The sequence below is a fragment of the Nicotiana tomentosiformis genome, chromosome 2, assembly GCF_000390325.3.
Source record: "Nicotiana tomentosiformis chromosome 2, ASM39032v3, whole genome shotgun sequence".
NCBI lineage: Eukaryota > Viridiplantae > Streptophyta > Magnoliopsida > Solanales > Solanaceae > Nicotiana > Nicotiana tomentosiformis.
Window position 1 is genome coordinate 94828090 of NC_090813.1, and position 65416 is coordinate 94893505.

The 65416-nt window shown below is 36.8% G+C and overlaps 6 protein-coding genes across 9 annotated transcripts; 2 read left to right on the forward strand and 4 right to left on the reverse strand.

Moving 5' to 3' along the window:
* Positions 1-27244: 27244 nt before the first annotated feature.
* Positions 27245-27571, reverse strand: LOC138905272 (uncharacterized). Its single transcript, XM_070193780.1, has one exon. The coding sequence runs from the start codon at positions 27569-27571 to the stop codon at positions 27245-27247; it is 327 nt and encodes a 108-aa protein (XP_070049881.1).
* Positions 27572-27615: 44 nt separating this feature from the next.
* On the reverse strand, positions 27616-28269 carry LOC138905273 (uncharacterized). Its single transcript, XM_070193782.1, has one exon. It carries the CDS (start codon positions 28267-28269, stop codon positions 27616-27618), a length of 654 nt encoding a protein of 217 aa, XP_070049883.1.
* Positions 28270-37971: 9702 nt separating this feature from the next.
* Positions 37972-41547, forward strand: LOC104107513 (protein KINESIN LIGHT CHAIN-RELATED 2-like). The gene is made up of 3 exons (XM_009616340.4): positions 37972-38244; positions 38953-40898; positions 41078-41547. The coding sequence occupies exons 2-3, from the start codon at positions 38971-38973 to the stop codon at positions 41298-41300; spliced, it is 2151 nt and encodes a 716-aa protein (XP_009614635.1). The 5' UTR covers positions 37972-38244; positions 38953-38970; the 3' UTR covers positions 41301-41547.
* A 551-nt stretch (positions 41548-42098) lies between these two features.
* LOC104107514 (protease Do-like 1, chloroplastic) lies at positions 42099-46901 on the reverse strand. The gene is made up of 8 exons (XM_009616341.3): positions 46452-46901; positions 45798-45920; positions 45106-45277; positions 44201-44238; positions 43389-43587; positions 43020-43172; positions 42681-42815; positions 42099-42301 (listed from the first exon to the last, which is right to left on the reverse strand). The coding sequence occupies exons 1-8, from the start codon at positions 46847-46849 to the stop codon at positions 42224-42226; spliced, it is 1296 nt and encodes a 431-aa protein (XP_009614636.1). The 5' UTR covers positions 46850-46901; the 3' UTR covers positions 42099-42223.
* A 5088-nt stretch (positions 46902-51989) lies between these two features.
* LOC104107517 (uncharacterized) lies at positions 51990-52625 on the forward strand. Its single transcript, XM_009616345.1, has one exon. The coding sequence runs from the start codon at positions 51990-51992 to the stop codon at positions 52623-52625; it is 636 nt and encodes a 211-aa protein (XP_009614640.1).
* Positions 52626-56236: 3611 nt separating this feature from the next.
* LOC104107515 (carbonic anhydrase, chloroplastic) lies at positions 56237-60278 on the reverse strand. Of its 4 annotated transcripts, none has more exons than XM_009616342.4 (9): positions 60021-60278; positions 58960-59021; positions 58333-58476; positions 57994-58042; positions 57777-57893; positions 57493-57632; positions 57234-57339; positions 56663-56821; positions 56237-56417 (listed from the first exon to the last, which is right to left on the reverse strand). In XM_009616342.4, exons 1-9 carry the CDS (start codon positions 60201-60203, stop codon positions 56376-56378), a joined length of 1002 nt encoding a protein of 333 aa, XP_009614637.1. In that variant the 5' UTR covers positions 60204-60278; the 3' UTR covers positions 56237-56375. The 4 variants fall into 4 exon arrangements, with proteins under 4 accessions (XP_009614637.1, XP_033514903.1, XP_070051889.1 ...); XM_033659012.2 differs by lacking the exon at positions 60021-60278 and adding an exon at positions 59229-59373; XM_070195788.1 differs by lacking the exon at positions 60021-60278 and adding an exon at positions 59209-59329.
* Between the last annotated feature and the right edge of the window lie 5138 nt (positions 60279-65416).

The following is a 65416-nucleotide window of genomic DNA, read 5'->3' on the forward strand; positions in this document are numbered from 1 at the left end:
GTACCGAACTATGGTGAAAGAGTGCCCGAACAATGACATGACGGAGGCTATGATTCAACAAACTTTCTATAGGGGGATCAATACTACCAATCAATGCGTGGTCAACCAACTTGCCAGTGGAAATTTCATGACAACACCATATGCCGAAGCTTGTGAGATCTTAGATGAAATGGCGGATACTTCATCGGCATGGAAAAGTAGAGCAAATGTTCCTCAAGGTGATCCAAATGTGATTCACCTACATAAAGAATTGCATGATCATGGGCAAGCAATTGCCGAGTTGACCACTACAATGAATCAATTAGCCAAAGCTTAACTTCAACAAGTTCAAGGTCCTAAACAAGTAAATGCAATGGAGGGTGTCAATATGATGGTAAACAAGAGAAGGCAAAAGGGTCAACAAGTGCAAAACCGTGTGGAACAATATGTGCAAGAAGATAGTGGGTTTGACCAAGATGAATCATACAATGAACAAGAGGAGGAAGTGCAATATGTGAACAACTTCCAAGGGCAAAGAAACAACTCTCAAGGCCCGAATCAACAACAATGGCGATCTCAAGGTAATCAAGGGAATTGGAACAATCAAAACAACCAAGGTAATTGGAATGGTCAAAACAATCAAGGGAATTGTAATAATCAAAACAACCAAAGCAATTAGGGTGGTAATAGTCAAGGATATTGGGGTGGCAACAACCAAGGGGGATGGAACAGTAATCAAGGGAATCGGGGGTCGGGTTTTCCAAGGCCCCCGATGTATCAACAACCAAGCAACCCACCTCTTTATCCTTCCCATGGTCCTAGCTCTTCCAACAATGATATTGGGCGAATTAAGAACATGTTTAAACAAATGATGGAGAAGAATGCCGACTCCGATGCTCAACTAGCCTCTCACAACACTTCAATTCTTAATTTGGAAGTTCAATTGGGCCAAATCTCACAATCTTTGAACACTCGTCCTAAGGGGGCACTACCAAGTGACACAGTGGTGAACCCGAAGGGTGGGAACAACACGGCACATGCCATGGCCATGACTATAAGAAGTGGAAAAGGTGGGGATGCAACCACCTCAAGTCAGAGAAGAATTGGGGATGATGAACAAGTCATTCAAGAAGATGAGATTCCAAACAATGTGGTGTAAGCAAATGAAGAAGTGAGAATTGATATTGATGAAAATGTGGAGGAGATTCAAGAAGAAGTGAGCCCATCTAGGGAACACATTGTTGGCATACAGAAACCGGTAGTGCCAAAGGCTAAGGCACCAATGCCAAGGCCTCCTCCTCCATACTCTCAAAGGCTTGCCAAGCAAAATGGCGAGAACCAATTCAAAAAGTTTATTGACATGATGAAGAGCTTATCTATTAATGTTCCATTGGTTGAGGCTTTGAAGCAAATGCCCGGATATGCAAAGTTTATGAAGGATTTGGTGACAAAGAAGAGGTCGATGAATTGTGAGACTATAAAGATGACACATCAAGTAAGCGCAATTATGCACTCAATGGCTCCTAAATTGGAAGATCCCAGCGCTTTCACAATCCCTTGCACCATTGGAAGTGCCGACTTTTCCAAAGCTCTTTGTGATCTAGGGGCGAGTATCAACTTGATGCCCTACTCAGTTTTCAAAATGTTGGGGATTAGGCAACCAAGACCCACTTCTATAAGGCTACAAATGGCGGATCGTACTATGAAGAGACCATTGGGTATTATTGATGATATGTTGGTTCGAGTTGATAAGTTCATCCTCTCGGCAGACTTTGTGATTCTTGATTGTGAAGTGGACTATGAGGTGCCTATTATTTTGGGTAGACCTTTCCTTGCTACGGGGAAGGCACTTGTTGATGTGGAAGCCGGAGAGCTCACCTTCTGGGCGGGTGATGAAAAGGTGGTTTTCCATGTGTGCAAATCTATGAGGCAACCGAATAGCAATGAAGTTTGTTCGTTTGTGGACTTAGTGACTGAGGTGATTGTTGATGATACTTTGGAGGCCGTATTGCTTAATCATGATGATGATGAGAAGGATGGCTATGTAGAATGTGTGAATGCATTGCAAGGAATGGGCTCATACACTTATGAACCCCACAAATTGTCCTTAGATCTTGAAAACCGGAAGACTCCTCCAACAAAGCCCTCAATCGAGGAGCCTCCCACTTTGGAGTTAAAGCCATTACCTCCACATCTCAGGTATGAATTCCTTGGACCGTGTTCTACTTTACCGGTTATTCTTTCCTCTTATTTGGAGGTGCTACAAAAGAGGAAGAAAGCTATCAGATAGAAATTGGTGGATATTCGGGGTATAAGCCCCGCCTTTTGCATGCACAAGATTATTTCAGAGGAGAATGCCAAATCCTCCGTTCGATAGCTCGTGGACCTCTCCGGTGCAATATGTCCCAAAGAAATGGGGCATGACTGTGGTCACCAATGACAAGAACGAATTGATTCCTACAAAAATGGTGACCGGGTGGAGAGTGTGTATGAACTATCACAAGCTCAACAAAGTCACAAGAAAATATCATTTCTCACTTCCATTCCTTGATCAAATGCTTGATAGGTTGGCCGGCCGTGCTTTCTATTATTTCCTTAATGGATATTCCGGGTACAATCAAATTCTTATTGCTCCGGAAGACCAAGAGAAAACTACTTTCACATGTCCCTATGGTACTTTCGCATTCTTACGGATGTCATTTGGGTTATACAATGCACTGACGACTTTGCAACGGTGTATGATGGCTATCTTCACCGACATGGTGGAGGATTTTCTTGAGGTCTTCATGGATGATTTTTCTGTGGTTGGAAATTCCTTTGATGATTGCTTGGAAAACTTGGATAAGGTCTTGGCAAGATATAAGGAGACAAACTTGGTGTTCAATTGGGAGAAGTGTCACTTCATGGTCGAGGAAGGCTTTGTCCTTGGCCATAAAATTTCAAAGAATGGTATTGAGGTCGACAAGGCCAAAATAGAGGTGATTTCTAAACTCCCACCCCTATATCCGTGAAGGGAGTGAGGAGATTCTTGGGTCATGCGGGGTTCTATCACCGTTTCATCAAGGATTTTTCCAAAGTGGTGAACCCCGTGTGTAAGCTTTTGGAGAAGGACGCCAAATTCCATTTCAACGAGGATTACATGAAGGCATTCGAATTGCTCAAGTTCAAATTGACTACTACTCCTATTATCACCGCACCGGATTGGAGCTTACCTTTTGAGCTCATGTGTGAAGCAAGTGATGTGGCAGTCGGAGCATTTTTGGGGTAACGTATCAAAAAAATCTTCCATCCAGTCTACTATGCTTGTAAGACAATGAACGATGCCCAAGTCAATTACACGATGACCGAAAAAGAGCTCCTTGCTATTGTCTTTTCTATGGAGAAGTTTTGCCCGTACTTGATGGGTACAAAGGTGATTGTCCACACCGATTATACGGCGCTTCGGTACTTAATGAGCAAAAAGGATTCAAAGGTGAGGTTAATGCGGTGGGTGCTTTTATTGCAAGAGTTCGATCTCGAAATCCAAGATCACAAAGGCAGTGAAAACCAAGTGGCAGACCACTTGTCTCGCTTGGAGAAGGAGGGGAGGCCATATAACGGGCTTGATATTAATGACTCCTTCCTCGACGAGAAACTTCTAGACATTTCAATGACCGAGATGCCATGGTTTTCCGACTTAGCAAATTATCTTGTGAGCGGTATTGTACCGAATGAGTTCTCTTCAAACCAAAGGAAGAAGCTCAAAAGGGATTGCCTTGACTATTATTGGGATGAACCGCATCTCTTCCGGATTTGTACCGATGGTGTGATTCGACGAAGTGTGCCGGAGGAAGAACAAATAGAAATTCTTGAAGCTTGCCACTCTTCACCATATGGTGGTCACCATAGTGGAGCGACAACGACAACAAAAGTGTCGAGTTATGGATTCTATTGGCCTACCCTCTACAAGGACGCTAGTGATCTAGTCAAGCGTTATGATGAATGTCAAAGGGCCGATGGATTTCTAAGAAAAATGAGATGCCACTCACCACCATCTTGGAAATTGACATTTTTGATGTGTGTGGCATTGATTTCATGGGACCGTTCGTAAGCTCTTGTGGGAACACATACATTTTGGTAGTTGTGGACTATGTGTCAAAGTGGGTTGAGGCCGTTTCTCTACCCAACAATGAAGCTCGAAGTGTGGTGGCATTTTTGAAAAAGAATATCTTTACAAGAATTGGCACTCCAAGGGCCATTATAAGTGATGGGGGATCACACTTTTGCAACAAAGCTTTTGATACCTTACTCACAAAGTATGGTGTCATTCACAAAGTCTCGACCCCCTATCATCCTCAAGCAAGTGGACAAGTGAAAGTCTCCAATCGGAAGATCAAGAGTATTTTGTCAAAGACTGTGAATGCCAACCGGACAGATTGGTCGAAGAAAGTTGATGATGCTCTATGGGCTAATAGGACGGCTTACAAAACACCGATTGGGATGTCTCCATACCGGTTAGTGTTCGGAAATGCTTGTTACCTTCCGGTGGAACTTGAGCACAAGGCTATGTGGGCACTGAAGAAGCTAAATCTTGAGTGGGATGTCGCTGCCAACTTAAGGGTGGCACAATTGAATGAGCTTGATAAATTTCGGTACCATGCATATATAACTTCTTCCTTATATAAGGAGAAGATGAAATACCTCCATGACAAATACATTCGGAACAAGGAGTTCAAAGAAGGTTATCTTGTGTTATTGTCGGTTACGGATGTTTCCCGGAAAGTTCAAGTCTAAGTGGAATGGTCCGTTTGAGGTTGTGAATGTGACACCCTTTGGTGCATTAGACTTGAAGAATAAAAATGATAGAGTCAATGCTCACCGGATGAAGCATTATCTTGGAAAAGTTGATGATGGCCATGTTGTGGCATTAATTCACTTCAAGTGATTGATGGTATTCTACGTCGTGCCGTGACGTTAAATCGGGCGCTTCTTGGAAGGCAACCCATGTTTCATTTTATTCTTCCTTTTCTTCTTTTTAGATATGTTTTGTTTTGTGATAACTGGTTTTGAAGTGAATTACAGGAATGAGTGTGCTTTGCAGTAACTGTGCTCGAAAAAATGGCTAAGTGTTGAAAAAGTGTGGACCGCACATTTATTGTGCGGACCGCTCAATCTTGCATGCCACATCAGAAAGGAGTCTGCGGCCGCACAACTGAAGACCCAGCAAATTCTCTAAATTTTGCAATTGTAGAGAAATGGCCAATCTGCGGCCACACCCAATTTTGTGCGGACCGTAAATCTTCAGAGGGACCAGGTATAGAGTGCAAACACAAAATTGTGCGGCCGCACTCAGCTGCACATTTTCAACCTATAAATAGGCCTTCCTCTCACTATTCCAAACTTTACACACTTTGAACTCTTGGCACCTAAGCAAGCACAGTGCACAAAAATTGTTTCAAACATCACACTCATTTCATCGTCCTAGATTCTCCCATGCATCCTTCATAACTGGTATGTTCAATTCGTGTTTAAATTTTTCCAAATTTTCTTAGTTTTTGTTCTTAATTAGTATAGTTATTTTTAGGCCTAAATGTCAAATGACTCATCATGTGTGCTTAAAATTGTGTAGGTAATTTCATATGTACTCATTGGGGGTGGGGTAAATCATGTATTATGTCTAATTTGCCAATACCATGCCTAAATTGTGCAAAAAAAAATTGAAAAACCTAAGTTCAGTGCCGTCTAATTTTGAATTGTGCGGCCGCACATGAAATTGTGATGTCCGCAGATCCTTAGTTTCAGGGCAAGTCTGTGCATTCAATGTGCGGACCGCACTCAAAATTGTGCGGTCCGCAGAAAATGATCTACGGCCGCAGAAATATTTGTGCGACCGCAGATCCAAACTTCAGAGAACTGGTATTACTGGGCCTGGAATTGCGCGGCCACACTTCAAAATTATGCGGTTCGCAGAAGGCAATCTGCGGACGAACTTCAAAATTGTGCGGTCCGTACAAGGCAGTCTGCGTCCGCACTCAGAATTTTGCGGGCCGCACTTTCACATTTGTATATTGTTTTGTCTGCAACTTTTTATAGCCTGTTTCTACACTTTAACTGACTCATGTTGCTTTGTATTACAGTCAATGGTTCGATCAAGAGGTCGAGGTGATACTTCCAAAGGGAGGGGTGAACCTTACCGAGGCCGAAGCAGGGGTACCCTACCACTCTCTGTGCAAAAAGTGATTGGTAGAAGGCAACAATCGGCCGAGGTGGACAGCCAGAGCCCTCCGAATCAAGTTCATATGCCATGTCTAGGGAAGCATCGGAGGGTGACTCAGTGCAAAGGCAGCCTGTTGTGCCATCACAGCCACAGATGCCCCAGGACAGACACCGACTGAGAGACGAGCCTACCTCTACTGAGAGTAATTCTGAGGATCAGAAGGGAACAATCAAGCTACAGAGCCCTCATCTATTCATGCCCCCACCGCACCAGTAACAGTTGATGATGATGATGATGATATTTCGAATGATGATCGGGGGGGTGATACCAGAGTTGCAGGCCTGGAGAAGTCAAAGAAGAAGGAAGTTTGGGAAGATAGGTTTGTGATCCTGACTGCATTCAATAGGTTCCGAGAGTGGTGGTCGCAGAGATCGCTCACTATTGAGTGGCAGTTTATGTTGAAGGATCTGGATAGATACAACCCGAATGTGTTAAGACAATTTCGGGAAAGAAAAGAGTGGAAATGGTTCACGAAAAGCGTATTGGATGCCAAGGAACACTTAGTTCGGGAGTTCTACGCCAATGTGGCGCACATCAAGAAGGGGACTAAGGCGACTAAGGTGCGGAACTTGAAAGTATGATATGATCAAAGCACCCTGAACACTTATTTGGGGTTCGAGGATATGGAGCTGGAGCAGTATTTACAGAAGTTCACACTTGGTGACGCAAATCACCCTTGGCTAGCTGAGATACTGGCATCTCCAGGACCACCACCACCATGGATCACAACAGGGGTTCCTATTCTGCGGAACACCCTCAACTTTGAAGCAAAAAGGTGGAAAATATTTGTATGCAGTCGCATAGACCCAAGCCGGAATGAAAACAACCTTCCAATCCCCTGGGCAGTCTTATTTGCATCTATCATGGTCGGGTACCCAATTAATGTGTGTGCCATCATGTCGGCCAACATGTCTCTTATTGTCAGACATGGTGAAAGCTCATATCCGTATCCCTACACTATCACCTAGTACCTTAATACGAAGGTAAGGGCTAAGCAGCCCTTCTCCTGGTACTCTCTGAAGGACCCAAGTAACCCGAAAAATAAGGTAAGTCGACTATTACCGTAGACCAGTCTAATGAGCCATCGGTGGTAGTTGCAGATTCTGCTGCTATGCCTTCTACAGTTTCCATGCCTTCCACAGCAACCAGTCCTTCCACCGAGACAGCTGACATGCCACCACCTCCATCTTCTTGACCATCAGCTTCAGTATCAGTGCCTTCCTCCTTCACATATCCACTCACTGCGCTGCGAGTCTCCCATATATTGGCAAGTCTCAACAACTGGATGCAGACAGCTACTGCAAAGTTGTCTGACATATCCAGTACTGTTGTAGCTCAGTCTTCTACCCCAGAAGCACCACAGGTTCCTCCGTCAGTGGAGAAAATATTAAAGAAGATCTTGGACAATCAGAAGACCATCATCAATACATTGGTAGCACATGAGGGAGCTATTAAGGAGTTGGGTAAATAGGTGAAGAAGATGAGGAAATCACATGCCTTAAGGAAATCAGTAGACAAGTTGAGAAAAGAGGTGACCAAGATAGAAACAACAGGTGATCTTCCATTTGACTTATTAATGGAGACAGATCCATCAGTACCAGCAGCACCATCAGCACTAGTGGCACCAGCTGGCCAGTCTGACGAGCCAGACCTTGCTGCCCATACTGCTGAGGAGGTGCTTCATATCTTCACCAACCCCGTTACTCCCCGAGCAGAGGATGATGAGATCCAGTTGGAGGAGCCTGATGGTGGTGATGTTGCCATGCACACTGAGACCACATAGGGAGTTCTCTTTACTCTCTTCCCTCCCTTATTTTGATTTTTGTTAAGGATTGAGGACCATGCTTATTCTTATTCAGTGGGGTGGTCTATTTTGATTTGATATGACATTGGCTTGTAATAAATATAATACTCTATTTTTTATCTTTATTTTCTTTTTCATTATGTATATATTTCTCCCTCTCTATTGATGTATATATTCTCTTTCCCATTATCGGTTTGTATATTCATTTTTGCTTTCAGTAGTTACTTCATAGCTTCTTTATTTTGTTTCTTAGTAGTTTAGCTTCTTATTTACTTTAATAGCTTCTTGTTGATTTGGTAGCTTCTTTTTATGTTTAAGTGATAAATAAGTCTTTGGTTTTCTTAATGCCACGGTTCTTTCCAAAGGTGGTTTTTGTGTGAACCGGGTGGCTCTTCCCAACGATGGATGGCGTGACAACCTTATTAAGGGATTGAGTCTGTTTTTGATGATTAGGTAAAAATAGTAGTAATAATGAATAAAAGGGTCAAGCATGCTTCACTTGGTACCAACACACTTAGCTACACGCTTATGGTTAAAAATAAGTTCTTGGAAAGAAATGGCTCTAGTTAGTGACCTTGTGACTCTTGTTTTGACTTAGGCAATCATCAAGTGGTTTAGTTGAACCATTAGCGATTTTCAATCTTGAATACGGTTGTTGTGGCCCTCTCCTCTATTTTAACAATCCAATTGTGTGAGAGGTAAGATGTTTTGTTACAAGTCCAGGTACCTGTGCGAATGGTCTAGAACTTGCCCTGAAGGTGTTTCTAGGCGAAATTCTAAGTTTTGCTTGGCTTGAGAAGTGATTGTAGGCTCTCATTGGCCCGTTTTGAAATTTTCCATGACACACCAATGATTTTATACCTAGTAAACCCTTTTGAGCCTAAAGTCTTTCTCATTTGATAACCATGTTACAAGCCTTTACCCATTTTGTAGTGACCCTCTCTTGGCACCCGAGCTTTCCTTAACACTCATGAGAAGCAAATTGGCGAAACATAAGTTTGGGGGAGAGACGAGGAGTTTGAAAGTGGTATCAAGGTACAAAAAGAGAAAATAAATGAAGAAAAATAAAGAACAAAAGAAAAACACAAAAAGAAAGTGAATAAATTGAAGAGTTGAAGGGATTCAAAGAAAAGCAAAAGTGCAAAGCAAGAAAAAAACAAAGAAGGAGAAAATGAATATCATAACCAAGAAAGAGTGATGTCAAGTCTCTCTAGTCCCCCTAAGGAAACAAAAAGAAAAAAAAGAAAGAAAATGACTCAAAGAGTCGCAAGGCATGAGCCAAAAAGAGAAAATGGAATGCTTAAAGAAAGATGAACCCGTTATATTCCAACATTTCCTACCTTAGTCCAAAAGTCTTCATTACATGCTGAAAAAGCCCTACGTGATTTAGTGGTGATTACATTAGTGGTGATTTACATGAGGGGCGGGCATATGGTACTTAGAGTCGTACTTGTGACATTCTTTTAACAGTGATGAGCGAACTTTTCACAAATCATTGAATTGAGTGCTACATTCTTAAGTGAGATGAGCTAACGGAGAGTATATGAGGAGGATTTTGGGATCCATAGTGACCTACATGAAAGTGCGAACTTCCTTGATGAGTAAAGTCAACTCTTGATGCTCAAGTGTCATATTAGAACTATTTGTGTTTTCACCTTCAAAACATTGCCTTGTTGATGATTCATGAGTGTGTGGGTAATTGTTGGTCCCAATTGATGTATGTTTGATTCACCTTAGCTTAGCTGGAATAGCTCTTTTCTTGTGGAGGTGGAAATTACCTTATTTGCTTGAGAACAAGCAAAAGCTTAAGTTTGGGGGAGTTGATAAGTGGGGATTTTGACTACTATTTTGCGCCTTTTGACTTTCGTTTTAGTTCAAAAATGCTTAAAGGTATTCTCGAAAATTAATGAAATATGCTTACTTGCAGGAGTATTGAAAAGTGAGCCAAAGTGATGAAATTCAACTCAAGAAGGAGTGAGTTTGTGAACAAGGACAAAAATCAAGCAAAAAAGGCTGAAGTGCGGACCGCAGAACAAGAAGAAAATTTGACAGTGCTGCAATGCAAAGTGTGGACCGCACAATAATTGTGCGGCCGTAGAAGTTAAGGTTCAGATAGTTGAGAATTCAAGACAATCAAGCGCACCACACTATAATTGTGCGGTCGCAGAAATCAAATGTGCGGTCGCACCCAAAATTGTGCGGTCGCTTCTAGAATTTTGCGGACCGTAGAACTCAAGAAGTGCGGCCGCAGTTCAGAATTTTGTGGCCGCAGAAACCACTCCTGTCAAGAGCTGCATCAAAGTGCGGACCGCACATAGAATTGTGCGGCCACAGAACCTCCTAAAGGGCAATTTTATCCGAAAATTCCAGCTTTGTATAAATAGACTACTTTCACGAAATTAGGTCAAGTTTTGAATATCTGAAAGTTGGTAGCCGTTTTTCTTTACTGTTTTCTGAAACTTTATCATAGCTTGTTAATTTTACATTGGATTTTCATCTATTTATCATTAAATATGAGTTTAATCATCTTTTCTTCTTTATTTTCTTCATCATCCACTATGAGTAGCTAAATTTCTAGCTAGGGTTGTGACCCAACCCTAGTGTGGGTACTTAATGGGTGTTTGATTTAGGTATTGTTTATGGTTGGGTGTGTAATATTTAGCCCAGTTCTTGCTATAATATTAGAATTAATGGTTGCAAATATTGATTCCAGCCTATTTGACTTAGTCTCTATTTGAGAAAGAGAGACTTAGTCGAGGAAAACTTGGCTAACAAAAAATTGGGATGAACTCAAGAAATTGATAGTCTCATCTAAAGGGTTGAATCTAGAGATAGTAAAACCCGACTTGAGCATCTATCAACTGTTTTGTGAATTACCCATTTGGACTTGAGAAAGCCAAATTGGAAAAAACCACTCTATTACCGAGAGGTATTGAGTGGGTAATTGTGTGTTGATTTCTATAATACACCACGACCAACAAAACCCGCTCTAAAACCCACAACCCATTAGGCAAACACCTAGGTGGAAGCCACATCTCTAGATCTTTTACATACTTGAAAATCAACACCAAAAATACTATTCTCTAGCTTTACATTTGCAAACCATAGCATAATTTAGAAGTAGAATCAAAACACAGTTTGTGGAAGTGAATCTAAGACACTTTATGTGGTTAATCTGAATATATACCTAATCCTATATACGCTCCATGTGGATTTGATCCCGACTCCTAAATGAGTATTATTATTGCAATCGACCGCTTCACAACCCCAAACTGAGGTGTGATATGGGCGAGATCAGCCAGCCAACCCGAGAGTTCGGGTTTGTGAAGGATATTCCGTAGGGGAAATATGGTCACAACAGCTATCGGGTGACATTGGAAGTACGAGAGCTAAGGTCAACTTCTCCAAGTGTGGGTAGCGAGTTTCTACTCCCATTAATATTTTACTAGCGTAATAAATGGGAGATTAAGTACCTTCGTTCTATCGGACCAAAACTTCACTTATCACTACTTCCGAGACTTTTTAAATCTCACAAAGCTTGCTAGAAATCTAGGGGTCCATTCGAAGTTGTTTTTCTTTTTGAGCAATGCGAAGAAACAGTGGCATTTCTATAATGACCGAGAAATGAATCTGCACAAAATGGCTAATCTCCCCGTGAGTCTTTGGACTTCTTTCACGCTTGATAGTTGATCCAGAATGTCTTTGATGGCCTTGATCTTATCAGGGTTTTCCTCGATCCTTTGTGATACCAGAAAATCTTAGGAACTTACCGGAGCTGACCCCGAGCACTTCTCGGGGTTAAGCTTCATGTTGTGCTTCCTTAGGATGTCAAAAGTTTCTTGCAGATGCTTAAGGTGATTACCTGCATTCAAAGACTTAATGAGCATATCGTCTACATAAACTTCCATAGTTTTCCTTATTTATTTTTCAAACATCTTGTTTACGAGTCGTTGATAAGTGGTTCCAGCGTTCTTCAACCCGAAGGGCATCACATTATAGCAATATGTACCAAAATTTGTAATAAATGAAGTCTTTTCCTGATCCTCAGGGTTTGACGTGTGACGACTCTTTTAAATAAGGCATTAAAAAAGAAGAGTTGTCACCTAATAATTTTTAAGGTGCGTTAGGGTACCTATTTGCAAATAACTATGTTTGATTAGTCCGTGTCACCAATGATCGGGTAAGGGCTCAAATTACCTTAAAGTGAATGTGTTAGGCACTCTTTGAGGTCCTCAATTGTGGGTCCCGACCAAATTTTAAACTATGCGGCTTATGTAATTAAGTTGGGTGATCAAATAAGCAAAGATACAGAAGTTGGAGATGCTTATTATGACACATAAGAATCGGTACAGATCTTTAATGATTATGAGTGTACAATGACGTTGGTCTACATTAAGTGACTAGGTGTAAATATCAAACATATAAAGAAAGGGAGGGGGGTCCTAAGTATTTTTGCCTAAAAGATCACCCCGTGCAACATAAATAATACTTCGCAACTCACTTGAGGTAAGGGTTGATCATATTATTCAGCGGGCACAAACTATCATCTCCTCCTGCTACCCAATTACTATGTTGAAGTTGTTACTCAAAGGCGCTCTAATTCAGTACTAAATCGTATAATGTGTGTGCACTATCTGTCCCATACCTACAGTCCAGAAGGCCTTGGACCTACTATTTGGGTGGTTTTACACTTCACCTAGGTTGCTCAAAATGATAGAAATAATCGTACATTCAAAACAAATAGGAATGTACATAAAGACAATTAAAGGCCCAAGTTAGTTCCCACACATAGGCAATAAATGCACGCGGCAGAATAAGCAATACATATTTTAGGGAATTAAGACGCATTAAAGTCGTTAAGTCCTATAGGCATGATCTCTATATGATTCTAGTATTATACAGGCAGTGCTTGCGGTTTCTGGACTAACGAATCTGCAGATGACGGGTGTTATAAACTTGTAGACATGGTCTCTAAATTATTTACGCAATGAGGCAGTAAAGCAGTTTGAAGGCTTAGAGTTAACAACGTTTGATTTATAGACATGCTTTTTTACGAGGGATAATATCCCATAGGTGGGATTTGACAATTGATATTAATTTTATAATACTTTATTCCTATAGGCATATCATCTAGGCGGGGCAGTGTAATGAAAATAACAGAAGTAGTCGATTAATTAATTAGTTAAGACCCTATAGTCATGATATCTAGATGAGCGTTAACAAAGGCATGTATTATTCCATCCTATAGGCATGTTGTCTAACAACTAAACAAGTAGTTATTGGTGTTTGGTTCCTGTAGACATGTTGTCTAATAGTGCACAGCAATAGACATGGAAACAAGTACAACACTTACTTAAACTAACATGCCTTGCATAGTGTACATGTATTAGATAAGTTAACTGAAGTGTGTGATTTCCTATATGCATGGCTTCTATGTGTATATAGAATTAAAGCATATCGAACAAGGTAGCAATCACAGCAGATAGATCTTATAGGCATGCTCTCTACCCATTTATGCGAGCATTAGAAGATACCTGTTTCCCTACAATTTCATTAACACCCTAGTTGTTTGTTTATAAATTATTACAAGCCTACATTAAAATAATTTCAAGCTCAAAAGAATGATCACAAGACCAACTAAAATCACCACAGGCCCAACGTAAATACATAATACCCAGCGGCGGATTTTAGGCCTTCAACTAAGCTTGGATCCTTAGGTGATGAACAGACCCACACTCTAGGTGGTTATTACTGAATATCCAACTTGCCCAACAGCTAGGCCCAAACCATAAGACCATTTCCTTGCTTTCCCATGGAATACTTAAATAGCCATAACGACAAGCTAAGTACTAGGTCAGCTAAACAAACTTTAAGACTTAGGGACTTTATCCCTTAACACTATAGCTGATAGAGAGTAGAGGTTTCCAGACCAAGACACACAAATGAGGCTACACAAAATCCCTTACAGGCACATATGGTGTAGATAGAAACAAGCTCTCAACAACAGGTTTAAACATCACAGGACAACAAAAGCATAAATTCAAGGTAGGCATGATTCCAAACTAATCTCAATAGGACTCTAGATGTATGATTCTTGACATGGAGTCCAAGAGTCATAATCGGAACAAACAAATGGGAAAGAGTCTCACAAGTAAAACTTTGACAAGAGAGCCTAATGATCACAACTAACTTGTAGAACTTAACATGTGAAATGGTCAGGCAAATAACAGGAAGGTTCTAAATCCAACATGTAAGCATCCATGACAAATGAGAATAAGCTAATCTTCAGATTAGTAAGGCAAATATACTTCACATGAAGAGGGCTAAGACTTATTCTAGTTGACATAGGGAGAATAGACTAGACATATATTAGAATTCACCCTAGGAGTCTTAAGCAGTCAGTGAGCACACACCATTAGAGCAAAGAAACAAGTCTTCTTGGGAATGGTGACAATATTGGCATAGGGAATCCATATAATCACAAGGTGATTTCAGGGAGGTAACAGGTTGTACATGAAAGTCTTAGCAAACACACATTCAAATAAATTCTGGGCATGCATTAATTCCCTAAGAGGATCTAAGTCATGGATTCATAATAAACAACAGACCTTAAGTAATCAGTTATACTTAAACATAAAGATGAGAGATCAATTAGGTTGGACACTTATAATGGACATGTATTAAGGCTAATAGTGGCAAAAGAACATATTAGGCTAAGCATTTAGACAACATTGTCACATGATTTGCAGAGAAACAACAAGTTATGTATAAGGATTCAACATGAAGAGAGTAATTCTGAGCAAGGACATAGTTTCCTAAGGGTTTTAGTACAAGAAATCAAAACATGTGCAATAAGCATCAATCAGGTTTTAATTACGAATTAGGCAGACATCATGAATCAACATAGCAAGCCACATATGAGTTAAAATAAAGACCTGAAAAGAATTGAAGCTAGTGGAACTACATAGTAGTACTAAACAAGCAAAATTATATACGAAGTGGCATAATATCGAAATTAACTCAGGGAAATCCAAGTAGCACTAGTGCACATAACATAAATACAAACAGAAAAAAATAGAATTGCGAGAGTATAAGGTACTAACCAGTTGCAAATAAAGCGAATAAAGAATGAGAAACTCAAAACCTCAGGAATAGCAACAATTGGAGAAGAATAATGAAACCTCAAACCTCCAGTGCTTCAGAGTTCACAAGAGCATCGAAGTAGGCTCCGAGCAATGTTTGCACTGGACGAGGCTAATGAACAGATTCTGGTGGCCTTGGCTTTCAGCCAGCCAAAATCAAAGTCTTAGAATAGTATAGAATGAGTGAGAGTGAGAGAATAGTGGTAGTAATAATAGTTAATTCATAAAAAAATCCCTCCTTTAGGGGAGACGGGAAAATGATTTATATAGTATTGAATCAGGCAAGTAAACAAGGAAAGAAATCAAGTAAACATGAACAAAAAGAGTAAAAATATCACATGTGATCAGTAAGTAACCGTAAAGAAAAGAAATCAAACTCTAACCCCTAGTTAGGGTTTAATACTCGAAAATGGTCCAACTGGTATGAAGAATCAAGCCCTTTTTCATGTACATGGACGGAATATTATCCACATCTCCAAGATTAAGGTTGACTCCAGTCCGATATAGATATGGTATTTGCCAAAATTGGGCAAATACCTAAGTAATATCATAAACATGTGACTAGTAGCGGAGAAACATAGATATAGTAAGCAATTATGATGGAATCCCATTATCAACGGGATTAAGAGAGGGAATTAAGAGAGAGGCGGCTAGGGTTCTTCAGAAGAGAGAAGAAGAGTTGAGAGGGAATTAACGAAGATGAGGCTAGGGTTTGGGGCGTATGTAATTAAAAAGGTGGGATTATCGTGGACTGTTGATCTTGAGAGATCAACGGTCTGGATTAAAGAATAGGCGGGGCGGGTCGTTTGAAGTGGGTCATGACCGGGTCATTCACTGGGGTCATTTGGATTGGGCTTTGGGGTTATTGGGCTGGCTTGGCGTGTGGTCTGATAGATTGAGTCCGAAATTATCTCCAAATTGGGCTACAAATTAAATACACAAAAAATAGTTTATAAGAGGTAATTAACAAATAATAAAAATATTATTTATGTAGTAAGATGCCTTTAAAATAACAGTTTAACATTATACAAATATAAAATTCTATTTGCCATAAATAATACAATAAAATGTAATTATGCGCAACATGTAGACTATTACTGCAAAATTATGTAAAATAGTTTTAAAATACAAATATAAATATATAAAATAAAGTAAAATATTATAAAACATATATGTGGATGCAAATAACAAATTTAGATGATTAAGTAATCACAAAATAATTTAAAGGGGGAATTACTACATATTCAAGTAATTAAAATGCAAGAAAATCCATTTTAAAGCTTCGAAATTATGAAAAGTCATGAAAAATACTTATATGAACCCTGTAAATTAGGTAATAATGAAAAATAAAGTATATGTGATACTTATAAAAATATGAGGGCAAAATTAGGTATCAACACATCTTAATTTGGTTGTACCCGGAATAAGCATCAAGGAAACTCATTAACTCGTGCCCGCCCGTAGCATCAATCATTTGGTTGATGTTTAGCAGTGGGAATGAGTCTTTCGGGCATGCCTTATTCAAATCTTTATAACCTACACACATGCAAAATTTATTGTTCTTCTTAGGAACTACTACTACATTAGCTAGCCAGTCTGGATACTTTACCTCTCGAATTGAACCGATATTGAGTAAGCGGGTTACCTCTTCTTTGACGAATTTGTTCTTGGCTTCCGCAATAGGGCGTTTCTTTTGTCTTACCATAGGGATGTTGGGATCCAAGCTTAGCTTGTGTACGGCCACCTCCGTTGGGATATCTGTCATGTCCGCATGCGACCAAGCAAAACAATCGGCATTAAATTTAAGAAATTCAATAAAGCCGGACCTGAGCTCGGGGTAAAGTCTTGTCCCCACGTGGAATTTCTTTTCTAAGAACTCTTCAAACAATGCAACTTGCTCGAGCTCTTCCGCTGTGGATTTTGTTGCATCTGTCTCTTCTGGTACCTAGAAATACCTTGGTACTTGATAAGATCCCGACACCTCTAACTCTGGGCTAACTTCATTCGATTCGGGAGCGGGCGCTGGTTCCTATAGTTGCTATGCCGCGTGTTCCTTCCCTTTGCTACTGGAAATCGAAATTGCAGTCATCTCCCTTATTGTCGGTTGATAGCCCGTTATCTGTTTGATTCCCTCGGGCATTAGAAATTTTAGCAGTTGATGATACGTTGACAGTACAACTCTCATCTCGTGCAACCATGGTCTTCCCGGAATAATATTATATCCCATGTCACCATCTACCACTTCAAAAAGAGTCATTTTCATCACCCCCTCGGCGTTCGTGGGAAACAAGATGTCTCCCTGGGTTGTCACACTCGCAAAGTTGAATCTGGCGAGGAGTTTTGTGGTCGGAATGATGCTTCCGATGAGTTTAGCTTGCTCCTATACTCTCTATTGTATAATGTATCCGTCAGTGTCTTCCTCCGTGAAAGTGATGTCGTCTTCAACAACTTCCCGGAGTCTCTTGTTATGGGTTATTCATACCTTCGTCTTTTTTGCCGCCGAGAAGGTGACCCCGTTAATTTCATTCCCCCCGAAGATCATATTGATCGTTTGTCGATGAGGATATTCTCCTGCCTTCGATGGTTCCGTGTTATCCCGGTTGCGACCGTAGTTGTTCTTGTCCCGATCACTTAAGAATTCTCTAAGATGCCCATTCTTTAACAGTGTTGCCACTTCTTCCCGGAGATATCGGTTGTCCACAGTCCGATGGCTATTCATCCCATGGTATTCACACCACAAGTTGGGATCCATATGGCTGTGATCAGATCTCATCGTCTTCGGGAACCGTGCTTCTTTGACGTTTCTTGATCACGTCCATAACACACCTCAATAAGAGATATGACACGGTCGTATGCAATAATAATTACCCAAATATGAGACGGGGTCGAATCCACTGAGAGTTATGATGGGAGTTAGGAGTATATATTTGAACCAAGCAAATGAGTTATCTAAGATTGCACTTCCACAACAAGGTTTTGTTTCCTATTTCTACTGTTACTTTAATGAATGCAAGATAAAGAAAATAAATTCTAGATAAATGTTTTGAGGGTTTTTTTTCAATTGGATTAAAGGCCTAGGGTTGTGACCATAACCTAGGTGTTTGCATAATGGGATAAAGATGTTAATTCTTGTTTTGTTGATTGGGGTGTCTTATAGCTCTCAGTTCTACGTTACCCACTCAATACCTCTTGGTCAGAGAGTGATTTTTCCCAATTTGCCTTTCTCTAGTCCAAATAGGTATCAACCAAAATATTTGATAAGATAAAGTCGGGTTATTACTATCTCTAGGTTGAACCCTTTAATTAGGTTAATCAATCTCTTAATTAACCCAATTCCTTATTAGCTAAGTTATCCTAAACTAGATCTCTCTTTCTCAAGTAGAGACTATGTCAAATAGGCATGAATCAATGTTTGCAACCATTAATTCTAAAATTTAGGCATGAACTAAGCTAAATAATCAACACCCAAACATAAACAAGAACTAAATTAGATACCCATAAGGTTTACACACTAGGGTTGGGTCACAACCCTAGTAAAAGTCTAGCTGCTCATAATAGAAATTGCATTAAAATAGAGAAGAAAAGCTAATTAAACTCATAATGGAAGATTAAAATAATGAAATATAATGTAAAACTTCCTAAAGTAGTAAAGAAAAACGGCTACAGCAGCTTTAGATGTTTAAACCTGACCTAATTTTCTGAAACTCGTCTATTTATACAGGGCCAAAAATCTCGGACAAAAATGTCCCTCGGGAGGTTTTGCGACCGCACAATTCCATGTGCGGTCTGCAGATTTCTTCAACTGGTAGGAAGTGGAGTTTTGCGGCCGCACATTTCTGAACTGCGGCCGCGAGGCAATCTTCTGTGGCCACATAATTCTTGTGCGGTCCGCAATTCACAAAGGCTCATGGACTTGGTCTTTTTGCATACTCTCTGATCTTTGACTCTTAGCCCAGTTTTTGAGTCGAATTTCATCTCGGGAGACCAAACTTCCAACATTCCTAATATTTTGCACAATTTCATTAGTTTCAGGAACAGAATTCAATACTAGAACAAAAGATAAAAGGTGCTAATAAGCAGTCAAAATCCCCACTTATCATTTCTCATGGCTGATACCAACTCTACTACACTGACGTTGAATTTTACAGCTTGGGGTAGGAAGGATCCCGCGCACCTGACGCTTCTATGTCCTGCAATGACCTATTGTTCCGACTACGATCAACACCTCTGTCGATGGAGAACCTGTCCGCTGATCGAAAGCCTCTGTTGCGGCCTTCGATCCGTTCGTAGGGCGAAAATCGGCCCCTCAAAGATCATTTGTCTGTGTCGAGATCGTCTTTTGATTTTTCTCTGTTCTTATTCCGTCCTTTTGTCGACGATGGGAAGCCAACTTGATTATCTTCGATCCTTATCTTTGATTCGTACTGGTTGTGGACATCAGCACAAGTCGTTGATTGAAACTCAAGCAGGCATTCCTTCAATTTCCCTTGGTGAATGCTTCAGCTCATCCGGAACAGTCGGGAGCAACATTCTTTCCTTTTGGAATCAGATAACGAATGGTCGCAACAACTCAGATTCTCCTTGTGCAATTCTGAATATGTAGGCCTTTCGGGCCTGCACTTTTCTGGCCCAGCGTGAGCCTTAATAAAAGAGTCTGCGAGCATCTTAAAGGAATCTATGGAATACTCGGGTAACAATGAATACCACGTCAAGGCTCCCTTCGTGAGAGTCTCTTCAAATTTCTTCAGCAAAACAGATTCAATTTCGTGAGGAGCTAAATCATTCCCCTTCACCGCCGTTGTATAGGTGGTAATATGCTCTTGAGGGTCTGAAGTCCCGTCACACTTTGGCATATCAGGCATTTTAAATCGCTTCTGGATTAATTCTGGTGCCACACTTGGCTTGTATGGCCATTGAGTAAACTTCTATGAGTCCGAACCTTTTAGCACCGGTGGTGCGCCCGAAATTTGGTCCATACGGGAATTCACTCCCCTCATAAATCGTAAGAGTTCATTCTTGAAGGGATCGTTTTCGTTATTGGATTCGGATCCGCTCCCCCAGCCCCATTGAAGCCAACTTCTCCCCTTGGGGTGTTGTTGTCGACCCTCTGCGTTGTTTGATTTGTGGGAGTGCCGGGAGGAACCAAACCTCGTCTATTCGCGTTATTCGAAGCCGCCGACAACGCCTGCTTAAACTCCATCATAACCTTATCTTGTCGCGTGAGGTGGCCTAGAATGATCGCTTGTTGTTCTTGTAGGACCCTTACCGCATCAACAACATGTTCCTCTTCGGTATCATCGGGGGTTGCTTTCCGAACATGTTGTGAGTATCGCCTGTTGTGGATCGGCGTGGCATTGTTTCCCTCATTGTGGGTGTCACTAATTGGATCCTCGAGTTGAGGCTGGTCTCCTTAGACCTTAGGATTGTGTGCGTTGTTAACACCATTTTCTGTCATTTCTTATGATTTTTTGCTAAGATGAATAACCAAAACACGTTAGTAAAATAGATAAGGATCAACTTAATTACACGGTTGTCTAGGCCCTACAGTGGGCGCCAAACTATTTTTTCGTAAAACGGTACAGTTGAATTTATACGTGGTTTCTAGACAAGTGAATTAATTCGATCCTGAAATAATAAAATAATTTAGAAAATATATAATACTTAGCCTTGAAATGAAGATAAAATCACGAAAAATAATGATTCTGGAGCAGAGCTTCCGGGTACAACAGTGATGAAAACGAAGAACATGAAAGTAAAATTGTATAAAGTTTTTTATTAATTATAGCGTAAGGTTGCCAAGAAAGTTGTGTGCTTTACAATGATAACTGGGCTTACTATTTATAGTTGCACCTAGGGAGTAAGGTCTTAGGATCATGCCCTTCTTTAATGTAAATTATGAGGGCCATTGAAGAGGGTGTAACGGTGAGCATAAATTCTCTGTAACGGGCAGCGCACTAAATGTTGTGGAATATTCTCCATTAAATGCTACCAGGCGAAGAGTATATATTATATTTTTATGAGCGTTATTCTTTCCGGTGACAGACGGGACAAGTGCATTTTGTTTTAGCTATCCCCCATTTTAGGTTCCACGTGTCCCTCTTTTGGACGGTAACGTAGAATAGCATATTTTACCCTATACAACTATATGTCTAAATTTGTGTTTAATTTGGATGAAAAACTGGTTATGATTCCTTCAGGAGAAGATGCTGATCATTTTGAACTTTAGAGTTTTCGCTTCCAACTTAGATTAGGAGTCGTTAGATATTAAAAAAAAAAAAATCATACGTTAGATCGTAACTTGCTGTTGAAAAATATTGTGAAGCTTGTGCAGCTTCTTTTTTTAATCAACATCGCTTTCTTCTCTCTCTATTCTCTTTTAATTTAGGAAAATATATATTTTTAGCCGCTCTCAAAAATATTAGCCGATAAAATGTATAATTTTTTTATATGTGTATTATATACATATAGTATATATATTTTATATATTTTTTGGCTAGCAAATTCAATTAATTTCGACCATATTGAGAAACTTTCATATTTTGTAATGCCCTATAAATTAAGATGATGGGCCGCAAGCCCAGTCCTCTCTTCTAACAAATGGAAGTTACAGATCCCAAAATTATTCCTAGTAATGGGCTACAGTAATCATAATATCATATTCCCATTATAAGTGGCTTCCTACTGAAAAACTCGTGGCTTGGCTGTTTATCTTGCAATTTATCTAGCTCAGGGTTTATTTAGGTGTTAAAGGATATATATATATATATATATATATATATATATATATATATATATATATATATATATATATATAACTCCCGCCAGTGTAAGAACCTTCGCTCTTAATTCTTTGTTTAGTTTCTAAATTCTAAATATTGCCCTGTGAATATATTCTCGTTTATTTCTAGAAACTTTTTGTTTATAATTAGCTAAACTGGAATAAATAGAAAAAGAAGAAAAACGACTATAAAGAACACTTGTTGAATAGGTATGGGACAAAATTTGATTATTGAGTCAAAACTTAGTAGTAAGACCGAAATATTTATTTCTTTACGTGCTAGAGGTACAAAACTAAAATTCTCAATTGATCCTTTCCGAAGAAAAAAGAAGTACTAATAATAATTAAATGAAAAAGATAAGGGGGAACACCACCGTCTCCTAATAAAAGCAAGTCCAGCTCCTCCAGAAAAGACATTGATTTGTCCTCTCAAATTTCATAATCTTTTTAGAATTATATATAATCAGCGCCGAATTAGTTGCGTGAAGTTGACTATTGACAAAAAAAAGAAGTGAAAGCATAAGGTTTAGGTGAAGAAAACAGAATAAACATTTCCTCCCGTGAATCATATCTGAGAAGACATTGATTTGTCCTCTCAATTTGCGTCATGACTTCATATCATAATCTTTTTTTTGAATTATTGGAATGCATATCTTTTAGAATCAATTTCTGGGCCATTTTCCCCTTTGAGCGGGCTCTGACATTTTAATGTGAAAGGATGGTTAGTGATATAACTACTAATTATAGATATTTCTCATATACTATTAATTTAATTATGAGTACAAATATTTGTAATAATTTTTAAATCTGTAGATTATGATGTCCCACTGGAGCTTGAACCAGTTAGTTTTAGAAACCAAGACACGTCGAATATGCACTTGTTTTAGTATTAATTCCCATAAAAGTTGATCCCAAGATTTAAAAATCTATAATTTCGGAATTTCGGATACGTATTTGATGAAGCGATTGTTAAAAAGAGGATCTAACACCTTGAGAAATGCTTAACAGAAAAGAAAGAAATTATTATCTGTTTTCATATTAAAGTTGAAGTCTAAGTTTTGCAATCTCTCTTGTATTATATATCTATTGCAACGTTTAGAATTTTAGATATTACTGTAATTATCAAAAGTCCTACATATTTTTGCCCTTCTACTTTCTTTTTTCCTGCACTTAGGGATCTTTACACAAATAGCCGGTCATATTAATTGTTTACTTTTTCTAGTCATATACATAGATTATACATTGATTATACACAATTATGCACATGCAATACATAAATTATGCATATATTATACATTCACTGGCTATTTTTAATTTAAGTGATAGGGTGGACGGCTATTTGAGTTAATTCTTCTGTATAATATATTGACTGGCTCCTATCTTAAGAGGGAAAAAATAATTATTTGCTCTCATGACCTCGAAACTTCGAATGTATACGTTGTTTTTGGATACAAAACCTATATATACCAAATCCCCAATTTGTTCTTTAGCCAAGTCTTACCTGAAATAAACCTTGTTTGGTATCCGCGGGCATTAATCAGACATGTACCTAATAAGTTTTAAAGTTGAAACTAAAATGGAAATACAACAGGCAAATGATTGATTAATCATTACACCAACCATGCACAAACGCCTAGCCCTGAGCTTCGGTCTACACAGTGGATGTAGAGGGAAAGATATGGGTTTATCTTACCCAATAAATCTGACTTAGATCCTATATATACATGTTAAAAGAATTTACTACTAAATGAGAGGTACAAACAATTTTAATTTAAAATTCAGTAAATCAAATAAATTGTGCTAAAATTTCGAACTCAATATTATAAATTTCAAATCCTGAATTTACTAGTGCTAGACTAGGTACGTGTCTAACATGAGTTGTAATTTGTCGCTAGCTAGCTACTACCTGTTGGGATTAAAAGATTGGTGAATGAAAAATTGAGGAAAGAAAGTGGAGGGAAAATGAGCTCCCTTTTGCTTTGGAAAGAGCAAGTGTCGCTCATTGGTGGTGGAAAAAAAAGTGAATGAGAAATCACTTATCTTGGTATTAAATGGGTGGGAAAGAAAGTAAGCCTCGCGCCGTCGTCGTCGCTCAGCTCGGGCTTCGGCTATAAATATGCCTAGATCCTAGTGGGCTCGATTTATTTCGAAATTAATTTCAAATATAATTTCGACGATTCTGTTTTCTGGTTCAGAAAGTTTACTGTTTCATTATTCATTATAGTAATACAAATTGAATAACAATCTTAAGGAAATTATTTTTTATATTATAATCTGTATTCTGTTTTTGGAGATTAAAACCTGTGTGGTTTTCTACACCTTCTGAATTTTTCTATTCTGATTTGAAGATATAAAAACTTCACCGGAGTATTAAAATTCAGAAATGATTTGAAGAACATAAAAACTTCGTCGTTTTCTGTGAAACAGTATATAAAAATTTTGGTTTTTATTTATTAATCGTATTGTTTATCATTAATTATAGTACTGTTTACTATCCTATTTTTTGCCATTAATTGAACTCTTATGTTGTTCACAGTGAGAAATAGCAATTGATAATAGAAATCCTTCTGCGACTGTTGCGGCAACGACGATAGCCTTGTCAAGCCGAAGTGTTGTACCACCGGCCGAGAAACCGGAAAATTTTCTGTAGCCAACTTCAAAGGATGGTAGCAAATGGTATTTTTCTGGCTTACCACGTTGGTATGCAGAAGTTCACCAGTGAAGACCCTCCAGTGCCTGCCGCCGACATGCCGGACAATGAGAAGTTTATGATTGTTGAGACGTGGAAACAGGTAGACTTTCTTTGCAAAGGCTACATCCTAAGTGCTTTGGAGGATGATTTGTACAATGTCTACAGTGCTATGAAAACTTCGAAAGAATTATGGGATGCACTTGAGAAGAAGTACAAGATTGAAGATACATACTTGAAAACGTTTGTGGTTGCCAAGTTTCTAGACTATAAAATGATAGATAACAAAACTGTTAGAACCCAAGTTGAAGAGTTTTAACTTATTTTTCACGACCTTATTGCTGAAGGTATGGTAGTGAATGAAATATTTCAAGTGGCTGCAATGATTGAAAAAATGCCTCATTCGTTGAGAGATTTCAAAAACTATCTTAAGCACAAGCACAAAGAAATGAAGTTGGAAGATCTCGTGATTTGTCTCAAGATTGAGGAAGACAACAAAACAGTCGAAAAGAAGTCTCATGGAAATTCAACGATTATGGGAGCTAATATCTTGAAGAGACTGCTCTAAAAAGTAAGAAGAGGAAGAGGTCTTATGGACAGACTAAGGAGCAGAACAAGAAGAAATTCAAGGGCAACTACTACAATTGTGAAAAAACTTGTCAGAAAGCCCCTGATTGTCGTCTCCCGAAAAAGATAAGAAAAAGGGACATGCCAACATAGTGGAGAAGAATGATGACATCGATGATCTGTGTGCAATTCTTTCGGAATGCAACCTAGTTGGAAATCCGAATGAGTGGTGGATTGACTCTGGAGCCACTCGACATGTTTGTGCTGTCAAAGAAACATTTACGACTTACTATACTGCTAGTCCCGAAGAAGATCTTTTCATGGGAAATACTGCAACAACCAAGATTGAGGGTTATGTGAAGATATTCATGAAGATGACTTCCAGCAAGGTGTTAACGCTCAACAACATTCTTCATGTTCCTACTATTAGGAAGAATTTAGTTTCAACTTCTTTACTTGTTAAGAATGGATTCAAATGTGTATTTGTATCTGACAAAGTTGTTGTAAGCAATAATAAAATGTATGTTGGAAAGGGCTACCTCACAGAGGGCCTTTTCAAACTCAATATAATGGTTATTGACAATATTAATAAAATATCAACTTCTTCTTATTTATTGGAGTCAAATGATTTATGGCATATTCGTTTAGGACATATCAATTATAAAACCTTGCGGAAATTAATTAAATTAGAAGTATTGCCTAAATTCGAGTGTAATAAATCAAAATGTCAAATATGTGTTGAATCTAAGTTTTTAAAACATCCTTATAAGTGTGTTGAAAGGAATTCAAATCCTTTAGACTTAATTCATACTGACATTTGTGATATGAAGTCGACACCACCTCGAGGTGGGAAAAAGTATTTTATAACTTTTATTTGCGATTGTACTCGATATTGTTATGTTTATTTGCTTAATAGTAAGGATGAAGCAATTGAAGTATTTAAGCAATACAAAAATGAATTGGAGAATCAATTGAATAAAAAGATCAAAATGATTAGAAGCGATAGGGGTGGAAAATATAAATCTCCGTTTGTAGAAATATGTTCGAAATATAGAATTATCCATTAAACTACTGCCCCCTACACACTTCAATCCAATGGAATTACGGAAAGAAAAAACCGGACATTAAAAGAAATGATGAATTTCTTATTAATAAGTTCCGAATTACCGCAGAGTTTGTGGGGTTTATGGGGCGAAGATATCCTTACAGCTAACCGAATACTCAACAGAGTACCCCACAGCAAAACGCAATCTATTCCATATGAAATATGGAAAGGAATAAAACCCAACTTGAAATATTTTAAAGTGTGGGGGTGTCTAGCAAAGGTACAAGTACCTTTACCCAAGAGGGTAAAAATCGGACCAAAAACTGTGGACTGTATTTTTATTGGATATGCTACAAACAAAAAAGCATGTCGGTTTTTGGTTCATAAATCTGATAATCCCGAAATTCATGTTAATACGGTAGTTGAATCAAATAATACTGAATTATTTAAAAGTATCTATCCGTATAAAACTAAATGCAAGTCATTAAGTGAAAGACCTAAACTACCACGGGAAGAACCAAAGGAAAATACTCCAAGTGAAGAAGATCCAAGGCGTAACAAACGTCAAAGAACATATACTTCCTTTGGACCAGATTTTGTGACATTCTTGCTTGAAAATGAGCCTCAAACTTTCAAAGCAGCTATGTCATCTTCTGATTTAATATTTTGGAAAGAGGCAGTCAATAGTGAGATTCAATCAATTTTGGATAGCCATACATGGGAATTGGTTGATCTTCCTCCAGGAAATAAGCCTTTAGGTTTGAAATAGATCTTTAAACGGAAAATAAAAGTTGATGGCACCAGAGGCGGACCCAGGATTTAAGCATAACGGGGGCACCATTATCTTTAGTATCCCAATCACCTGCGATAAAGTTCGGGTGCAACTCTTTGAAATGACTATGATAATTTATCATCAAAATAAAAACATCAATATTATCAAATACCATTAACTTGATACTAATATAACAAAAGCACATTGTCCACTCATAGTTGAACTCGACGCGCTTTCATATTTTGAAAACGGTCAATAATAGTATCATTGCTTATATTTACAAATACTTCCTTCTCAAAGTAACAAACTAAACAATCATTTAAAAATGCATCACTAATACTACTACGCAATTCATCTTTGATGTACTTCATGGATGAGAATGCTCTTTCTACCGTTGCAGTTGCGACAGGTAAAATTAAAGTCAACTTCACAAGTAAATAAACAAGTGAATAAGTCTCCACAAGATTTGCCTCAACCAATGCTTTTGCCAAATCACCAATTCCTTTCAAATCAGAGAACCTAGGGTCACCATGTTCCATGTGCCATATGAAAGTGTCAAGTTGGCGACTAAGATCTCGAAGCTTCAATTTACCAAACTCATCAGGTGTGAAATATCCTTGGACTCATCAACTAATATCCCAAAATAATCTCCATCTAGGTCATCAATTATAGCTTTCACGGTCTCTTGTGCACAAGCACTCACAATATCCTTTTGAATTTTTGGCGAAGTCATCATATTATTTTTTGGAGCATGTTTTAATATAACTCTATCTACATCTGGAAGCCTATTTCCAAGCCATTCCAAAAGCCCTATAAAAAAGCCTTTGTTTTTTGAAGATTCACTTTCATCGTGACCTCGAAAAGACAACCCAAAGTCTAAGAGAAACCTTGCAACATCGATTGAGGCATTTAAACGAATTCGATATTCACTCTTTTGTTTCTCAGATTGCTTTTCAAAAGCAGCTTGAATTGATTGAGATTGATTTGACAAGTCTAGCATTTTGTTGAAACACTTATGGTGGAGGCTATTTACTTCACCAACATGTAGACCAAGTCTTTCGGGTCCTTTATTCCAAGCCTTAAAGCCGATTTTTGTGAAAGAGTCACTTGTGCTACTATGAACGTAATCATTTTTGAATAAATAACAACATAAACAAAATGCGGCATCTTTCTTCACACTATACTCTAACCATCTAGCATGTGAATCTTTAAACCAACCTGGACTAAATTGGCGCATTTTTTCCCAAATAAAGTTTTAGGAAATTTGTGATAAACTGGTTGGCAAGGCCCTCTTTGGATGTAGTGTCTTCTCACTTCATCCCGTATTCTGGAGCTATATCTATGAATGGGTATTCTCTCTCCGGGGTCAGGATTAAGTGATTTCATATCAAACTCCTCTACAAGATGGGAAGAATTGTCTCTAAAACTAGAACTTGGTTGAGAAGAATTAAACCTCGTCAAAAATATGTCCATCTCAATTCACATCAACAAAACTTCCTACAAAGCAACAATGCCAAGCAAAACAATATTTTAATAGGGAAATCACACTCATTCTATCACGAACAAAAGCAAATATAATATTTCTAATAAGGGAATCACACCACTATATTTTATTATAAGTCATAACTCATAACTGTATTATTATTATTATTATCTTAAAGATAGAAGGAACACTTACCAATTTGTGAAAGGTATCCTTGAAATTTAAATACAGCTTGGTTTCAAATCATCCACTTCACTGAAATAATATTTCAAATAGCATTAGCAAAATATCTTCAAATACCTATGAAATTAATTTATTAAGATAAAAAAATTAACACACCAACTAAAGATTTAACATCATGTAAATGTGCACCAATCACCATAATTGTTGTCTGCTCAAACAATGAATTCAAAAACTAAAAGAACAGTAATGAATTCAAAAACTAAAAGAAGTATCCTTGAAATTCGAATACAAGTTTCTTGCAAAACTTGCAAGCATTATCTACTATATTAAAGAACTCCAGAAAATTAAGCTAATAAAAAGAGAAATTTACAGGACTACATGAGCACTTTACTCATCAATTATTTGTTCAACTTAAATGCTTGCTACTATTTGAATTTGCATTTGATGGTGTTAGTGAAAAGGGATATTTTGAATGGGGAAGAAAGTAAATCTGTTCATAAGTCATAACTCATAAACAATCTAGGTTAAAATCACAAAAATTAAAAAAATAATATTTGTAAAAAGAAGAAAAACTTACTCAACTAATCAAAGATTTGAAGAAGAGTGGGATTCGAACTTCAAAGGGATGCAAAGAAGTGAAGAACTGAAAAGAAGGTTGAAGTTGAAGGGAGGCAGAGAAGTTGAGAAGGTTTGTTTCTTGGAGAAAAAAGAGGGTTTGTTTTCGGATCTTTGAGGGGGTTAAAAAAATATTAAGCTATTTAAGTCTTAAGTTAAAAAGTAAAAATTAAATAATATGGAATGTAGGACCCCAGATTCGAACCTGGGTCCAGAGGCAAAAGAAGGCTGCTAAGCACTTCCACAAACCATCTCTTCTGTCCGGCCTTTGTGACTTAGGGGGCGCTTTAAATATTTAAAGGGGTCCTCCCTGTATTAACAGATATATATAAAATATATATACAATATTTTTGTCGAGGCCAACGGGTTCCGTTGACCCCCCCTACTCCCAAACGTAGGTCCGCACCTGGATGGCACTATTGATAAATATAAGGCAAGACTTGTTGTCAAAGGTTATAGACAAAAGGAAGTCCTTGATTACTTTGACACTTACTCACTAGTAACGAGGATAATATCTATTAGGGTGTTAGTGGCATTGGCGGCCGTGTATGGTCTTGAAATCCATCAAATGGATGTTAAAACAACTTTCTTAAATGGAGAATTGGATGAAGAGATTTACATGGAACAACTTGAGGGTTTAGTGGTTTCGGGTAAAGAAAAGAAAATGTGCAAATTGGTTAAGTCACTTTATGGACTTAAACAAGCACCCAAACAATGGCATGCCAAATTTGACCAAACAATGTTAGCAAGTGGGTTTAAAATCAACGAGTGTGACAAATGTCTTTACATTAAAAACACTCCTGGTTATGAAGTCATTGTTTGTTTATATGTTGATAACATGTTGATAATGAGCAAAAATATTGCAGATATAAATGCTACAAAATGCATGTTCACTAGCAAATTCGACATGAAAAACTTAGGAGTTGCTGATGTGATCTTAGGAATTAGAATTCACAAGACTCCACAAGGTCTAGCATTATCACATTCTCACTGCATTGAAAAAGTACTTGACAAGTTCAAGTATTTGGATTTCAAGATTGCCAACACTCCAATTGACATGAATTATGCACTTCAAAAGAATGAAAGTGAAAGTGATTCACAACTGGACTATGCCAGAGTATTTGGAAGTTTGATGTATATCATGAATTGTACGCGACCAGATATATCATGTGCTATTAGCAAACTGAGTTGGTTTACAAGTAATCCCAATCAAATACATTGAATGGCAATGAAACGAGTTTTGGGGTATCTGAAACATACCCAAAATTATGCTTTGCATTATAACAAGTATTGATCGAGGGATATAGTGAGGCAAACTGGATCACCGGATCATCTGAAGTTAAATCCACGAGTGGATATGTTTTCACAATTGGGGGTGGAGCAGTGTCTTTAAAATCATCCAAATAAACGTGCATCGCCTAATCTACATTGGAATCTGAATTCATAGCTTTAGACAAGGCCGATGAAGAAGCTGAATGACTCCGGAATTTCTTGGAAGATATTCCATTTCGGCCCAAATCTTTGGCACCTATATGTATACATTGTGATAGTCAAACGGCACAGGCAGGGCAGGGAGCGTTATGTATAACGGAAAATCTTGTCATATTTGACGGAGACACAATACCGTTAGACAACTACTCTCTAGTGGTGTTATCACGATTGACTACGTAAAGTCAAGAGATAACGTGTCAGATCGACATACAAAAGGCCTATCTAGAGAGGCAGTTAAAAGATCATCGAAGAGAATGGGATTAAGGCCTACGACAAGTCATCATGGCTGTAACGAACCGACCGATTATTTTATTTTCTAAAACCATGTTCCCCTAAATAAAACTTTACGTACGGGCTTTTACTGTTTCATGACTTGTGGGGATGGTTAGTTCGGGATTTGGAAAGGTTCGGGTTAAAATCGGAACACTTAGTTCCTTAAGGTTATCTTAAAAGGCCAAGTTTGACTTCGGTCAATATTTTTAGTAAACGATCTCGGAATCGGGATTTAGAGATTTCAATAGGTTTGTATGAGGATTTCGGACTTGGGCATATGTTCGGATCGGATTTTGGATGACCCAGGAGCATTTCGGCTCCTAATAGTGAAAGTTGGTTCTTGAAGGTTTTAAAAAAAAATTAAATTTGGTTTGGAGCGGATTTTGGTGTTATCGAGGTCCAAATGGAATTTTGAGACTGGGAATAGTTCTGTAATGTTATTTAAGACTTGCACGCAAAATTGGTATTATTCCGAGTAGATTAAGTACGTTTCGGCGCATTGAAAGTAAACTAAAGAACTTGAAGTTCTTAAGTTTGATTCAATTGATTTTGGGGTGCGATTCTTAGTTCTGTTGTTGATTTTCGCATTTCGAGAGTTCGACCAAGTCTGTATCATGTTTTCAGACTTGTTGGTGCCTTTGGATGGGGTCCTGAAGGGCTCAGGTGAGTTTCGGACCCCTCGGAGCTAAGTGTGAAAAACCAGAAAGTTCCAGTTCTGGTTTCCTTCTTCGCGAACGCGGAAGGACTCTCGCGTTCGCGTAGAACGAATTAGGGGCTGGGGAATTTTGTGCTACGCGTTCGCGATTGCTTGTCTATGTTCATAAAGGTCTGGGACCTGTGACCTTCACGTTCGCGTGAGGCGACTCGCGTTCGCGTTCGCGATGAGTTGTCTTAGGGGCTTGAACCGTTTGCTTTCACATTCGCGATAAAGGCGGGCAACTGGGCAGTAAGTTTAAAATCGGGACTTAGGCATTTTTGGGGCCATTTATTTCACTCTTGGGCGATTAGAGATCATTTAAGGAGGGGATTTCAACCTAGCCTTGTGAGGTAAGTGATTTCTACTTAATGTGAGTTTAATACATAGACTATGGGTAGATATTTACATAAAAATGTGGTAGAAATCATGGGTTTAGATGAAAAACCTAGGGTTTGATAAATAAAAAAAATAGGATTTTACCACGAAAATGGTTATAGAACTTAGTAAAAATCATATGTTTATGTTCCTAAGGCTATGGGTAACAACTTTCTTCAAAGATTTCCGAAATCCAGGCGTGTGGGCCCGAGGGTAAATTTTGGAAATCTTGCAATTTGTGTTAGGTAATCACTTTAATAGTGGAGATACTAATTTTGAGCATAGATTGATCGATTGATGTAATGTTTGACTAGTTCCAAGTCGTTTGGCATCAAATTTGGAGGTTTTAGCGCATTCTTTAATTTGGAAGTAGGTTTCGAGACAAGGTAAGTCTCTTTTCTAAACTTGTAAGAGGGAACATACCACATAAGTGAACTTAATTAATATGTGTTATTATTTGTGGGGGGCTACGTACGCGAAGTGACGAGAGTCCGTACGTAGCTACTATTCTTGTTTATGTCCGGGTAGTTTTAGGTTTACACCATGCTTGTGGAGACCGTTATTTGGTTATCTTTGTTAATTGTACCACATTGAACTAGGTTGAGGATTTTTAAGGATTTGAAGGCTTCAAGTTAAATTGTCTTTAGTTTTTAAAAAAGGAAAAAGAATCAAGAAAGGGTTATGATTTATTGATAAATTTATATTTGACCGCGTCACATGTATGATTCGCGAGCGGGGTAATAGATGCATCTATGGTTCACACCGTTCGACCCTCGGCAGTGCACAGTTTATATTTATGTTGGATCGGGCCGAACGTCCTCGGTGGTATTCGTGTGCGATAGTAAAACTGGAAGTTCCTTTCATAATTGGTATTAATTCGTTGTTTGTGTGATCCTATGTTTTAAAGGAAGGAAGTGATTTAAGTTCTTAAATATGGTGAAGACTTATTCAATTATTTCTTGTTCTGAGTCTTATTGATGTATATCATGCTTAATTAGAATCTCATATTGTTATGTTATTGGCCCTAGTAAGTGTCGGAGTCGACCCCTCGTCACTACTTCTTCGGGGTTAGACTAGATACTTACTGGGTACATATTATTTATGTACTCTCGCTACACTTCTGTATTTAATTGTACAGGACCTGAGGCAGGTGCATCTGGTTACCAGTCTGGCGCGTAGATTTGATCCCTTTCTCGAGATGTCACGGTGAGCTGCCTTCCGAGCCGTTCTGCAGCAGCTGGAGTCTCTCTTATGCTTTATTTTTTTCTGTCTATTTCCTTTCAGACAGTTGGCTAGTATTCTTTTGTATATTCTACTAGATTGCCCACATACTTGTGACACCAGGTCTTGGCATACACATTAGTAGACTTATGATTTTGTTATTATTTACATGATTACGGTTTGTACTCGTTGCTTCCGTTTAATTTTGTCACATTGATAAATTTCTAAGTATTTTTAACAAATGTAGAAATGTTACCCACTTAAGTATGTTTACCCGAACAGGAAATCACTAGTTGATGAGTGTTGGCTTGCCTAACAATGGTGTTGGATGCCATCACGATCTATAATGAAATTGGGTCATGACAATGGCGGTAACTCTACCTAGCAGACTGGAGATCTCAAGATCTAGGTTTAAAGAGATCAAATAAAGTTACGAATGACGGTTCAACATTGTCAAATAACTCAACCTATTCTCGTGATGAAGACAATGTTGAGAAATCAGAGTAAAGCATTAAGGCTTTTTGATGAGTCAATAAAGCTTAAAACTTTTTAATGATTTGCTAAGTCTAGAAGGAAATGACCTAATGTGTCTATAGGATTACACGTTTAGAAATCACCTATGTGAGTGTGAAGTTTAAGCCGCTTCAAGGGGAATGAAAGTAAAGACCCATTCTCTAAACACTCATAAAACCAGGCGGTGTTCATGGCTAAAACGAACACAACCGTGAGAACCATAGATGATTAAGGGTTGATTGTGTGACTTATGTTGTCTAGGTATACAAAAAAGCTCGGCGGTTCAAAGATATCAAATCTACCGATTGACCGAGTATATCTGATATAAGTTCACTACGGAAAGTTCAAAGGGAAACCTACTTATCCAGATGCAATTAATCCTTGCATGTAAATCACACACTCGTCTGTGCATTCCTTTGTCTTATAGCCATTTCCCATTCATGTGGGGGATTGTTGGGATTAAAAGAATGGTGAATGGGAAATGGAGGGAAGAAAGTGGAGGGAAAATGAGCTCCCTTTTGCTTTGGAAAGAGCAAGTGTCCCTCATTGGTGGTGGAAAGAAAAGTAAATGTGCTTATATTGAGAAAGAATTTCTCTTGGTGTTAAATGGGTTGGAAAAAAGTAAGTCTCGTATTGCCGTCGTCGTCACTCGCTCGGCTTCGGCTTCGGATTTGGTCAAAGATTGATTGATTAATTATTTTGGACAAAATTTCTTTCAATTATTTAATTAATTAATTAACGAAAATTCAACCCGGAATAACACAGGACTCGCGACGCGACCCGGTACGTTTCTTTCCCAAATTATTTTAAATCATTTTTCCCAAAATATTTCAAACGGGAAATGTTCCCACTTGTTCCAACAGCCATGGTTGTTTCTGAAAGGTGGCAAACCTTTTCAGAAATAGTGCCAGAAAATGGCTATAAATATGCCTTGATCCCATAATCTTTCCTTACGAAAATTTTATGTTCTTTTTCTTCTTCTTCTTCTGCACAAAATTTTTCAGTGTGTTTTACAACCATTGAATGGTTCGAAGTTCATCAGAGTTTTTGGTACCAATACACTGGTAAGTTAAATCGTTCTATCCTGGGAGGATAATATTTCAGCACCTCGAGTACTTGAGGGAGATTTTCTTAAGGACATACTGTGCATTCAGTGGGCTCGATTTATTCGGAAATTAGTTTCAAATATTATTTCAATATTATGTTGTTGCTAACATTCTATTTCTATTTTCTAGTTTAAAAAGTTTATTGTTTCATTATTTATTATAGCAATACAGATCCAATAACACTACCTAAGGGCTAAGCTTCACTTAGGTCCAACGCCGAAAAACTGGAATGGTAAAGCTTGTCGGTATTCAATTATTCTAAAGGAAAGACAAATTCATGAGTATGTACATAGGTCTGCTATAATAATCTCACTGAACTAATTTGGCTTTTAGCCAGCATTTTAATACTAATAATCAACACACAGCTTACTATAAATATATTATCTATATAAAAACTTGTCCAAAGATGGGAGTATGTAGTTTAAGTCTTTTATCTTCTATTTTGCCAGAGCTTTGTCTTCAATATTCAAGTGTATTAACTTGGACTAGAATTAAGTCGTGTACATGCTTTGGATTTGGAAAGGAAGGTGTGGGCCCATGGGCTTACCACCCACCCTGCAGGAGGTTGCACCATCAATATATTGTACTATGGTTATATGACAAAAACAAAGGATATTGGAAGATATGATAGAGAATGTAACCAAATGATTAAAATTGTCTGAATATAATTTGTGAGGACCCATATATTATTATAATTTCCAAGGTGACCGTGACGGACTAATTATAATTCCACTGAACTACTTTTGTCATTTCACTTTAATCTAATACTACTTAATGACGTTAATTAATTCTGGTAGCTGGAAACTATATGAGAAATAATATCATACAAAGAAGTCCCAGTTAATTGACTTATACAGAGACAGCAAATGATGAAAAGGTAGATATCATCATAATTCAGAACCAAAAGTTAGTACTACAATTATTTATTGAGTTTGAAATATGTTGGATGGATCAAATTATCGCATATAGTACATTGCACAGTAGTAAATGCATAATAATCAGTATCCTTTGTACCACTTATTACTTTCAATCATTCCCTCAATCTCAGGGAAATATACTTATGAAGAAAATTGGTCTCGTCTTCTTAAATTGTAGGAAAAAGAGCATCAATGTAAGTAGAACAGACAACAAATATAAAACAATTGAAAAAAGTTCTCATTGAAATTACACCTTTCTGGTATGCAACATTATAAAGTTAGTATTATTGAAATTCCTTGTTGAATTAATATATCCAGTGCCATATGTAGTATTTGATTAACAGGTTCAACAGAACTTAATATTTATTATACGAAATATATGCGTGTATGTAAAAAATACCAAAAAATTTAAGTTTTACTAAATAGAACATAAAGTTAAACTTGTCAAATTTAAATTCTAAAACCAAGATAAAAGGTAAAACACTCATTTGGTGGAAGTATAGATGTCTGCTGCTTATGAATAGACAGATTTTTTTGATTGGTTTCTATGACCACTTCTTGAAACAAGAACCTTAATTTTTTTCAATTTACGCCCTTTATCTCAAGTTAATTTTATGTGTTAGTTGCTCGTAAAATGTAAAGGATGGAAATTGGTTTAGTTCCTACGAAACCAAAAGTATTATACTTTTATCTTGGGAATGAACACCCAAAGATAGAAATAAAGAAACACAGAACAATAAGATAAACCAGATATTGCCAGCTCTTTTAGAGGATGACACATTTTAAATCTAGTTATTTAAAAGTTTATAGGTAAATCCAGTTTTGACTTCCGATGCACATTTGATGCATGTGTAACTACAAGGTATGGCATGTGATCTCTAATTAAAATAATATTTGAAAGAAATTTTATTTATATCTTTTGGAAATACTAATCAAAACAGAGAAAGAATTTAATAAAAACAAAGACAGATTAAACAATGTAAGCTTGATCTTAGTATTGTGTGGTAGCACAATGGTAAATTCTATTTCAAGAAGAAAGGACAATGCAATTTGTGTCCAGCTAAAATTCTCCAAACTTAATGTAATGAAGTTAAGAGAACATTCTAATCTAATCAGACATGCTAAATTTAAAGTAAAACGTGTTTTTGAAAAGAAAACAAAATAACTACTCTTTTTAATAAAACCATAAAATTATGGACCAACTGAAAAAATAATTCTTTGAAAATAAAAAACATAAAAAAAAACAAAAAAAAAACGAAGAAGCAGAACAAGCCCCCTTTACAATTAACGACACACCATAGCGCAAATTGATTACATTATGGATTGGTCCCTCTCCTTCCACCGTGGACTCGATGGGACCACTTATCTGATGCCACGTAATATGCAGCTTGACACGTGGGAAGATGTGAAAGGAATAAATGTACTTCCCCTTCAATGGTTGCTCCATGTGATTATCTTCTTGGGAATTTTTGTGCCAATATATATTTTTCCGGGTCATCTAAAATATAATTATATGTGCCTTTTATAAACATGGATAGGTAATAAAGAATAAAGTCTAATTACTATACACTGATAGTGCAAAAACTAATGTAATGGTTTAACTTATTATAGCAATTTAGTTAATATTTTTATCAGACTATCAATAAATATTCCCCATATATTTATAATTACACCTGATTTTGTTTATGTATGTATATATACATATATATATATATATATATATGAAGGGAGCGGAGTCATGATTTGAAATTTAAGAGTTCTGAACTTGCCGTCGAATTCATAGTACGTTTTAGTTATTGGATTAACAACTAAATATTTATACAGATGAAGAGTATTTCCTAATATATACGTAAATATTTATATATATTTTTAAATACAAATATAAAGTCCAAGCAAAAGAGGAGTTTTTGACTATTCGGGGTGAAGTCGTTGGAGTTGAAAAGCCGTTAATGGCGCCATGTATGACAAAGTCACAGCGAAGCACAAACTGGAAAACTCATAAATTAGAAATTAGAAATTAGAAATAATAATAAATTTAAAAACGATCAAAAAGAATTGGGCGGTTGAAAGGAAAGGGGAAAATGGTTGGCAGATGATAAGTCATCTTCATTCTTCAACATTCCAACCTCTATTGCCTTAACATTTATTTATTTCCGTTTTCATTTACATTTTTCTGCCTTCTCAATTATCTTAACTCCCATCTCAAGTTTCTCAAAATCACCAACTTTCATTAACCCTATAGATTTATATCACAACACAATTACGTTAGTATATAACATCCTTATAATTTGTTGTCTCTCTAGTTTCTCTCTGCATTTGTCTCTGAACCCAAACTAAGGTACGCGGTTTTTTTCCTGTTTCATTGCCTTGAATATGCCTTTTTATTTTCAAATCATTTTTTTTTATATTCAATTCCAACTTCTATTCCATGCTTACGCCTTTATTTTATATAAATAAATGTTATTCCGTATTATATTCGAATTAAAAGCCATCTTCAATGGTGTATTTTTGCTTCATTCTCTCTTTTGTTTGATTTTTTTTTTTCATTGTGTGATCAAATATAATCTCTTTCTCTGTTCCTGTTGTATCCTCTTGTGTTTTCATGAATGAGTGATCAGGAAAAATTTCACAATTTCATGGTGAGTATTAAGGATTGTAGATATGATCTCGAGAATTCCCAAGTGCATTGAACATTCTTACGTTTGAAACAGGGAAAGGAGTAATTAATTAACAAGTAGGAGCAGAGTTATTTAATTTTATAATAAATTAAACTCCCTATTTAAATACTGTTTCATTGAGGAAATGAAGTACCCACTTTGAAGTATTATTTAATGCTTGGTTTGCTGTTTAAACTTTAGAGTCAAGGTTTCTTCATGATTCATTCCTCACACTAACTTAAGATTGTATAGGATGTTCTATTAAAAAAAAATAAAAAATCATACTTCCCTTCTGTTTTTGTCTGTAGAAGGAACAGCTGTTACTATGATTATCTAAGTTATTCTGTTACTTAACAAAATTCAACTTCCCTTCTGTTTTTTGTCTGTAGAAGGAACAGGTGTTTCTAATGCCGGAATTTGTCATGGATGGATCAATTCTAGATGACAATCATAAAGAACCAAATGGTCATTTTATACATCACAGAGAATTTTTTTATCAGGGTTCTCCTAGAAGTCCGTTGAGTACGCACAGTCGCGAAACTGATTCAATTGATTTGGATATGAATGGGGCTGTTGACACTTCAATTGAGCAACTATACAATAATGTGTATGAAATGCAAAGCTCTGATTATTCACCTTCGAGACGAAGCTTTCTATCTTATGGTGAGGAATCAAGAATTGACTCTGAGTTAAGGTATCTTGCAGGGGTAGATTTTGGTGAATTGGAGAATAAGAAAGAGGTTTCTGAGGAAGACAAAGGACAAAATGATGAGAAATTTGGAAAGATTAATAAAATATTTCCTGCAAGTCCTAAGCCTGTTTGGTCTGCTAAGGGAAAGAAGTTTTCTCCATTGCAAAATGATTCTCAAATATCTAGCAAGCCACCAAGATCAAGGAGCAAGTCTTTTAATGAAAAGCCTTCTCCTAAAAAGTTGGCAAATTCGAAAAAGCTGAATGTAGCATCGCCTTTAGCAGGAGCGAACTTTCAGAATGGAACTGAGGATCCGTCCAAGGCAGGATACTTAGGACCATATCTACTTAAACAAGCAAGGGACATGATTTCAACCGGGGACAATCTTCAAAAAGCTCTTGAACTAGCCCTTCGAGCTATGAAATCATTTGAGAGTTCTTCAAAGGGAAAGAGCAGTTTAGAGTTTGTTATGTGTTTGCACGTTGTAGCAGCTTTAAACTGTCGATTAGGGAAGTACAGTGAGGCAATTCCGCTTTTGGAGCGATCAATTGAAGTTCCCGACTTGGATGTGGGACAAAATCATGCACTTGCAAAATTTGCAGGGTGCATGCAATTAGGTGATACATATGCAATGCTCGGACAGATAGAGAATTCGATACTGTGTTATACTGCTGGCCTGGAAATTCAAAGACAAGTTCTCGGAGAGAAAGACACAAGATTTGGTGAGACTTGTAGGTATGTAGCTGAAGCCCATGTTCAAGCTATGCAATTTAATGAGGCTGAAAAACTGTGTCAAATGGCTCTTGATATTCATAAGGAGAATAATTCTTCTGCCTCTCCTGAAGAAGCTGCTGACCGGAGACTATTGGGACTTATCTACGATTCGAAGGGAGATTACGAGTCTGCTCTTGAGCATTATGTTTTAGCAAGCATGGCAATGGCAGCCAATGGACAGGAAGCTGATGTAGCTTCACTCGACTGCAACATTGGTGATGCATATTTATCTATGGCACGATATGATGAGGCTATTTGTGCTTACCAAAAAGCTCTTACTATGTTCAAGTCTACCAAAGGAGAGAACCATCCCTTAATTGCTTCTGTCTATGTACGTTTGGCTGATTTGTACAATAAGATAGGAAAATTCAGGGAATCCAAATCATACTGTGAAAATGCACTTCGAATTTATACTAAGGCCGTCCCTGGAAGCTCTCCAGAAGAGATTGCAAGCGGCCTTGTTGATGTATCTGTGATCTATGAATCAATGAACGAACCTGATCAGGCGCTCAAGTTACTTCAGAAGGCGATAAAAGTATATGGAAATGCACCAAGACAACAGAGCATTATCGCGGGAATTGAAGCTCAGATTGGGGTCTTGTACTATATTCTGGGGAAATATATGGATTCTTATGATTCCCTGAAAAATGCAGTATCAAAATTCAGGGATATTGGGGAGAAGAAGTCTGCAATTTTCGGTATTGCTTTAAACCAAATGGGACTTGCCTGTGTACAACTTTATGCAATTAACGAGGCTGCGGACTTATTTGAAGAAGCAAGGATAATCTTAGAGACTGAATGTGGACCGTATCATGCAGATACATTGGGGATCTATAGCAATCTTGCTGGCACTTATGATGCAATGGGCAGGTAATTTGATATTTTTTTCTTACAACATCATAATTGTGCCTCAAATCCGAGCAAACTAGGGTCAATTATATGAATCATCACTGATCATGTTGTTCCATCTAAGTTTATCTCAGTCCAATATTATAGTGTTTGTATTTTTTCTTCGTCGGAAAATATAACTTGTCATTAATTTTTTGCAGGACGGATGATGCAATTGAGATATTAGAATTTGTGGTTGGAATGAGGGAGGAGAAATTGGGGACAGCAAATCCTGATGTGGATGATGAGAAAAGGAGACTAACTGAGTTATTAAAAGAATCAGGAAAAGTGAGGAGCAGAAAATCCAAATCCCTGGAAACACTTCTTGGTACCATGTCTCATATTTTACTTAAGAATCAAGAGATCAATGTACTAGAAAGATGAAATAACAGGTCTTTGTGGTCACCTTGGGCATTCTTTTTGTATATTTGGGTAAGACAAATTAGGAAAATAAAATTGCCTTAGCTGGGCAAAGAGGGAATAGAGATCCTCAACTTGTGGTATACGATTTGGAGTAGAAATTATGTAAAGTTTTCACTTTTCGTTGTCAGATTTGATAAAGTTTCTTTATCAATTTGTTCTTCTGTGTATCTTGAATGTTAATATAAATGGTAGACTAGTTTTCAATTTCTTTGTTAGGAGTCGTTTCTTTATCAATTTCTTCTGTGTGTATCTTGAATGTTAATAGAATAATGGTAGACTATAGTTTTCAATTTTCCTTGTCAAAGTTAGTTTCTTTATCAAGTTGTTCTTTGTGTATCTTGAATGCTAATAGAGTAATGGTAGACTTTCGCAATCCTTCTGTTGTTACATCAAGCTGTTTATTAGTTTTAAGAAACTTGCAAGGCAAACCAGTTTATGCTTTAAGTAACTAAATGACTTTCTAGCAAGTCATTTTCATCTAATTTAGGACGGTGAATTTTACCAGATTGATGTAGTTCAGTCATCAAGACTAATGTGGACCACCATTTTACCTATTAAGTCTAGAGTTTAGCCTTGACGTAACTGGTAAAGTTGATGTCATGTGACCAGGAGTTCACGGGTTCAAGCCGTGGAAATAACCTCTTGCAATACAATAGACCCTTGTGGTCCGGCCCTTCCCCGGACCCCGCGCATAGTGGGAGCTTAGTGCACCGGGCTGCCCAAGAAGTCCAGAGTTTATACATTTTGGATTGGGGGCGATAGTCAGAAAAATAGCTTTTTTATATACACCATTCAATATTGTGGGACATTTGATACACAACAATAATATTGGCATGTTCATCAAGAAATGCATATCCACCTATAATCTTATCCCACTCAAGCCACTACGATTCCTCAGGCTTCGGTTCCAAAAGTACAGGGATCTTCTCCTTTTGATCCCCACGTAGCACTTCCACAATCACCTGTGCATGACAACAGCCATAAGCAAAAAGCTTTTTACTATTCCCAGAAAAGTAGTTTCACATTTCACATACCTTCAAATCATTTTACGAAAACTCATAAACAGAAATGCTAATGGATATAAGCTGACTGTGAATGATATCACTGTCATGGTCCGAAATAGTATCATTCAAAGTTGGAAAACAAAAAAAAATAGAAAAAAGAAAAGCAGAACAATCGCTTAACAAAGTTCTATGCAGGCAAAGGTGCCTTTCTGAATATACCCTAACTACTTTCATCTTAAAGTCGAAGTTTTGAGAACTGGAGATACGCCCTACAGTCAATATGAATTCTGAGCCAATGATAAAGATGCACAGTTTCATAATAGAAGTATGGAATTACCTTTTCTCCCACTTTGCACTGGTCAAGAATTCTGTACAAGTCGGTGCCATTAGAGACCTTCTTTCCATTTATAGATGTAATTATATCACCTAAAACTAGTCTTCCATAGGCATCACGTTTAGTAGGTAGAAGACCCTGCAATTGCAAGATTTAACCAGTTCATATTCAGTTACTTATCATGTTAGTCACAAATTTAAGCAACTCGCTTGTTAAAAGATCCACATGAAGCAAACTTGCTCTAGTGAAGTAACAGGAGGAAACTGATGAAGATTGTACTACATAAAAGGAAGGAGAGACTGCTAAGGGATGGTAAGGGGAAAAATACTGATAATAACATACCGCTTTGCCCGCTGGACCATTTGGAGGAGCATCCAAGACAAGTACTCCACTGACTCCCAGTTGCTCAACAGACTGATCAGGTGCGAATTTTATGCCCAAAATTGGCCTTGTGACTTTCCCAAACTTTACCAATTGATCAACAATCCCACTAACCTGAATTGGTAAGAATCATAATCAATAATTTTTCAGAAAAGAAAATAATAGCACCTGCTAGGCTGCTAGTAGAAGCAAAGATTGTTTTCTGCACTGCAGGAAGTACCAAGTCATTTTGTTTTATTTGGGGAAGTATGCAGAAGTGCAATACTTGTCCTAAAAGCTTCATTTAACATGACAAAAAATAAATTTTTTGTATGACAAGCAGCAACTTACAGTATCAACTGGAATTGAAAATCCAACACCAGATGATGCACCAGAAGGAGAGTATATAGCAGTATTTATTCCAATAAGATTTCCTGAACTGTCTAGAAGTGGTCCTCCGCTGTTACCGGGATTAATTGCTGCGTCTGTCTGAATAACATCCTGGATTGGACGGCCAGTAGCTGCAGAATTAATTTCTCTCCTCAGGCCACTAGAAAAAACAAATATAAGTTAATTAGTCATATAAAAGAAAAAGTATGATACACAACATAAAGGTAATCCATCTCCAATACTTTCTTTTTCATGTATTTCCTTATAGCCGGAGATATTGTTAATAAAGATATTTGGTTCTTGGCCTTTTATGGATGCAAGGGTACTAGGCAGTGACGACCAGCTAACCTCTCCTTTAACAATCTCCTTCATCTCCACATTTCATTAAAAAAAAACTCAGTGGACCTCATGGAAACAAAAAAAATTGAGAAGTATTCTTAGAATGAATACACTTCACGCATTTTATTTTCCATTGTGGATCACAAAGAAGAGAGAAGTAATAGAGATCAAGAAAATTACTAACATCAAAAAGCTAGTTTTTCAGTTAAATTAAATGGAAAAGATAAATCAAAATTCTCTACTTGATTTTATATGATTTCTTCCGTTTTACGTCCTTCCCCTCATTAGTCATGATGGAACAAGCCTTTTTACCAAGACTATGAGTGGCCCAAGTTCATTTATTTTATTTCCTCTCTCCGACAAAACCTGATTAGCATCATTGGAATATCTGAATATTAGGAACTTGTGCACCATAAAAAGAAATGCCTAAATACCTGATGACTCCAGTGGTTAGTGTATGATCAAGTCCAAACTGCAATGATATTACATCAAAGAAGAGTCATCATGTGATTCCAGAAGAAATTTGAGACAAAGTAAATAACTAAATATATTGTTTTTATAATACTATGTGCATAAGGAGGTTGTAAGTACGAGAAACATACACCCTTTGCAACTAGAGAGTTGCAACAAGTAAGTCAAGATTTATGCTAGGACCCTTAATGAGTACTTTTAGCTAGAGTATAGGCACTAAAAGGCATAGGAAGTTATTACGGACACATCAATTTTAAAAAACAACAGAAAGTAACAAAATTAAAAGATAAAGTTCAAAGAATGATTTGTCCCTCTCTTCAGAAATATGCATACCAAGGAATATCCTGAGCACACTATTAGATATGAGAATGAACCAACGGTTGAATGAAAGATTTCTCCTCTATTCAAAAGCTCTTAGGTTATATTTTATCTATCCTATCCACATAAATGCCCGTGGAAACTAATTAAGAGACTAGTCTTTACTTAGCAAACCAAAGCTAAGTCACCACCAGTTCTTGGCGGAAATAGGATCACTAGACTACAGTGGAAAAGGTCGTTACGCTCTAAACTTAGGGGAAAAGGAACAATTCAAAATATTAGCAAGCTGATAATTGTGTGGAAGAAGAGATGATTCTTTAGCTAGAGAAAAAGGAGGGCTATTGAGCAAACATTTGAAACAGTAACTGAAGTAAGTTATACTGTCTAGTAGTTAGCTTTTTTTTCCACAAATTTTATTTCCTCGAAACCAGAGATCAGAGACTGATTGTAGACTGGCTCAGAGTAGGTTTAGAAAAGGGACAACAATCCAAATGAAAGAGGCATCGTTATGAGAGTAGAATTCTCTAGCAGGTTTATATTTCTGACATACCGGATTTCCAATAGCAAATACTTTCTGACCAACAAGCAAGTCTGCAGACACGCCAATTGGTATAGGTCTCATCTTGTCTTTCGGCGCATCAATTTTCAGCACAGCAACATCTTTATCTTGGTCAAATCCAACAACTTTTGCATCATAAGTAGTCTGATCAGCAAGAGTCACTCTGAGCAAGACTAAATTATGTCAGTTCCAAAAAATAGATCATGAAGAAAGGAAACATGTAGCCGCAAAAATGAGTAATCAACATTGTAGCTGTAAAGAAATTAAAAAACTAAGAGACACACCAAATCCAACCAAATTCATATCATGAAAAAAAAAAGATGCAATTTTCCTGATTCTCCATGCAGTAAATTGTCAATATAAATGCATATTTTATTGTCCCTCTTTATACAGCACTGTAGGCAATTTTGCATACACCATTACCCGTAAATGAAAGTAGTTACAGAAACAACTGCATTTATATAAAGTGTAGAGTATAAAATATTTTTCCCTTGGGTGCGGGGGAAGGAAATGTTTTGCAGCATAAAAAACACATATGCAAAGTTGTAAAATTATGTTAGTATAAGGTCAATCAGATAGTATATTGGAACTTGGCACTGAAACCCTTCGTGCAGACGCAGAAATGAACTCAAAAGTTATTAAAAAAGAAAGGCACAAGGGGATGTATTTCCACTTTAACCAACCTGAGATCAGAGGCACCTCGAATCACATGATAATTGGTGACAATATGACCGTCCTTATCCCAGACGAATCCTGATCCGGACCCTTGAGGCACCTCAAATACATCTAGTGTGAACATGTCTTGCCTATAATATCATAGTTGGTCTCCACAATTAATCAAATCCGAAAAATAAAGCTGAAAGTCAACTACTACAGGAATACATGTAACGGACTATCACATATAATATCATTAGTTCAAGGTTTAATAATTCATTTCTAAGTTAGTCTTACGGTACGACTAAGTTATGGAAAAAGTTGAATTGTTAATTGAATCAGAATTTAGTTTAAATTGCAGTGAAGGTGTTAAATATTTATTACACTGTCAGTATATTCTACTTAAATCCTTAGAGAATTCATCAGTATTTCCTCTTAGTAGTTTAGAATGTAGCTAATTTTACAATATTATCATATAGAGAAGTAGACAGAAAATGTAAATTAATGATTCAGTGTAAAAACAGCACATCTTGATCTTACTCTAATTGCACAATCCCAGTGAGCCTATCCATAGAGCTATTTTACAATTTTCTCACATCTAAATAAGTTACTCATGCTCTTAAACCAATGTTCAATTTATATATAACATAAAGCAAAAAGGATCATCCTCACAGCTAGTTCACCTGGAAGCGAGATTTGTAATGTAGACAACAGAAGGCGTATTCTCCCGGAAGAGGCGAACAGTAGCAAGTTCATCGGTCTGCAATTTCCGCGGTGATGTGACTACAAAAGCCGAGGCAGGGTCAACATCGGTCAGAAATAGAGAGAAAGACAAGGCAACGGAGGTACAAGCCACAAAAATAGTTTCCAGAAGTTTCTTTCCGGAGTTGGACTGGTCATCGGAAGGGTCACAATTAGAGTAGCACCGTTGAGTAGCGATAATACCACCGGCGAAACCAGGGATTTTCCGGCAAAGTAGAGATTTAGGAAGTGAAAATCGAGGAGTTAGAGCTGAGCCGGAAAATTTCCGACTTCGGGAGAAGAAAGAAGAAGAAGCTAAGGAGTGCGAAGATGCAGCCATTGCTAAGAAGACAACTGCTCAGTGCTGACTTGCCCGATTTAATTGGTTATTCGGTTCGGGCACTATCTAATATGTGATCTACGTTCAAAACGTGACTTTTGCTCACGTGTATGCTCTACCACAGGGGTAACGCTGCACCTTAGTGGGCTCCTTCTTTGAGCAGAGTCGTATTATGAGTTTGATTAAGCCCATGAAACGTTCTACACTAGTCCGTAGTCCAGATGGCACAATCTTAGACATCGTGAGCAACCGTAAGTTAAAAAGAAAAATTAACCTAAATAGTCGTTAAATAGTCGTCCACCCAATGATTGATGTATAATATATAAATAATCTAGGTATAATATTTATATACTAGTGTAGAAGTCAAAATAGCATAGTATTTGCAAAGTCATTAAAAAATAACCACTAAATTTTATGCGAAGATTGGATAAAATTACCCTAAGTGAAATTCGGAAAGTTCCAACATAATATGCTAGATCGTGGAACTTCCAGTATGTTATGTTGGAACTCTAGTACATTATGCTGGAATTTCATATGTAAAATTCGAACTCCAACATATTATGCTACAATATTTCCGAATTTTTAAGGATATTTTTGTTTGAATTTTATACGAAAAATAGCTAAAATTTAATTAGTTATGAAATTATGACTAATTTTCAATTAGCAATTATAAATCAGTCTATTTCTGATTTTTTTTCCCAAGTACATCGGCTAGAAAAAATAAATGACGAATATGCTAGGCACCTAGCACATGTCACATTTTTTAGTCAAAGGTCAAGTGTATATCTATTTCAGTTAAACTTTATGAAATATCAGGGAAAGCTATATGAAAGTAAAATATGGCATTGCAAAATTTTGCGCAAGGATCCCAATTAAAAGTTGGATATTCGTGAAATTTCCGAAAGTGCTTGGATTACCCATTATATGTTACATTTTGAATAAAGTTGCTCGATATAGTAGGCACACATTAAGAACAATAATCTAACTTATTATTTCTGGTGGAAATTAAGCTCAGTCGATCGAACAATACGACCAAACATACTTAAAACCAAACCCGTCGACTAAGTTGATTAAATGGCCATCCCTAAAGGAGGCTTTGGCTTTTTGCGAGTTCCCAGTTCCTATACAAGGCATACCAAAAGCTTTTCGGCTAACATTATTTCTAGTATTTTTTTTATTTTTGTACGTATTCTTTAAAAACAAAATGTAACAGTGGAGCATGGTAAAGCAAGATATAGAAGGTTAATATGGTAATATTATGAAAGTGTGTAACATCTTGTATAAAACATGAATGCGATAGGCACTGCAAGATATTTTCTATTTTCTTCGTATCATCAACAGGTATCGCCTAGATCTCTTGCATCTTGTATATATAACTAGTAAAGTTTTTTTAGTTATTTATATTATTGATCCCAATAAGGAGAAAGGGAAAAGGTACCATGTATTCTGTACGTTAAATATCTCAAGTATCAAACTAAAAAAAAAACCTAAATTATTTGTAAATTATATTGAAAATTTTAGCTACTAATGTATGAATTCATCTTTGATTGTGTAGCTTAAAGAGGGTGAATGGGAAATGGAGAGAAAATGAAATATTTGAGTTTCCCTCCTTGGCAAAGGGATATTGTCCCATATTAGAGGAAGAAAAAGTTTTTGATGGATATATATACAATTGCTCTTCTTCTAGCTCTTAAAGAGTTAAGAAGAAAGCAAGCCTTGCGTCGTCGTCGTTGCTCGTTCGGCTTCGGCTTTCCAGTGTGTTTTGCGACCATTGAGTGGTTCGAAGTTCACCTGAGTTTTTGGTACCAATACACTGGTGAGTTAAATCGTTCTATCCTGGGATCGAAGTTCACCGGAGTTTTTGGTACCAATACGCTGGTGAGTTAAATCATTCTATCCTGGGAGGATAATATTCCAACATCTCGGGTACTTGAGGGGAATAATTTCCTTAAGGACACACTGTACATTCAGTGGGCTCGATTTATTCCAATATTGTTTTTTAGAAATTTATTTTGTGCAACTGGTTCTACTAACTTTCTGTTTCTTTTTCTATTTCAGAAAGTTTAATAATTTTTTATTGTTTATTACAGTAATACAAAGTGGTTAACATCTACTAGACCAAAGAGAAACTCCTTTCTTTGTGCTGTGTAATAACACTTTTGTTTGCATTGTTAATCAACTTTTTCGCTTTTATTTGATAGGAGAGTCTGTAAAGGAGAGAAACAAGATAAGAGGGATGTCACTTTCTTCCTAAACCTGTTCCACCAAAAAATTTGGTAGTGATGCAATCAACAGATCTTCCTAAACCAGTTTCACCGTCAGCCCCACCTGACCCACCGCCCCAAATAGCCAATCAAAATTCAACATCTAACCCTCTGAACCCTTCAGCCACAATAGCTCCACCATCAACGACTTTCAATCCCCAAACTTCAACCCTTCCGATAGCAATCCAAACAAACCCCACATATCAATCATCCCCCTCTCATCCTAGCAAAAATACGATCTCTACTCTCCAACCCCAAGATGTGCTTCATCTTGAAAGCTCAATTCAAAATTTTCAAAATTTAGCCAACAATTCACAGCACCAGCAAGAAGCACCCAAGGTTCAAAAGAATTTGGTTGTACCACCACCACTGATGCAGTCTCAAAACCATCCTTCACAGCCTGTGTCTCAACTGTCCAATAATTCAAAGGGTAAACAATTAGTTGAAATTAATCATGGCACTCATATGGGTAAGCCTACTGCTTACTTCTCTGCTAAAGATTATTTTATTAATCTAGTTGAGGATTGCAAGTTCACAATAGTAGAAAAGTTTATCAGAGGAAAACCTAGCATGGAAGGAGTTAGAAAATTGTTTATCAGTCATATTCCCCTTAAATATGCTGTCAAAATAGCCTATTATGATCCTAGCCAAGTATACATTGACTTTACCAATGAATCTGATTTCTACCATATCTGATTTAAACCCTTCATTATCCTCGGTCCATATATTATGAAAATTATTAAATGGACTCCTGACTTTGTCCCTGAATGTGAAACCTCAATTGCTCTGGTCTGGATCCTAATTCATCAACTTCCATGGCATCTTTTTAGACGGGATATTATTTCAAGAATGGTTAGTTCTGTTGGCATTGCTATGGCACCAGACATGGCCACTTATTCTAAGTCTAGAGGAAATATGGCCAAGCTTAAAGTTGAAATTGATCTCTTAAAACCCAAACAAGATCAAATTTGGGTGGGGTTCAAGAGATTAGGCACTAACGAGGAGGATGGATATTGGTTAGACATAGAATATGAAGGTGATCCCTCATACTGCCAATATTGTTCTATGCAAGGTCATGATATATCTTCCTGCAGAAATAAGAAAAGGGATGAAGAAGCCCAGGATCAAGCTATGAAAAGAAATGAGGAGGTTCAGGTCTTGGGTACATCTACTAAAGAAGTAAGCAATGATCAATGGACAGTACAGAGAAACAATAAGAAGAAGAATCAACAATCAAAGGGCAAGAATATTTTGAGTGGATCATCGCAACAAACTCAATGTGAAGGCAACTTCACAGAGCACACCTTGCAATTGCAGAAAGAAGAGCATCCAATCCAACAGTCAAAGGATCAGGGGAACACTCAGAAACAAGTGATGAATAAAGCAAAACATTCTGACTATATTGCATAAAACCAACAAGTACTAAAGCAGCATAACATATCAAAGAAAAGAGTTCATTGGCAAGCACAACCGAGTAACCATATAACATATCTTCCCCAAATCTCTAAGCAATCATTGTCACAAATAAACACGACTAACCAACCTGTTCCAAGCTTAAAACAAAACACTCTCCTAACCACAAGCTCCCAATCACAACCTACTACACCCAAGCCTAACTACTCAGCAGAAATTCACCAAATCCCTCATCCCAAAAACGAACAATCCTCCTAGGTTAAATCCAATACTATATCCATTTCTAACCCTCCTAAGCAACAAACTCCAACATCCATAATCGAGACCATCCCAAGACCAATCCAAAACAGTCTAACCCAGCAAATAAACCTTACTTCAGTGCAATCAGTAAAATCACAATCTCATCATATCCCTTATGTACCACATGACCCTCCACCTGATGATCCCCTACCAACAAATATTGCTTCTACTGAAGGCAATAATGATGTAGAGCTCGAAAATAAATATGATGTAGATTCAGAGTTTGAAGCCTATGGGGAAGAATTAGAAACAACTAAAAATAATCCAATCATAAATGACACTGAAGATGACAATGAAAGTGTTGTAGATCAATCGGAGTCCAGTGACGAAAATACGAATGCAAAATCCACCAACAGTGATGATGTGGATGGCGTATTGATTGAAGCTTGCTCTACTCAACTACCTCTATTAGATGAAATTGCTCAAGCCTTTGGGGAAATCTCTGATAAGCACCATCTCTCGCCCGGAGGTTTTGAATCAAAAATGGGTGGTCTATCATATAAGGGCAGTAGAGGAAACAAGAGAGGCAAAGGTATTCCTGCTATGAGATACTCACAGGACAAAGAAGATCAATCATTATCCTTTTAATGATTAAGTCTCTTATTTGGAATACTAGGGGCATCACGCCACAAGGTGCCTTTGACAGACTCAAGCAACTCAAAAGATCACACAATCTATTGTTCATTGCCATCATGGAACCTTTCTGTAACAGTTCCAAACTTGAGAAGTTTAGGAGAGGACTGTGATTTGACTTTGCATTTGCCAACTGCAGTAATAAAATTTAGTTTTTTGGTGATAATGTTGTTAATTGTACAGTTTTTGATGATATGCCTTAATATATTAATTGTTCAATCAACAACAACGGGGTAACATTATTCATCACTTTGGTATATGCCAACTGTAAGGCTCATCTCAGGGAATCACTGTGGAATAATATCCTATCTTTTTCTGATGATATGACTTCACCATGGATGGTCGCTGGCGACTTTAATTCTATAGTTGAGCCTGAGGAGAAGAAAGGGGGAGGGGGGGGGGGTTAGAATTCATAGTATGTCTAAAAGACTTTCTTTCATTAATTGTATAGTAGGCAGTGGTTTGATGGACCTTGGCTACTCTGGTAACCCCTTCACCTGGTGTAATAGGTGGGCACCTAGTAAGAGGATATGGCAAGATTGAATAGGGCATTAGTAAACTCTGAATGGTTGCAAAGCTTTTCTGATACTTCAGTTGTTCATTTGGTCAGAACTGGCTCTGATCATGCCCCACTACTTATTTCTACAGCCAACACTCAATGGGAGCCTAAGAAATATTTCAAATTCTTAGATTTTTGGACTGAACAAGACGACTTCTTAAAAGTCGTTGAACAAGCTTGGCAGATACAGGTTGAAGGAGGTCCTATGTGGAAATTTCATCTCAAACTTAAGAATGTTTGTAAGAGTCTCTCTTCCTGGTCTAGAAACACTATTGGAAATATTTTTGATAAAATCAAGGAACTACAAAATAGACTTGCAGAGCTTGAGGATAGATGTTTGAATGATAACTCAGAGTGTAATAGGATGGAGTACAACAATGTGAATGCTCAGCTTATCAGTCACATTAAAAATGAAGAATTCTTTTGGAGGCAAAAAGCTGGATTGAAGTGGTATTCAGAGGGGGATAATAACACAAGGTTCTTTCATTCTGTTATCAACTCCAGAAGGAAAAAGCTAAAGTTAACAAGAATTAAAAAACAGGATGGCACATGGATTGAAAATAAGGATGACATAGTTACTGAAGCTGTTGCCTTTTTTGAACAATAATTTACACAAGAGACTACATGTAGAGATTTTTCTATGCTCAGGAGGCTTCCCAGAGTGATAGGTGAAGATGACAACCTAGCATTGGAGGCCATTCCAACTATGAATGAAGTGAAATATGTGGTCTTCTCTATGAGTAGTAGTAGTTCACCTGGTCCGGATAGCTTATCTGGGAAAGTTTTTCAACACTGCTGGGATATTATTGCTGAGGATCTTTATGATGTTATACTGGATTTCGTTTTTGGTAGTGAACTCCCAAGATCTTTCACTCACACATGCCTAGTCCTTATCCCTAAAATTGACAACCCCCAACAATACACTGATTTTAGGCCCATTAGCTTAAGCAATTTCACTTCCAAGATCATATCCAAGCTGATGAATACTAGACTATCCCCTTTGATGAATAAGATCATCTCCCCTAACCAAACGGGCTTCATAAAAGGGAGATCGATCTCTGACAATGCAATGCTCACACAGGAATTGGTTTACAATTTAAAAAGGCCAAATATCAACGGGAATGTAGTGTTCAAATTGGATATGGCCAAAGCTTTTGATAGGGTTGCTTGGGACTACCTTTGCCAGACTTTGAGACAATTGGGATTCTCTGAATTTTGGATTGACATGGTTGCCAGGTTGGTCTCTAACAACTGGTATTCCATTAATATCAATGGAGTTAGGCATGGATTTTTCAAATTCTCAAGAGGTCTCAAATAAGGTGACCCACTATCTCCCTCACTATTTGTTATTGGAGCTGAGCTATTATCTAATGAATCTATTGAAGAATGAGAATTTCATCCCCTTTTCCGTGGACCATGGCAGTCCTTTGATCACTCATCTTACGTATGCCGCTGACACTATATTCTTTTTCTCTATGGACCTCCTATCCATTTCCATGATGATAATGAAGCTAGAAAATTATGAGCAAGTCTCGGGCCAAATGGTGAATAAAAGGAAATCTTCTTTTCTGGTATCTCCTTCTACTCCTATTTCTATCATAGAGGATATCAAATGCATAACTGGTTTTTCTCATTCCCCTTTCCCTTTTACTTATCTGGGGTGCCCTATTTACTTTGGAAGAATTTTTTTTTGTTATTTTGGAAATATGGTGGCCAAAATAGCAAATAGAACTCAGGGGTGGAAAGGAAAACTTCTTTCTGTTGGGGGTCGAGCGGTCCTTATCAGGTATGTACTGCATTCACTATCATTGCATATCATATCTGTTATGCATCCACCAAAAACTACCCTTGGACATATTGAAAAATCTCTTGCTAATTATTTTTGGGCATCTTTAGAAAGCAAGAGAACTTATCACTGGTTTTCATGGAAGAATTTCTGTTACCCTAAGGCAGAGGGAGGGGTAGGATTTAGGTCATTGCATGACATGTGCATTTCATTTGCTGCTAAAACTTGGTGGAATTTCAGAACTCATAAGTCCCTTCTCACTCTCTTTTTGGAAGCCAAGTATGGTAAAAGAAGTCATCCAGTTTCTAAAAAGAAGAACTATTCTCAATCTCACTCTTGGAGAAGGCTAATGAGTATCAGAAAAGATTATGAAAAGTATATCTTATGAAAAGTGGGGAAGGGCAACATCTCTTTTTGGTGGAACAACTAGACAAACAAAGGTGCATTAGCCAAAGTAATTGGACAAGGCAACAAATCTAAGAAGATTAGAGTGTCCGATTTTATCTCAAGCAATCGATGGAATCTGGAAAAGCTCCATGATGCTCTTCCTCCTAATTTGGTATTTCATATCGAGTCTATCCGTATTACTTCGGGAGAGAAGGATCAATCTATTTGGCTTGCGAATCACAATGGATCCTTTTCAAGCAAATCGGCCTGGAAGGCTCTTAGAAAATCTAAAGGTTCCTCACTCACCCTCTCTAAGATTTGGCATAGTAAGTTACCATTCAAAGTCTCTTTCCATACATTGCGGTTATTGAATGGTAAATTAGCCACTGATGATTCTTTGGTTAAATTTGGTGTGCATGGCCCTTCAAAATTCTATTGTTGTCCTAATGGTACCTCTGAGTCTATTAAGCATCTATTTTGTGCAAGTGTGGTTGCTGGAAAAGTTTGAAAATATTTTCAAGATACATGTGGTTTGAGAATGCAATCTACAGGTGGCATAAGAGCCAAATTTATTAGATGGTGGATTGTTCAACCTCAAAATAAAGTTCATAAGTTGATATTGCAATGTCTTCCATATGTTATATGTTGGGAAATTTGAAATTATCGACGTAATTTTAAATATGAGGGAGTTAGAAATACTACTAGCAGTATCATTGCAAAAATTACATACCTGATGCGACTGCTTCTTTCGGCTCAATTCCCTTCTTTATCCTTCACCTTTCCCTTTCCAAGAATTACCCAAATGGTTGATAGGATTAAGCCCAAGCTGAGCATTATTCCAGTGATATGGAATAATTCTGCTTTCGGTGAGTTCAAATTAAATGTAAATGGGTGCAGCAAAGGAAATCTTGGGAGCGCAGGGGGTGGTGGGATTTTAAGAGATCACCTTGGACATATGGTCATGGCTTTCACTATGTATCTTGGGTGTTGCTCCAATAATTCAGTTGAGGTGCAGGCTATTAAAACTGGAATGAGGTGGTGTTTAGACACGACTTTAACAGATTAACTATTGAATCAGATTCTTTACTTGTTCTTCAAATGATAAAGGAAGAAATCTCCACGGCATGGCAAATCAGAGAAGAAGTCAAAGAGATTCAAGCAATGGACACAGAATGACAGTTTCAATTCACTCACACCTTCAGGGAAGGTAACATTCTAGCTGATCTTCTAACAAATTTAGCAGAAAGAGATAGAAATAATCAGTTCTTCATTGGGGCTATGAACATGCCAAGGCAGATTACATCCTCGGTGAAAAATGATGAGCTAAGAAGACCAAGTTTTAGAATTAAGGTGAGGAAGAACACCTTCATCTTTGATCCAGGTTGAATGTGATATTTGTGCTAAGTTTCATACTCGTCGTTTATTTGCCCAAATATTTTTTTTTTTTTAAAAAAAGGAGAGTCTATGTAAATGAAAGGGGTCGTTTGATTTGAAGACAAGTTATATTGGGATTAATTATATTGAAATTAGTTTTGCTGGGATTAATTATTCTGGTATTATTCTTATTGACTGTTTGGTATGTTGTATTAACCATGTGATTGTCAATTTTACTATTTATCCTAGGATAACTTATCATTGGATTACTATTCCACCCTCAGGCAGGTATAAGTTATCCCGCTACTATTTTTAACCCTGTGATAACTTATCCCAGAATTAGTAACCAAACAAGGGATAAGGCGGTACTAATTTTTATCCAGGATTAATTTTACTGTAACCATCATATTATCTACCTTTTAAATTTTACAAGAAAATACACGTGACTTCACACCATAACAAAAGGTGGTGTTAAACATGAAAGTATTTGTCTGAAATATCCTTTTATCTCTCTTTATTAGTGATTTACTTCTTTAGTACTTCACTAGTCTGAGCAGCGTTGAGATTGAATTTGAAAAAAAAATGCATTTTGTTTTGCTAAAAATCAGATATTTTAAAGTAAATTCAGTTTACTAAAGCGATTAATATTTGAAATTGGATGGACTTAAAAATTATTGAAGTGGAAAGGAGTTGGCGTAGATTTATTATGGCCAAATTTTGGGTTTACATGAGCAAGAATTGGTTCTAATAACAGATTAAATTTGGGAAGCCTCTCGTTGCTGGATGATCTCCTTATCTCTAAGCACGTCTCTACATGAGCTTCCAGTGCAGTATACTGCCCACATCTTTTACCTACCAAAGCCCACCACAAACATAACAACATATTTATAGATGGTACAACTTTTGAAACCAAAAGTACTACTACTATTTCACAATAAAAGGAAGAATGACTCCCATTTTATTTATTCAGAAATATAAGAACCGGTGCTCTTTAATATTGGTTGATACATACAACAACATACAGTTCGATTTGGGAAATTACATAAAAGCAAAAGTGTTAGGGAAAAAACCACTTAAAACGGTGGTTAAGTTCATACGGAAAGAGAAGGAGAAAGACCGAACTCAAGTCCCCACAGCTCAAATCCTCCATTCACGAAATCATAGTGACCTCCCTTCAATGCTAGTGTTTTCTTCACCAAACCTTCTCTCACAAATGGATAGGTCAGCAAATTTCCAAGTGACACATTCACAGCTTCCTGCAAATTTTTTAAAATTTCATTTTCATAGTCAGTTATAAACTGGCTAACAAATATTCGAAAAGTAAAAACAAGCGTAACCCGGTACACAAATCATCTAGCGTTCACGCAGGGTTTGGGGAAGGGTCGCACCCGAAGGGTGTAATGTAGACAGTAGAGGCAGAGTCAGAATTTGAAGTTTATGGGTTCGAAAATCTAATTTGTTTAAGTTACTGGATTTTAAATTAATAAATTATACATATTCGATGAATTTCTTAAAACAAATACATAGTTTGGATAAAATCTACTAGGTTCGGCCAAATCCGTAGATCGTATTCTAACTCCGCTCCTGATAGACGGTGTACCCTAATGGCTGCTTTCGTGACTCTACACACAACCTACTCCAAAAGTATCCCAAATTAATTAAAGTTACCTTCTCACAAGCTGTGCATTGATCTGCAAAACATTTATCCACGTGTTCACCCTGCACCTTCGCCTTGGCAGGTAAACCAATTTTCACCCAATCCTCAATGAAGGCACTGCGTTATTAGATTAATTTAATTCGTGTATTATATATATATATATATATATATATATATATATATATATATATATAAGTAACATAACAAAAAGTGTTTCAAACGTATATATATATATATATATACTTGTAGAAAAAGATTAAAGGTACGTACGTTGATTCAGAACCATCTGCAGGTAAAGACATGAGACCTTTGATACCTCCACATGCGCTATGGCCAATGACAACAATGTTCTCTACCTTAAGGTGAAGAACAGCGTATTCGATAGCTGCTCCGACTCCGGAGTATCTGGTCTGTTTAATTGATCATAACACAAGAGTATTCAATCCCGAATTCAAAATCTCAATTCCAACTAGTTTGGATTGAAACGTGATTGATTAATTGATCAATTGATGAGATAAAAAAAAATTTAATAGTTAGAGATGTAAATAATTGACCTTGTCATAAGCAGGGACCATGTTGGCGATGTTTCGGACCACGAAAGCCTCACCAGGTTGGAAGTTCAGGACATGTGATGGGCACACTCGAGAGTCAGAGCAGGCAAAGACCATGAACTGTTTACAAAATTATGGAAATAGCATCATCAGCTACAAAAGATGGGGGAGGAATCATTTATTTATTGACAATAAATTGATAAGTAGCAGGAATTTGTACCTTGGGGCTCTGGCCTTTTGATAGTTCCCCATATAAGGCTGGGTTCTTCCTGATAGTACATAAAGAAGAAGAGAAAATGAATTATCAGGCACTAATGTTCCAAAATTATTTGTTCCTGAAGTAGTAGTTGCAGATGTGCTAAGTTAAAACGGTCCAAAATACTCTTTAACATAGTGAAAATATCCATTTTGGACCAAGTTTGTACGGTTTTTTCCAAAAGGTTTCACACTATTAAGAGATCTCTACGCTTTATATGTAAGTATCCAATGTGGAGTTTTGTTCAAACACACTCAACACATTATGCAGCAGTTTTAATTTGAAGAAAGTGAATTTGCTTACTCGTATTTCTCAGTTTTGAAGTGAATAAAGCCAGCTTTCATGTGCTCAACAGGGTCGAATGGTTTGCTGCCATCTGATGATTGCAATTCAGCTGTAATCTGGTCAACTCTTGCTGCAGCAATTGGTCCAAGTTCTCCTTTTTCGCTGTAATTGCATAATTTCAAATATTCAAGGACCTTTTTTTTGTTTATTAAAGCGACATTTATGATTCTTGTATTTTTCTAAATACAAAAAAAGGGAAAGAGGATGTTATGCCACTACTGATGAGGTTTGAATACATTACGCTCACATATCAGATTCCCTGTTTTGATTTTCTTTTTTAACCCCCTCCCAAATTATGACGATCTATAGTGTTTTCACAATTTCTTTCCAGGGTGACTCGAGCCATGACCTAACGGTCGTGGGTGAAGGTTTTTTACCAACTGAGCAAGCCTCACTAGTCGATACTATTTGATGATTGATTAATTGATGCAGATTTGGATCACATGACATAATGAGAAGTTAACATGCACACCATCAGTTTTGCCTGATTATATCTTGATCACATTTTGCAAATATTTAATTTGATATAGATATACATATATATGCACACACGTATTATAAGATTATAAAGGATAAATTACAAACCTGAGGAGTTTCTCGAGTGCAGCAATGGCCTGCTCATAGGATTCCTTTGCCATTTCTTCTCTCTGCAAGTCCCCATTTCCATCAGAATTTGGAAAATACAAAACCACTTTTATCTTTTTACTAATGTCTGGAAGGTATAACAAGTGAACATCAAAACAGAGGGGTAAGGCAACCTAAATTACTCTGTTTAATAATAAAAAATTAGTAAGTGATGTAGATATCAGAAATGGCAACGGAGTGGTACTTTACGCTTGTTAAAATGCACTCACAGCGAATCCCAAACAGCAAACCGAGCTTGGTGAAGATGTGAAATAGTAACAGGATAAATCAAGAAGATGGGTTTTCTTCGATTAGATTTTAAAATCGAAAAAACCCAACATATGTCAAACAAGAAAGACAAAAAAAAACGCTATAGAGCAACTAAGACGACAAGAAATACGTTACAAATGGACATCGTCCTACAAATTCTGTGGTAGTTATTACTCGTAGGATAGGCCAACTTACGAGGTTACCCACTGAATTACTGAATTTGTCTAATAATTAGCCAAAAGAAATTTAGAAATCTTTTATAATAAAAAGAGAGAGTAAAAGCATTGTCCACATAATCCACAAAATAACCCTACTTATCATTTTTGCGAGAACCTCTATGTGATTGCCACCTCTTCTTTTTTTGGGGTTCATTTTCAAGATTGTTATAGTGCCATGGACTGCACGTAAATATAACAATGGAGGTGTATACTTGATCAAAATGACAGCACTTCACCTAACTTCAGGAGATTCATGGCAAAAAATAACTACTCCTACGACTTATAATTTAATGTAATGCGAATCACGTGAACTAACGTGCATGGAGATTTATGGTCATTACAAAGAGATAAACTACTTGCTAGCTAAAATGAAACAACGTATTGGTTGAATTTAGTTGGAAAAAAAAAGAATCCAATCAGAAAAAAAGGAATACCAAGATAGAGTAATTAAATGACTTGTCGTAACATGTTAAAATACACTGATGGTGTAAAAAGAATCTTTATAATGTCAGTGTATATAATTTAAATCCGTACCAAAATAGGGTTGATGATGGGAGTAGGGGCGGCGAAGACGGGCTCGTTTCTGATGAGACTGGGAACAGAAGTAGAAGAAGAAGAGTTGCTAAGCCTTGCAAAAGCAACAGGACGAGTTGGTTTCTTAAGGGAAGCTTGAGCAGGGGAGATAGTAAGGCAACTGTTAATGGAAGCAGTTGACATTTGGCTCAAGAACTTCCTTTTAGCTTTTGCTTGCTTTTATTACTCCTCACTCACTAGTATATATTATATAGTTGTGGAATGGGTCTTGATCATGGGTCGGGTCTCTTACATATAACAGTATTATAACAGAGTTGAAAGTGATTGCTAAGCAAATGAGAGCTTCAATCCATTGTAGATGAGGTTTGTACGTTGGAGATTGAATGTTGCAGTACTTTTGCCTGGAACTAAAAGCATATGGCTAAGAAGCCAAGAACCTAAGATTTTTTTTTATTTGAATTAAAGGAGAGAATAATTAAATACGAGTGATCGTTATGGTTGAATATGGGGCATGTTGTTTTTTCTTGTGGGGCAGTTATTTAATCCTCAATATCAAGTTCCACCTATATTTGCATTCTTTTTTAGGTTGTCGTATGGTTTGTTGTGTCATTTTCATGGTTTGGACTATACATGCAATGGCTATTCGCCTCGCCAAATTAAACCTAATGATCTTCTATTAATCGCCATAATCTCAATTAGCTTGTTTGTGGGCTATGTTGAAACCATGGAATCATAGTCTTTTGTTCGTGTTATTGCACATTTGCAGTTTCACTTCCGGAGTGATCAGAACTAATTTACTTAATTCCAAATCAACTCAACAATTATTGCTGATCACAGATGTACATGTGACGTAGAGAGTTTAATTGAATTCCGTTCGTTGAAAATTTAGACTGCCTGAATAGTGTAAAAATATTTTTTTTCCCTGTAGTGACAAAGTCGGTTAAAAAATTGCTTTTGTTAACATGTTGAATCCGAAGTATTGGATTCTTCCTTTTCATCTAACCCCTTTAGTTTGTAACGATTTCTTACTCCACTTTTGGCTCCTCTTATCTTTAGTGAGAATAAGGAGATCAATCTGCGTCGAGTTTTGGCTAGTAAAAATCCAATGCAAGTATTAGAATAAACGTAATAGAATTAGAAGGATTAAAATCTCTAGTACGCGTGAGTTAAGCATGCACGGAACATATAATTAATATCGTGTTTTTGGATTTTAGTAAATTTAAATTCCTTCAATTGCCTTTAGAGCTTCACTTATCTTCAACTAAATCAATTAACCTTTTTTTTTTTTCATGTCATGTGTTCGATAAAGGTCAAATATCCCTTATCAGATCACTGCTCGCCACATCCCACAAATAAAAGAGGTAACTAACGTGACATGTGTCAGCAGCTGCTGAAGTTATACTTAAACGAACTGCAAATTCAAATTAAAAAATCTGGATATACATAAAGAAAATGAATGGAGCAAGGTAAATGAAAGGCAAACGAAAAAGGTAGTGGATGAGAAGAGATAAGGTCCTATCTTAAATCAATTGCACCAGTGGCTATAAGTCAACAACTTCACGCCCCATACCACAATCTTACAAATTTTATCTGCTTCAATTTTGCATTTTCAGTTTGGTAGAAATTTTTAGTTATTGCTATTATTGAATTCTGGCCGTATGTGTATCTGCAACAGTATGATCAGTGACATTGTGGAAATACTTACACATTCACAATAATTTGGCAGGGTCCAACAAGTTACTCAAACTTTTCTTCAGTTATCAATTCATGTCTACTCTAAACACTTACACATTGACAACCAAAAGAATAATTCACCAAAGAAATTCCAAATGAATTTGTTGCACAAGCATCAACTTTATTAGATTTTCCATACTGCTCGTGTGTGTCACTTTATATTTACAATAAAGAGATGATATTTCTCACCTTTGCATAATTAATGTTGTCGACAGTCACCATTGCACATTGCCTTATACCTGTTTCTTTCCCAAAAGCTCCTGCTCCTTTTAGATGATTTAGAACTTTTTTAACTAAGTAGTGCGTAGGCTGATTTTCCGGCACCTCGACTATTTCACTGGATAGGTATTACTTCTCACCAGTATAAGTACCGAGTTTGTGCACCAAGACTTAGGTATATGGAAAAAGATAGCCTATCTGATAGTTTAGTGCTTACCATGTCGATGTACTCTTACATATATACTTCTATTAGCAGATTGCAATTAGTCAATTGCAAGACTAATTGACCTATGCTTTCTCCGGCACACTAGAGCTACATTGCTCAGATTTTCCGAAAATGTCTCTAGATGTGTGTCAGATTCTCCAAAAGTAATATATTTTTAGAGGATCTTCTGACATGAATACAACAGCATTTCGGAAAGTCCGTGCAATATAGCACATGAGGCAATGATCTTACAGGAGTTCACAAAATGGAGCTTATATATCTACTATCCAATGTCTTCCTTGAGATTGTATGGAAATTAAAGTGGAGAGAGAGTCATCTCATTTTAGGCAATGGATGCTAGAAATAAATTATATATGCTCTCTTTCAATCCATGCAAAAGTTCCTTATGCCTCTTTAAGAAATTTGAGAATGTCTATATCACTAGTCATGGTTTCGACATATTAAGCACATTAAACGGTGACGACATGAAGTGACTTGTAGTGAAATGAAATGCTATAGATATGTCAGATTTACAAAAATGGAAAAGTTTGTTGAATTTTCTGACTTAGAAGCTGAGAGAATGTTGTCATACTATTGCCATTTCATCCAAGTGGAATGAAATTTGCAAAGGACAAAAATGTTCTAAACTTAAGTCGCTTTCTCATCATCTCTGGATGTATTGATTTTGAATAAAGAATTTTGTTCAAATTATTAATTAACAAATTAAAGAGGAAACAAATTAAAGTTTTAACCTTTATAATCTATAACTAGTTTCTCGTGCGTTGCACGTGTATATCGATCATGTTATTTCACTTGTACAATAATTTTAATTTTGAGTAAATAATTATACATGAAAGAATAAGAATAAGTTTCTCTAAATGATTGATATGAATCATCATATAGTCACTTATTTGTCCAGAGATGATTTGATGTTGTTTTAACTACAAAGATGAATTATAAAATTTTATTAGATACATGAGATGTCATTAATAAAGGCAATATAAATAACTAAAGAATATAATATAATATAAATTAAAAAGGTATTACCTTTTCGTCGTCTAATATGATAGGCCTAAAACTCTTTCGTATTTTGGATTTTTCTATGGTCTTATTACCCTCTTAGACTTGCTAACGCTTATGATCAGTATTTTTGTGTCCTGCTATAAAGTACATATGATTTCACTAATTCTATTTCGGTTATTGACCATTTTGATCGATTGAACCTAAATGTTTAGGTGCACAAAGCAATAACAGTATGATATTTATAATATAACACAGATCATGTGCTTTCTATTATGGTGAACATTCATATTTGAAATAGTTAATAATTTCAAAAAAGAATTAAAACATTCAACATTTTACGCTGGTATTAGATATTACTATTATTTTAGTTAGTACATTGAAATTAGACTTCGTAAAAAGCAAAAGTATTACCAATATTATGACTGAGTAATTCGAGTAACATGTTAAAATACATAACAAAATTTACGTATGATACAAGTTTGAAAAACAAAATTCTTTTGACATATTCTCGCAAATTTGTGTATTATGCAACTTAGTAGAAAATGATATTATTAAAGTTAGGAACACAAATTATATATATATATATATATATATATATATATATATATATATATATATAAAGCTAAAATGAAAAACATGCATTTATTGATAACTATATTTCATTGATTTATGCCCGTTGAAAATACTAATAATAATTTCTCATATGAGTCCTTTAAAGCTTCTAACGAATATATGGTGAGTAGCGACTGTAAAAAATATAAATGTGATATACTACAAGAAAATACTTATTTTGTGGGGGTTATTTTGATAATTTGTGGCGGTTTACGATTCCCACAAAATGAATTGTGGCGGTTTTTTAAATACCACAGTTATGAATGCCACGAGCAATATTGCGGCAGTTTTTTGAAACCTCCACAACAACCCCACAAATTGAATTTTAAATTTGTGACGATTTTTAAAGACAATTAGAGTTGGTTTAAAACCCCCCACAATATGATCCCTCTGATTTAAAAAAAAAATTATTTGTGAGGCCTTATAACCCCCATAATATGATCTCATTGAATAAAAAAATAATTAATGGGTTGTAGCATTATTCCATTACAAATAACCATAAAAACAAACATAAAAAATTCAAATCCTTATCAAACTTTATTGATACTAACCAAGGTAACTCAAAATTTACACGCAAAACATCAACTCAGCTGATATACAAAGGGTACAATACAAATAGTAGAACACAATGGATGTTGCTACAACATTGTAGAACAAAACAAAAGCTACAAGTTGTTTCACAGGAATGTAGAAATGGAAAGAGAAAGTTTGTCATTCAACACCGATGGAAATCTCCTGTCTCCTTTGTGTCGCACCCCTTTTTTACCCCCAAAAAGATAATGTATGTTACTGACTGTGGGTTAAAGAGTTTTTTTTAATTAAAGTAACAAACTTGAGTAGGGATTATTTTATTGTTCAGAATCGTCACTTGGAATTGATTTTTGGGTGTTCCAAGTTACCTTTTATTTAAATCCCTAGTCAAAGGAAAGTTTAACTCTATTATTATTGGTATGCGAAAATAAAGTTCAGGTAAGGAATTCTGTTTACCGGGGAGAAGGTGTAAGGCATTCTCCGAGTCCCGTAATTCTAGCACGGTCGCTTTTATTGACTTAAAACTTGGCTTGAATTAATTTTGGATAAACTGTGATTTATATAATTTTTCATGTTTTACTTATCCGCTTTTATCTCTTGATTATTAGAATTATGAAACAAAATAATTTGGATAATATTACGTTGTCATAACCACGCTACGCAAGCGAATGCTTGATCGAATAATAAAATTAATTAACTTATCATAATTGCGCCACGCTAGCGAATCTGAAATCATGATAATCAATTATTTGTAATACTTTTGAAAAATTACTACATTTGAGAAAATTAATTTTCTGAAAATTATTAAAAGTCAACTATGGCGCTACGCAAGCGAATCCTCGAATTTAGCAAAGGATTAACTAAAACTAATGGGTATGGTATGAGGTTATTGAACTAATTTATTGAATGTTAAACATCACGCTACACAAGCGATTACGTGAAGTTGAAGCGCGCCTACTAATTGCCTAGCGTTTAAATTAATTACTAAAGCGATTAAGTTGTAAAGTTATTTTAATAAAAGAAAATCTGATTTATTGAGATTAATTGACTAATAAAAATAAAAATAAAAATT

Bases quoted from the DNA above. Each gene is read 5' to 3' on its own strand.
- LOC104107514 (XM_009616341.3), bottom strand. From the start codon at position 46,849: ATGGCTGCATCTTCGCACTCCTTAGCTTCTTCTTCTTTCTTCTCCCGA. The intron at 43,588-44,200 runs GTATTTAGGCAT...TGTTTTTTCTAG, and splicing joins CTAACCACTGGAGTCATCAG to TGGCCTGAGGAGAGAAATTA. The intron at 43,173-43,388 runs GTAAGTTGCTGC...TTACCAATTCAG, and splicing joins TTTCAATTCCAGTTGATACT to GTTAGTGGGATTGTTGATCA.
- LOC104107515 (XM_009616342.4), bottom strand. From the start codon at position 60,203: ATGTCAACTGCTTCCATTAACAGTTGCCTTACTATCTCCCCTGCTCAA. The intron at 58,477-58,959 runs GTTTGTAATTTA...ATGCAATTACAG, and splicing joins GCACTCGAGAAACTCCTCAG to CGAAAAAGGAGAACTTGGAC. The intron at 57,340-57,492 runs GTACGTACCTTT...CTAATAACGCAG, and splicing joins GCAGATGGTTCTGAATCAAC to TGCCTTCATTGAGGATTGGG.
- LOC138905273 (XM_070193782.1), bottom strand. From the start codon at position 28,269: ATGCGCCAATTTAGTCCAGGTTGGTTTAAAGATTCACATGCTAGATGG.
- LOC104107513 (XM_009616340.4), top strand. From the start codon at position 38,971: ATGCCGGAATTTGTCATGGATGGATCAATTCTAGATGACAATCATAAA. The intron at 40,899-41,077 runs GTAATTTGATAT...AATTTTTTGCAG, and splicing joins ACTTATGATGCAATGGGCAG to GACGGATGATGCAATTGAGA.
- LOC104107517 (XM_009616345.1), top strand. From the start codon at position 51,990: ATGGCAAGATTGAATAGGGCATTAGTAAACTCTGAATGGTTGCAAAGC.
- LOC138905272 (XM_070193780.1), bottom strand. From the start codon at position 27,571: ATGGAACATGGTGACCCTAGGTTCTCTGATTTGAAAGGAATTGGTGAT.